This window comes from Phasianus colchicus, unplaced genomic scaffold (genome assembly GCF_987193195.1).
Source record: "Phasianus colchicus unplaced genomic scaffold, bPhaCol1.hap1.1 HAP1_SCAFFOLD_60, whole genome shotgun sequence".
Taxonomy (NCBI): domain Eukaryota; kingdom Metazoa; phylum Chordata; class Aves; order Galliformes; family Phasianidae; genus Phasianus; species Phasianus colchicus.
Genome location: NW_028325236.1, coordinates 222,945 through 293,013, shown reverse-complemented (window position 1 = coordinate 293,013; position 70,069 = coordinate 222,945). Strand labels below are relative to the sequence as shown.

Below are 70,069 nucleotides of genomic sequence, written 5' to 3'. Positions count from 1 at the left end.
ACTTCTTAGGTGATGGAATTGAATATTTTACTTCCACGCGTGCAGCTGGTGAGATATTTCCGGAGGCAAGACTTCCCTCTTCACCATTCTCTCCAAGCTCCTGGATCACTGCATTCAGCATTTCCGTTACAGCTTTAACAGATACCGGCAGCTAGAAATGTATTTGAAACGCAAGTCATGATCGCAATTCTTCCTCAGAGCAAGAGGCTGTGCTCTGATCTACGGCTGCACAGTTTGCAAGGCTTTCTGCACAGAAATTCTGGGTGTTTTTTGTTGTTTTTGTTCCCCCAGGAAAGCCCTATATCTGTTAACATTAACGTAAGACGACAACTCACACAAGCATTAATTCTTTTACTTAGTCAGCTACTGACGGGTCAGAGGAGCTTTCGTCAATGATCTTCATCAGGTAATGCTTTCTTTTAACAAGATAGGCTTTGCGTTCTTCTGGTAACGTATCACCACTCTCAACCTCTTCTGCCTTTCTTTGATAAAGCTAAGTAACAGCATATGGATTAGGAATAATCAGTCAGAATGTAAGTAATAGAAAAGCATTTTGAAGTAATGCAATTTACAAACTTACAATGGCAAGATTCCAGTACGAAACCACTTTCTTAATAGCTTCAAACGCTAGTAAAGCATCATCCATTTTGCCTTCAGCTGCATCCAGCATTGCAAAAACTACACGTGCCTCTTCTTCATAGGCTGCAACCTGGAAGACCTACAACCAAAGCAAAAGACATGTCACACATGACACAGTGTGGACACTTGGAACAGTCAGTGACTGTAAGCATCTAGTAAGTAGTTGTATAATCAATGAAAATTATATAAAGGAATATTATATAATCAAATAATATTAAGATGTTACAACAATGAAATAAGCAAGAGAGTTAGGCACAGCGAGACAAAGAGAATAAATAGAAGGCTCACCCGTGTCGTGGGCTCGCTCAGGAAAGACCAGTGGAGTGGATCTTCTGAAGAGAGAGAGAGAGATCCTTCCCCACTGGTAGTCAGCTCTTAAATGGGTCTAGGAGAGGTAGAGCCAGGCTCCACCCCTTCCTGCAGCACAGGTGAATTGCTTTCACCTGTGCTCCCAGGGCTGACTCATTGCTCACCTCAGGTGACTAATCAGAGGTTCAGGCCGTGACTCAGCAATTCCCATGCAGTAGTCAAATAGGAGGAGGTACTAAGGCAGTTCAGTATCTTCCAATCAGAGTTTTAAAACTCAGAAGTTCAACAGAAAGATACTACCAAATCTCAGTATTAGTAGTACAATGACAAAAAAAAACAAAAAAAAAAATAAAACCAACCACAACCCATCAACACACAAAGCCAACTGAAACAAAAAACAAACCAACCAGCTAACAATTCATATGTAAGCCTCTGACATACAACCCCCTCTTACTCTCACCTTTGAATAATCCATCAGTACCTGGATGTCCACACTATGGAAATGTCTGAAGAGAGGATACGCAGGTTCGGGAATACTTCTGTGCTTTTTGATAGTTCTCAAGCTAAGCAAAATTTTCTTCCAGTAGTAGACGCTTCTTCCAATATATTCTTTCTGGTCGTGGGAGTTAAGGCTAACGCCCTGTTGAAGAAAGAGAAATTCAAACTATCGCAGAATATTTAAATAGAGTGTTATTCATACTTATTCTTCTCTGATGCAGTTGAGAGTAGTGAGGTAAGAGTATTTGACTAGAGCAACTGCCTTGCATGACATCCCATCAAAATTAGTAGCAGCAGTTCTCAATACTACATTCTCATCTGATTTTATTTAGTCTATGAAGTTTGCAAAATTAGAGAAAAACAGATGATACTTATTTGCAGATAATCTTAACGTACTGTTTTTTGCAGGCTTCTTGCCCAATGTATAATTAAGGCAGGCTGAAGGCCGTGTTTCTCCAGGGCTCGCACAGTACTTACTCCGTGCTGTACAAGAAGCTTCAGTTTGGTTGCCGAGTCTGGTCTGAATATCAAAAGAAATATTCCTCAATTAGTATTCCCTCTTTTTCATCTGTTCACACGTCATTTGTTTGATGAACATAACAAGCAGCTTCAGTCCTAAACTAGCTCTTCTTTACAAATGCACTGTCAGAAATGTAAAGCCCATTTTTATAAAGTTCTTCAGCATCTCACACGCCTACAGCAAAAAAAATTTAACATTTAAAGGACGCCAAACAAAAGGAACTAGTTTTACACAACCTATGGGAATCAATTCAGAAGCCATCTAGAAGGTTGGTTCCAATATTTCCAAACTGAAGCAGCCTTACATTGTTTTTTTCTGCATAAGAGCACAAACAGCATCCCACCAGGATCTTTGCTTCTCAGTACAGAACTGTTTGCACAGCAGCAACGGTAAGAACAGAGGTTGATGTGTGCCACGCTGAGTATTAAACTTCTCTTGCAGTTCTAAGTTGCTAGTGAACACCAGCCCGAGTAAAAAAACCTGTTTTGGTGAAAATAAACAAACAGAAGGTATTAGGTAGCAAAAAACAGGCATTTAAATGCATTTAAGAACTTAGGAAGCTTGCTTACTTCAAGGTCCAACAGGCAAATGGACTCAGGAGCATCTGTTTCCAGTCTTGATGTCTCTTGGGGCAAGTGAAAAAGTTGTTGTAATGATCTGCGCAGTGGGAATAACACTGACATAGAATTCCACTGCAAGCCAAGCCATGCAAGGTGCTGGAGACTACCACTGTGCATCCGAACTGCACCTACGCAAAAACAAGGGTTGTAAGAAGCTAGGATCTGCATCCTCGTTAGGAAAGGTATCATTCTACTCCTGTTACACTCAAATTCAAAGCCAGACTTCATCATCAAGTTAAGCCTAAAAAATGGGAAGATATCATTAGTTCACAATTCATCCTGGAATTATTTCATTTTTATGCCTGTCACCTGTGTTCACAGATTACACATAAATAATGTGGGCCTTCCTATCAGCACTCACCAGCGTACAAGCACTTTCCAGTTTCAATTGGAAATGAGTCAGAGCAGACCAGAAGACAACAGTGTGGAAGCAGGAAGTATGTGAGAAATTCTTCAGAACCTGGCATGATGATACTGCCCCTCAGCTACAGCTGAAAGTGAAACTTCTTGCAAAGCACCCTCTGAGTAGGGCAACCACAAGCAGCTATTACAGACACTTGTCTTTTGTGGCAAATGAAGCACTTGTAGAAGAACCTCTAATACAGAGTCATGCTTACGTTGAGTTTAAGTAGCATCTCTTACCAATATCGCATTTACTCAGTTCTCCCTGCTCTGGTGCTTGGGGACTGACATCTCCCATATCATCTGTGCCGAGAAAAGACCTCTCTTTAGAAGCTCCACTCCCAAACAGACTTTCAAACAATGTAAATAAACCACTTCTCTTTGCAAGCTTCCACAATCTCTTTCAAGAAGTCTTCCTTGCCGTGGCTTAAGTTCAGCAACATATGACCTAGAAAAACGTAATGTCACATAAGAACACTCAACTTAAACAAGGACAACAATATTTGATGCAGTGGGTTGTTCCTGCTGCTTTAGGCTGGGAATCCAGACTTCCCCTTATGATATTTACAAATTTCTAACTTACACTCTCCCTATAATTAAGTCACCCTTTTAGCATATGGGCTGACAGCAGTCCCAAGGCATTTTCAAATCCAGTTCTCCAGAATTACTGTGTATTTTTATTACAATGACACTGCAATTGTCTTCAAAATAAGTAGCTGTCAGTCTCCTCTATTCAGGAACAATTCAGCCTGATGCCCGGTGTTTTCTTCGTTTTCACCTAGAGCCCACAGGATAATGAATACTGAAAACAACTACCTCGGCTTCACCAAAAAAATGAAAAAAAATGCACCAAACCTGTTGGAACAAAGAAGGGAACAAAAGTGACAGGAAAGGAGCAATATTTTCTTTTATACTTGGGACTAGCAATGCTTACAAATAGTATATTAGTAGGCAGAAACCAGCAGACTCGGAGACACTGAAAGTTAAATTCTATCTTAATGTCCTGGAAATAAAAAGAAAAAGCCCATTACGTGTCAGGATCAAACCGCTCTTTTGTATTTCATACGTAGCCAAAATACAGAACGTTTGATAGCATGTTCCAAGACGCCAAGTGTGCTCTTTAACAAGCCATTAACTCTGACATTAACTGCTCATAAAATGGAACTATGGAACATTTATAATTCTTAGTTTTTATTACCAGACTGGCTTTTTCGGTCACAGGCCAACATTTCCAGTGCATCTAGCCCAGCACGATCTCCTCTTCTTAGTTTTGACTTTGGTTTAGGAATCTGGCAAAGAAAGAAAAGAACTGCTACAGCTTCTTCTCAACAAAAAACAACTCACCCTCATTTAGTCTTAAAAGTTAGGAAACAAGCTTGTTTCTTTCCTGAAAAGGACACAAGGTGAGTAACTGAACAATTGCAAATAGCTGTAAGAGCACACAAGAGAAAGCAATGTTTTGAACGCAAGCACTTGTGCAAAAGGGAAAGCTGATTTTATTCCATAAAGCAAAGAATTAAGCTTGATCAAGCTCTGCTGCTTATGGAATTAGTATATGAGAGCTACTCAGGTCATTCCCCTCCCCCCCATACCAATAACCTTAATACTAGTTATTTTAGCTGCATTACAGAGAAGGGAATAGCCTATAGGAAACACACTCATTAGCCCTTAGTCACTTTACTTCTGACAAGTGAAACAGATGAGATTTTCTTCACACTACTTGAAATCTTTTAAACAAGTATGGAAGGGTAAGATTTGGCCAGGAGACAGCCTTAAAAACAGTAGTTAGTTTTTGGAATGCAGGCGTTCAGTGCGCATACAGTGAGAGCATTCAAGAACTGCAACAATTACAGGCACAAACTGAAGAGTGACTTACGTGGAAACTTTTCAGGTAACACAATGCTGCGAGTTCACATGCATCTCTCCATTGTGTCTCGTTGTTCTGGGCCGTTTTCAGCAGGAAAGTTCCAGCGTGCATGTAGAAGTGTCCTTTCATTTCAAGGAAGGTACGAGACAGCTCATCAGGTCCATCCGCACACGGCTTCACTGAGTGAAGCACACAATCAAAACTGGAACATAGAAAAGATTCATTTTCAACCAAGTCCTGGTCTCCCAGGATTTATACTAGACCCCTATCACTGAGTCTTCTCTGAGGCCTTTAGCTCAGACACAGCTTGCGGATCAAGCCTAGCAACATTTGCTCTTTGCAGTTAGTACAGAGGAACTCCTCTTCCATCCATAAAACAGCTACTCACTGAAAATGATGCCTGCTAGAAGTTCGGTGACCCAGAAAAAATATTCAATTTTTTTCTTTTTTTTTTTTCTTTTTTTAAATAAGCAGAACAGTTAAAAGAGTACCTTTCAAGGGCCCCTCTGCTTTGTCAAACATCTCTAGAAGCAAGCGTCATTTTAGCCAAGCTAGAATAGGCCAGCAGATGATCCTTCTTGACAGCTCTCCAATTATTTTTATCAGCCTCCAAGTCTCGTACTGATTCAAGATATTCCTAAAGAATAAAGTTCATCACAGAATGAGGAACCGCCATCCTTCTATGAAGGCAAGAGTTTCTCCAGAACTTCTTGCTACATAATCCAGTTTCCCAGGTGAGATGTTAACGTATTCTTCAGCAGCAATGTTCCAGGAACTATTTGCCTCAGCAATTCCCTCCCTGATGGAGCTGCTGTATCTAACTTAATACCTCAGCTAGAAACTAAACAACGCTTTAAGGCTTAAGAAAATCCTAAATAAATCACTGTTTCCACAGACATTACATTTAAAGGAGTTAAGCCACTTGAGAATTAGCTGCCATTGTAACGATACTAAGAGAATAACACCGGTTTCAAGGACATGGGAGATTATGACAGGATCAAAACATGATTAAATACCTCAAATGTCTTTATGACGCACAAACACCACTCCAAGCTGGAGTCTACAGGTATTTTCTTCTCCGCCTCCTGACAATGAAGCACAGCATCTCTTAATCTATTATTTGAACGGTAGAGAGCAACCAGTCTGATGTTAAGGTAGGGATCGTCTGGTCTCGCATAGAGCTCGGTTTGAGTCATATCAAAGAGCTGATTCCAGCCATCTTCGCCTTTACGCTCCAGTAACTGCTCCTATCACATACAAAGGCAACACGTTAAAATTTCATTCTCTACGAGAGCCTCTTCAGCAACTATGTTACCTGACTGTTTTCTCATCGCCATTACAGGCTACATTACTCAAACTGCTCTGGAAAGCTGGTAGGTGCTACTGAGAGTTTGACAAACATTTTAGAAGTGAGGGAAAAAAAAAAAAAAACAAAAACACAAAACCCAAAGCTTTAGAGTTTGCATCCTGTAGATGCTAAGTTAGATGCTAAGTTAAGACTGTCAAACCACCTGGTTCAAAGATGACACACGTCAATACAGAACAGCTTGTCTAAAAAAAATAAAATAACATAACCACACAAAAAATCCCAAAGCACAAGCCTCTCAAGACTTTGATTTCATTGCAGTTGTGCTCCAGAAAACTAACACCTGTACAAAAGTGAGATTGTATGACTGAAAGCATTTACACAGTATTAGGGAATAACAGCATCTCATACACTTGACAGTTTTCAACTCAAATTAAAAAAAACTAGAAAGCAGTGTAGTCATGTAATAGAGACAATACTTAACCTATCTAATCTTGACCTCTTGGATAATATTACTACCATGGTTTTCCCATCGCTTGACGCAACTAAAGTTTCTTCTAGGCACAGAACAGAGATCAGAAGCAGGAATTTACCTTCAATCTGTAAGCAGCAGGATTCCCAGGGAAGAGACTGGCAGCTTTCTCAACCCAGTACTCTGCTCTTCCATCAGTGATGTCGTTACTGCATAGTAACTCTGCAATCTTCAGTACAAGATCTTTCTGCATTGGATTCAGCTCCACAGAACGCTGGTTTTCCCCATGCATGCACATAAGAAAAAAGGTTACTAGTAACTTGATCTTGCAGTCCACGTAGAACAAGAAAGAAAACATGTCAAACATGTCCCCCATTAAACAGACCCAGCAAGTCAAATTAGAACTATCAATAAATACTTTCTCACTACTTTAAGAAAAGCCTTTTTCCCTTTCAAGAAGGCCACCATTGGTTTGTAACACCCAGACAACTGCTGGAATTCAGAACACCATAAGAGAAACAATGTCAAAACCAGCTCCTCTACCACCCGCTGCTGCTCTACTCAGACAGCCAGACCAGGGGTATCTCCAGCCTAACCTAATACGGAGGCTTCCGGAAAACAGAATTAAGTCACAAAGACTGATGGCACTCAGTCACTGTGCTGGCAACAAGACTTTTGTGTGTATCCTCTCCCTCCCCGGTGCCCGAATAATGAAACACAGACTGTGAAGTTCACATTTATATGCTTACCTAATCGGAACTGTATTTGCCCCATTCCCTCTACTTCTGAGGAAACAAACAAACAAAAAGCCCACCGCTAACAAGAAAACAAACAATGCAACTGAAAAACACTCTCAGTCCAGTCTTTCAGTAGCAGCCAGATTACTGCTGTCACCATAATCCCTACTGCAGAATTCTACAGGGCTCACATATTCTTAGTCCAAAGGGCAGCGGGAAGAAGACTATCAGAGCAGGAAGCACAAAGATCAAGTCCATTTACAAAGGAATAAAGCAGGACAGGGAGGTGAGTGAGGTGCTTACCTTGTAACACCCAAAAGCTTCTTCCGTGTTATCCTGAGCCTCGTAGATCTGTCCCAGAAACCTGTGCGCTTTGGGATCTCTCTCTCGGACACTGAGATAAATAGATGTATATCTACAGAGTAAATAAATAAAGAAAGAAAAACCAGAAGGATCAGTATTCCTCAGTATTACAAGTCCCCCCACACCTTGCAGCTAACGTGGGACTTTAATCTGTCATACAGGACAGTTAGCTGTATTTAGTTCAAGGGGCTTGATCTAGATCTTCAAGTAAGGCACAACATTATTGCTACACGTACAGATGTTGCATATTTGCCTGCAAGCACTGGCCTTCATTAAATAAAGCAGTAGCTCACAGGAACTGTAAGAAGGACGTAACACGATGGCATAAAAGACATTTCTACCGGATGGGTTTTTACAGCACCACGTAACTACCCATGCTTTAAGTTGCCGTTTTAGGAAGATTTAAATGGCACCATATTTCCCATTTGCCGCTACCTTAAAACAGCATGACAACGGTCTTCATTTCTCCACTCTACTTCATTTAGCTTTCCCATCACACTTTAAAGAACAGAACAACATACGTAACGTTTATTACCTCTTAGCAAGTTCATATTCTTTTATCTCAAAGTACAGCTTAGCAAAAAAGAATCCTTTTAACGATCTCTGAAGAAAAAAAAACAAAGGGTACATTTTAAATATACAGTACTTTTGAAGTAATTGAGTAGGGAGACCCTTCTTTCCAGGGGTGCATAATACTTCCTAAAGTGTCTTCACAGTTATCAGCTCCAGTTCACTCCTTGTACTCTGGGCTTTGTTTTTGAAAGACACAGGAGTAAGAACATAACATTTCTTCCCAGTAACTGGCAAAGGCTACCAAAGCGAAACTGAGGTTAGTAGCAAAGCAAGTCCTCACACTTGTTACTTTTCACAAGCACACTTCCGACTAAAGAGAGGAGAATGGGGTCAGCTACATACAAGCTGTTTCTCTTGCAACCTATCTACGTTGCAGAAGAAAACAAATGCCACAAATCAAGCTCCTCCTGTCCATGCTTCTGTCACCTTCCTCTCTCGCCTGCCCCGCCTCCTCGTAAACGGGGCTGGAAAGGAATTTCAAAAGAAACGCCGGCAGCCTCGCACAACCCTCCTCTCCAAAATCAACGCAACAGGAAGACCAGCAGCTACTTCCATCACCGACCGCGCTCCACAGCCAGTCGTTCCAGAGAGCAGGGGATCACCCGGCTGCCCAGCCACCAACGCAGGCAGCAGAGCTATTTCCCCCCGCCTCTCCCTCTCTTCCTGCCGGCGTTTCACAACGCCGTCGCACCCACGGCAACAGCAGCCGCACAGCGGCCAAACGAGCCCAAAGCCGAACGGCACGCGTTCCCTATTCCGGCTCCTCGAGAGAGGGAAGGCCGGAAGCCCGGGGACCGTGCCCACGGAACGGGAGGGAGCCGAACTCCGCCCCGCCGCCGGGCTCCTTCCGAAGCCGCCGAGGGCTCAGCGGCTTTCCGAGGCGCGCAGCTGCGGCGAACCGCGTTTCCGAGGAGGCGACTCCGCGCCCGCCCGCCGGCAGCCTCCCTCGGCTTCGACTCCCCGCCGGAGGAGCCCGCCCTCGGGCCCGGCACCCGCGGGAGGGGCGGAGGGACGGGGCGGGCGGGGAGCGGCCCCCACCGCGGCCCGGGGAAGGCCGAGGGAGCGCCGCCGGCGGCGCCGGCCGGGCCGCAGCACTCACCGCTCTGGGAGAGGAGGCGGCGGCCTGCACGGAGGCGACGTACCGCTCCACCTCGGGCTTCGTGCGCCGTGCCATGGCCAGGAGAAGGAGCGAGGGAGAGGGAGCGGCGGAAGGCCGGCACTCGCGCGCCGCTAAGGGAGCTCCCCGCCGCACGCGGCGGAACGCCCTCCCTGCCGACCGCGGCGACGCGCGACGTCACAGCGCGGGGCGGGGCGGCGCATGCGCGGCGCCGAGCGGCCGGTTCGCGCTTCGCGCGGCGGCGCTTTGAGCCGCGGGACGTCGGGCCGCTCGGCGCGGGCTGCCGGGCGCCGCGAGGGGCTGCGCGCGCCGCCGGTCCCGTCCTCGGCCGGCCTGCCCTCGCGCGTCTTACGGAGCTCGGCGCGGTGAGGCGTACCGAGCCGCTCTGCTCACCCGTAGCGACGCGCCGCGGAGAGCGGAAGCGTCGTTTCTGCGTCGGGTATTGGAAAGGGCGGTTGATCTGAAGAAGCGCGCTGTGGCGCATCCTTAGAAACAGCTGATGTGAAAAGTGGAAGTTCCGTGCGCACATTAGTAGCGTGTTTTAGAAACGCAGTTACCGAGTTACGTGAGAAATCCTTTCTCACAAAGCTGCGGTAGGCTCTAGATGTCCTAAGCGATGTGGGTGTAGTGTTCTGAGCTGGGAAACCCGCTGTGAGGTGGTTCGTTAGGCCAGCAGAAGTGAAACACATTGAACACGCTTTCAAGGAGCCAGGGCCTTTGCACGAAGCAGAGCTGTCCCGCTCTGTGGGAACCTCAGGGTGCCGCAGGCGGGCTCCAAGACACTCCCCTCTGTCCTCCTTCCCAGCTTATCTCTGTGCGAGGACAGAGGGATGACCAGAACAGTGACCAGTGTAAAGGGCACAAATGCTAGGGGTAATTAAACAACTAAGAGCTTATGTTTCTGTGCTATCTTGGCGCCTGCCTGTCACATCCCAACTTCTCACGGAGTGAGACAGTCCGGCCTTGTGTAGAGGCCCTGGCTTCTCTGATGTTTGCTACATCTGTTTTTCTCTTGCTGGCAGTTTCTTATCTAACAGAACAACTCTATAGTATGTTTTCTAATCCCTAACACACTATACTCGCATTGTTTGGACCATTTAACAACTATTCAGTTTTGCAAGAAAGAATTAATCACATAATTCAGTAATAATGTTTTAAAACATACCGCTAACATATACGGTATTTTACTTCTTAGATCAACTATTTCTAAGGATAAGTTACAGAATACAAATGCATGATGTTCTACTTCTTCAAACCAGCTGCTCTTGTTAATGTCAAATGCAGAAACAACATTCCATTTCCACAATTCCCCCCTCTTTTTCTTTCAAAGTGTTGATTTCTGCAATTCCCTTTTTTTCTTTTTTCTTTTTTTCTTTTTTTAAAGGTACGATTCTAAAAACTTCTTCATTTTCTTCATTCTCCATTTCGTCTAATATCATCATTTTATCCGAGTGCGGTGGTGGTTCCACTGCTGTTTGTTTAGGCAGCGCAGTTTCTGTTAATCGCTGCACCAATCCCCCCACGCAGGGGATAATACAGCAACCGACGGCCGTCAGGACTCCTGCTGCCACAGTCAAAGAAGTAAATAAGGACACAATCATCCCTTTCCATTTGCCAAACCAGGACTCCAAACACCCAGTGAGGGAATTACCTATTCCTGAGTTTTCTGCTAATTCACTGGCAAGAGTAGTAAGCCCCCGTAATGCTCTAGTTATTGTGCTAGCTGGGGCTGTGTTATTTGCGATAAAGGTACAGCATTGGGTGCCCAACATCACACACACACACCCTTTTTCAGCTAATATCATGTCTAGGGCGATCCTATTCTCCCAGGCCATCCTGCTTGTAGCATCCAATTGTTCTGCAATTCCCTTTATTGCCTCCTTTGTATAGTTTATAAATCTCTGCTGATTGTAATAGATGTAGTTTATACAATCTACATTTTTGTTAATTGTCACCCACCAGAATAGAGATTCAAATCCTGCAGCAATTGATTTCTAGCCTTAAATTCATCAGGGACACCTCTGGGCACCCCAATTGAGTCTTTATATATTGTATCATCATCAAATGGGATTCCTAAACCTCTTCTGTTCCTTTTGCGAATGTGTGATAGATCCTTCTCAAATGCCAGAGTGAACGGTATAGCCAGTTGAACAAGTGCACAGGTACCTCCCCAATGAGATGGGAGAGTGGACCGTAAGATCTTCCCACCGCAATGCCACCAGAGATCCGCTCTGGGGATTCCCAGCCTTGAATAGTTCCCCGCCAAATCCTTCGTAACATCCAAGGTTCCACTGCACAGTGAGAAATTCCCTATAGGCCTGATAGCCCTCACACCCTGCCTTGAGAGACAAGCTGTACGGTTACCGATGGCCATGGAGAATGCAGGAGGGATTTTGGCATCTATCTCTGATATCCGGGGAAACAACAGGGAGAGTGATTTTCAGGCTTCATTTTCCCAGGCTGTTTTCTCCTGGTACAGGGCAACCATACATTGCATCCCTTGGGAATCCTTGGTCCACCCCGGAGGAAGGGGTACTACCTGAGCTACATGCCATCCCAATGCACAAGCATTGTCGGAGCTCGGCAGGAGACAAACACACGACCACAGAATTGATCAGAAAGTCTCAACTTTAATCAGAAGGTTGCGTGCATTTATGTTGGCGCTAATGAAGCTCATACACATTGCAAAGCCCGAGCTCCTGATAGGCTCTTCAGCTACTTGTTGCCCCAGCCCTTCTTTGTACTTTTTGTGATTAGACCATGCCATTCATCTTTCTTATTTCTACATTCTCCTACCTTCCTACACATCCTGTTAGTTTGCTCAAGGACTCTCTCCTCGTTAGCCTTGTTTACATCCTGTTACATTGCTCAAGGACTCTCGTCTCACTAGCCGAATACTGTCTGTGTGGCCTTTCTCAGCCAGCCAGGTCTCAATCACGCTCTCCACACCCACATTGTTCAGAACATTGAAAATCTACTGCAGTTTTGTGAGAAAGAATTTGTTAGGTAATTCAGTAATTATGTTTCTAAAACATGCCGCTAACATATACAGTATTTTACTTCTTAGATCAACAAGGATAAGTTACAGAATACAAATGCATTATGTTCTACTTCTTCAAACCAATTGCTACTTTTTAATATCAAATGCAGAACCAACATTCCCTTCCCTTCCTTTCCCTTCCCTTCTCCCCTTTTTTTCCCTTCTTCCCTTTTTTTCCTGTTTTTCCATTTCCCTCCCCCCTCTCCCTCCCCCCTCTCCCTCCCTCCCTCCCTCCCTTTCTTCCCATTCCTCCCTCGCTCCCTCCCTCCCTATCAGCCTGGCTCTCACGCTGTTGTCCAGATGCCCGTCTTCCTTTTCCCACACCTCCATGCTCTGCCCACATCCCCCTGTTTGGCTGCATCTCCCTGCGGATGTCCCACCCCACAGCCCCACTCACAGCCGCCATCCCCGGAGCTCTGCCCGCCCCCAGTCGCTCCCCCACCTCCCCAGGAGATCCCTGAGGGCTCTCCGTTCCCCCCCCACCCTTCTTCGCCCCCCGCTGCCCCTCGAACCCCACTCGGGCTTCAGGCCGTGCGTGCAGGCCGCGCTGCCACGGCGACAGCGCGCCCTCCCTCCTTGCGGCGCGGGAAGCCGTCCCCGCGGCGACAGCGCATGCGCGGCGGCGTCTCCATAGCGACAGCGCCCCGGCGCGTCCGTTGCTCGAGCGACGTGCCGTCCCCGCTCCCCGCGGAGTGACGTCATCACGCGGCGACCCGAGGACGCGGCCATGCGGAAGCGGAGCGGGGCCCCGCGCTGCTCCAGCGCCGCGGCGCAGCCCCGGACTCCGAGCGCCGCCTCAGCTTCTACGAGTGGGTGTTCGGGGGCGGCGGGGGCACCGGGGGCATCGGGGCTGGGGCCGTCCTGTCTTGGCCGCGTGGGTCCTCTGCTGCTCAGGGCCTCTGCTCGGCGGCGGGAGGTGCCCTGTGCCCCCCGCCCTTCCCCCCCACCCACGGTGTTTCACTGCCTTCCCCCCACACCCATCCCCCCCGCCGCGGGTCGCCCACAACCTCCCAAGTCCCTCAGTCTGACCGCTGGGCTTACGCTCTCCCCCCCCCCGTTCCCCGCCTCCACTTCCCCCATTCTCATCGCTGGAGTCCTCTTCCACCCGTCCCCTCAGTTCCTCCATCACTGTCTGCCCCTGTTCCCCATTCTGACCCCCAGGCTTCCGCGTCTGTCTCTCACTGATCCGTTGTGTCCCCATTCTCTCCCCCGACCCCCCCAAGTCTTCCCATTTTCTCCCCTAGATTCATCCCCCTCCCCCGTCCCTTCTATCTGACCCCCAGAATTCTCTGTCCTTTCAAGTTCCCCCGCTCCAATTCCCCCATTCACATCATAGAATCTCCTACCATTCCCCAGTCCCCTCTATTTGCACCCCCAGGGTCCCTTGTCTTCCCTTCCTCCCCCTGCTTCTGACCCCATTTTCTGTCCCCTACAGTCCCCTGTACCCCCATACCCTCCTCCCTGCCCTCTGGAGTCCGTTCCCCTATGTTGACCCCCAATTTCCCCCAACTGGACCCCCTTTACGTCCCATAGAACCCCCCCACGATCTCCAGTTCTCCCCTCCCACCCCTCCCTCCACCCCCAGACCCCCTTTCCACTCACGTGGTCTGCCTCTCCTCTTTACCCCTCCCCCCCCAACTAGCACTCTCTTCCCCCAGACCCCCTTTACACCCCACAGAAGCTCCACACAACTCTCCAGTTTCCCCCCTCCACCCCTCCCTCCATCCCCAGACCCCCTTTCCACCCCACAGAATCCTCACTAGCTCATTTCTCCCCCTCCCACCCCCTGCCGAACCCCCCTTATCCCCCGTTGGAATCATGCAAAAGGATCTGCAGGAGAAGTCCTAGAGAGGTCTGGGGGCATCCAGGGGGTTCCAGACTCATCCAGAAGAGTCTGGAGTTATCCCAGAGTGGTACTGGGGCATCCAGAGAGTCCCCAGGTTGATCCCATGGGCCCCTGGAAAGATCTGTAAGCTCCCACTAGGAGTCCAGGAGCACTGAGAAGTCTCTGGTTGTGAGAATCTTTCTTTGTTTTTTGGCTCAAAGCTTGCTTCCTGAGGTATTTCTTGTGATAAGACTCTGATTGATTTGTTGAGGAGGCAAGAGATGGGTGCTACCGTGTGACAATTGACATCCCTCTGGGAACATTTGAAAGCCCCTTCCTCCAGAGTTGCTTACCTCTGGAAGAGAGTGCTCAGAAGTGCTTACTGGCGGAAGATCTGGCCTGTGACTAAATAGCTCCAGCCTTGTATGGGAAAATTGGGGAACGATACCATCGTGTCCTGTGAAAAACAGGATGCAGATGGGCATCCCTGCTCCCTCTTATCTGCTGTCAAGGCCCGGAAGGTGGGAACAAAGGAATTTCTGCTAAGATCCCAGAGCCAGAAACTGCCACTCCAAGGAGAGCTGACTCAACCACTTTGGATTTGAGCTGTCACTCCAAAGACAGCTGACTCGACCACTTTGAAAGCATTGAAAAAGGGCCATCATCACCATGGTCACCGTTGTCGTCGTCGCCATCAACAACAATGCCCTATCACCCACCACTACTGAAGATCAAAGGCTGAACTATGAACCACGCTGGATCCATGGTGGTGACTATGTCCCTCTTTCTTCCAATAAAGACTCCTTGCTTCTTCTTTCCTACCTTTTCTATCGCCCTCCTTTCCTTCCCCATTACCCTAATTCATAATAGCGTCCGTCCTCCCCTTCCCCATCTCCCTAATTAAGATCTGTAATAAACTGGTCGGACCAACATTTGAACCGTTGTTTCTTAATCTCACGCCGGGTAGACAGATATTAAAAGAACCTCCTCTCTCTCCTATAAATCGGAGTGAGACACTGGTCTGATCTGAAGATGTCCCAGTAGAGTCTGGTACGGTGCAGGGAGTCCTCATGAGTGTCTGAATGGTCCTGGAGTCATCCAGAATGGTTTGGGGATGTTCCAGAGAGGACTTGGCGGGTCTGGGGGGTCCTCATGTTGATCCATGGGGTCTGTGGATTCATCCAGAAGGGTCTGGAGATGTCCCAGAAGGATCCTGTGGGGTCCAGGGAGTCCCAGGTGTGTCCAGGACATCCTCAGAGGGATTCAGAAGGGTCTGAGGATGTCCCTGAGAGGACTTGTAGGGTCTGGGGGGTCCTTAGTTGGGTTCCAAGGGACCTGTTGTCAACTGGAAGGGTCTGGAGATGACCCAGAGGGGCACAGGGTGACTGCTGTCACCGTCATTGGGTGTCATTGGGTGTGGGCATCACTTGGATGTCACCGTTATCACCATCTTTGAATGTCACCGTCATTGGGTGCCTCCAGGTGTCATTGGGTCTCACCGTCAACAGCTGTCACCATCACTGGGTGTCACCATTGTGACTGTCTTCAGGTGTCGCTATCATTGGGTGTCACTGCTTTTGGGTGTCTCTGTTGTCACCATTGCTGGGTACCACTGAGTGTCACTGTCCTTGGGGTGTCACCATCATTGGGTGTCACTGTTGTCTCTGTCATTGGGTGTTACCATCACTCTGGTGACACTGTTAAAAAGGTGACTGCATGTGACCTCAGTGTGGAACAGCTGTGGCACAGTGTCCCCATCACTGGCTGTCACTTTTGTCACCATCACTTTTGTATCACCATCACTTGTGTGTCACCATCTCTCGGGTGACAGCATTCCCTGTGCTCTGACCACCACATGGGGGCAGGCACAGGCGGCCCCACACAGTCACCGTGCTGTCACTGAGCCTCACACTGTCCTTTGTCACCCCTCCAGGCCTGCCTACAGCCGGACCCAGTGACACCGGCGCCCTCTGGTGCTGTCACCATCGTCTGTCATGAGGACAGGGATGCACACAGTGGTGAACTCTGTGCCACCACCAGAGGGGACCAGGGGTGACATCAGTGTGGAACAGCTCTGACGGGGTGTCATTGTCATTGGGTGTCATCCTCACGAAGAGGGGACAAAAGGACCCCCCTGGGGACATTCTGTCAAAGTTGGGGACACCGTGAGCAGCTTGAAGACTTTCCAGGGGAAGTGGGGACACCGCATCATGGTGTCACATCCCCAAAGTTGGGGATGCCTCCAGAGTGTGACGCCCTGAAGTTGGGGACTCCCCTATGTCATCCCCACAGTGTCACACCCCAAAGCTGTGAACAAATCTGTGTCACCCCAATGGTGTCACACCCCAAAGTTGAGGACACCCCCACAGTGTCACACCATGTAGTTGGGGACACCTCTCTGTCACTCCAATGGTGTCATACCCCAGCACTGGGGACACTGCCACAGTGTTGAACCCCAAAGTTGGGGACACTTTTATGTCACCTTGACAGTGTCACACCCCAAAGTTGGGGACAGTCCCACAGCTGGGGGCGCCCCCACATCCCCCCATGGTGTCACATTCCAAAGCTGGGGGGCCCCTTCTGTGTGTCCCCCACCACAGACCACACTGTTCCCATGGGGTGGGGGCAATATACATATATATATGTTTTATACATATACATATGTATAACACATATACAGACCCTCATCTCCATCCCATACCCATATCCCAAATCCATCCCATATCTACAGCCCATCCCATAACCATCTCCCCTTTTCCCATCCCGTATCTCATCCTCTATCCATATCCCAGACCATATTCATTCCATGTGCACATCTAATCCCAAGTCCATACCCCCGTATCCTATCCCAAATTGATCCCATATCCATATCCCAAAATATAAAGAAACACAACCAACAGAACAGCAAAGAAACAGGATTTAATGTCATGGCAGAGTAGAGATGACAACTGACAAAAAAAAAAAAGAAAAAGAAAAAACAAAAAGCAAACAGAAAATAACACAAAAAACACTAAGACACCATGAAACTACAAGCTGGAGGCATTGGCTCCAGGCCAGGCAGAGCACCAGCACAGAGCACGTCACAGCACAGATGACATCAGCCGGGCCCCTGGAGCCTTTATGCTGTCACAGTGCGTTTCCATGAGGACGGAGGGCCCTGCCCAAGGCAGCTGGGTGCAGGCACCCCCTCTGTGAGCTGCGCTGCCCGCAGCCGCTCGCCGTGCCCTGTGCCTCAGAGCAGCCCCGGCAGCAGAGAAGCTCAGCCTCATCCCGCTCTGGGTTGTGGCGCAGTGTTACCGTTTGTGTGATTGGTGAGTGCTGAGTTACCCTCTTGGGTTCGGCTTTCGGCTTAGGGCTTCCCAGATGGGGTTCTGCTTCAGGGTTACGTGTCAAGCGTTCTGCATTTGGGTCAGGTTTAAAGGTCACCCTTTTGGCTGAGGGCGAAGCGTTAAGGCAAACGGTTTGGGGTTTGTGTTACCGGTTTCTCTCTGGGGTTAGGCTTGTTATCAGTTTGGGTTAGGGGTTGTGCCGTTACGGAAGGGTAAAGGGTTACCGTGTTGGAGAAGCGGTAAGAGTGATGGGTACCCATTTTTGGTTTGGTTTAATGGTTGCCCTTCGAGGTTTGGATTGGGGTTTAGGATTCAGGGATACCCTTTTGCATTAGGCGCAAGATCTACCTTTTTTGGATATGGCTAGTGCTTGCCATTTTGTGTTAGTGATAAGTGTTAAAGGTGACACATTTCTGGCATGTATAAGAGTTACCAGATCCACAGCAATTCGTAGCAATATTCATAGGAAAAAAAACGATGGAAAGAAAGAAACTGCAAGGAAGAAATCAACAAAAGTAGAGAAAACATTGGAAAGCAGTAGGAAAAACTGAGGGAAAAAAAAGCAAACAAAACCTATGACATCCAAGGGAACAAAATACCCAACAGAAAATAAATAATAACTAACAAAACGAAAGAAAAACAGGCAGGAGAAAAAAAAGACTAAGAAAAATCAAAGCAAAATTACGAAAGGGAATGGAAAGAAAAGGCAAAGACATACAATGCTGTATCGTGGCAAAGCAAAGGATTCAAACAAAAAAAAAAAATAAGCAAACTAATGCAAGAGGAAGTAAACGGAAAAAGAAACAGAAAAGAAAAAGAAAGGGAATAAAAGAGAACTAAGTAAAGCAAGCAGAATGAAAGGCCATGCAAAGGAAAGGTAGGAAGGAAAACCAAGAGCAAAGGAGAGCAAAGCAATGGAAAAAAGAATAAAATGAAAAGGAATATTCAGGAAAAAGAGAAATGAAATGGAAAGAAAGAAACTGCCATGAAAATCCAACCCAAGTGAAGAGAACAGTGGAAAGCAAAGGAAAAAAAACAACAGGTAAGAAAACTAAGCAACAACAAAAGAAAGCAAACCAAAACAGAAAAGTAAAAACTAAATAAAAAGGCAAAGAAAAAAGAAAAAGGGAAGAAAACAGAAAACCTAAAAAAAAAAAGAACAAACAACGGTTCAAAAAAAAAACCCAGAATACAAAAAGAGACAAAACAGGCAAAACGTGTAAAAGAACAAAAGGACAAAAAATGAAAACACACACACACACAATGATATATTAAAAACAACAACAACAACAACAACAACAAAAGCACAAAAAGAAAAACACACACAAAAACAAAAAAAACCAAGAAAATAAAAAGCAAAACCAACATAAATTTAAAAACCCCCAAACTAAACACCAAACATACAAAAATTGCAACAAAAACACACAAGCATAAAACAAAAAACACAAATAAACAGAAAAAAAATTAAAAAGAAAAGCAAAAATTAATCATAAAAAACAGAAAAGCAAAAAACAAAAGCACAAAAACCACACAAGCACAAAAAAACAAAAAGATGTAAAAACAAAAAAAGAAAAAAGCAAAAAATAAACAAGCATAAAATAGAAACAAAAAAGCAAAAAGGAACGAAACAAAAACCACAAATACAGAAAATAAGAAACCAAACGAGCACAAATCACAAATCAAAAACCAAAAACAAAAAAAAAACAGAATACAAATACCAACAATGCACACCACAAATACAAAAGTTACAATAAAACACACAATACAAAAATTACCATAGAACACACACACAAAATGAAGAAAAAAAAAAAAAAAGAAAAAGAAAAAACAAACAGGAAAAAAAAGAACTACGCATAAAAAAAAGAAAAGCAAAAAGAAATGGGCAAAAATGACACAGTAAAGAGAAAAAAAGATAAAAAGGAAAAACAATAATAAAAAAGAAAAATCCAACAACTAAAAAAGAAACAAAAATATCCAAAGCAAACCCAAAAAGGGAAAAACAAAAAAAAAGCAAAGACAACAATATACAATGGCGAATGAAAGGATTTATACAGACAAAGACGGGGGAAAAAAAATGCCAGCAAACAACAGCTAAATGAGAACGCAAAAAAAAAAAAAAAAAAAAAAAAGCCAAATACATTAAAAAGGGGAGCAAAGAGAATAAAAGGGAAGAATCAAAGTAGAAAGTAGGAAAAGCAAAGCAAAACAAGAAAACCAAAAAGCCAAGGAAAAGAAAGAACAAAACGGAAAGCAAACCAAAGGAAAAAATAAAAATAAAAATAAAAATAAAAATAAAAATAAAAATAAAAATAAAAATAAAAATAAAAATAAAAATAAAAATAAAAATAAAAATAAAAATAAAAATAAAAATAAAAATAAAAATGAAAAAAACTTTGGAAACCTAAGCAAAGAAGCAGTAGAGAAAACGAAATCAAGTGAACAAACGAGAGCAAACCAATGCGACCCAGCGGAAAAAGAGACAAGGAACAGAAACAAAAAGAACCCACACCAACCAACAGAAGAGCAAAGAAATCTGCTCCTCAATTGGATGGCTCAGCAAAGATGACAAGAGACTGTGGTGCAGCCAGAAGCAAACCATCCGTGCCTGGGAGGAGGAAAGGGTAGCTACTGGGCATGCTGCGACCTCCACCAGAGATGCACTTTCTCAGCTAGCGCCCGTGCAGGAGTCCGCGGCTGCTAATGAGGACAAACCATCTCTCTGGAGGAAGGGAAAGCGCTCGTGGTCATGCCGAGGAGGAGGTAAGGGTAGCTACCGGGCACGGATGTGCCGGCCATCTGATGAAAGCCTCCAGTCCATGTCGAGGCATGAGGCAAGGACACCCAGGAGGCGGGAAGGCAGCTGAGCCACTGAGGAAGCACCAAGCAGAGGAGGAAAGCAGAGGGAGCTGGCTTGAGTTAAACAAGTCAGCAAAGGAAAGATAAAAATGAAGAATCCAGAGGACTAATGTCAGGTAAGTAAAGGCAATGTAAGAGGAAGCAGGCAGGCATGGGGACAAGGAAGGAGGAAGAATGTAATGAGAAAAAAAAAAAAAAAAAAAAGAGGAGCTCATGGAATGCAAAAAAAACTACATTGAAAAGAGGAGAAAAGAAAATACTTCTAGAACAGAAAAAAATAATGCAAAGGCATGGTCTGGAAAGAAAAAGAACCAACAACAAAGGAAAAGAAACAGCAGAAAGCAAAGCCAAAGGAGCAGTAAACAAATGTGAAAAGGAAAAGAAAAGTAGCAAAGTAAACCAAGGGAAAAAAGGACAAACAAAAAGCTAAGGCATAGACTGCAAGAATATGGCAAAGCAAAGAATTCAAGGAAACACCTGAGACAATAAAAAACCTAACAAATTTAAGGAGAGTACATGGAAAAAAAAAAGGAAAAAGAAAAAAGAAAACAAACAGGAATAAAAGAGAAGCAGCAAAGTAGAAAGCAGTAGGAAAACTAAGTGGAAAAAAAAGCAAACAAAGCCTATGACATCCAAGGGAACAAAATACCCAGCAGAAAATAAATAATAACTAACAAAACGAAAGAAAAACAGGCAGGAGAAAAAAAAGACTAAGAAAAATCAAAGCAAAACTACGAAAGGGAATGGAAAGAAAAGGCAAAGACATACAATGCTGTATCATGGCAAAGCAAAGGATTCAAACAAAAAAAAATAAGCAAACTAATGCAAGAGGAAGTAAACGGAAAAAGAAACAGAAAAGAAAAAGAAAGGGAATAAAAGAGAACTAAGTAAAGCAAGCAGAATGAAAGGCCATGCAAAGGAAAGGGTGGAAGGAAAACCAAGAGCAAAGGAGAGCAAAGCAATGGAAAAAAGAATAAAATGAAAAGGAATATTCAGGAAAAAGAGAAAAGAAATGGAAAGAAAGAAACTGCCATGAAAATCCAACCCAAGTGAAGAGAACAGTGGAAAGCAAAGGAAAAAAAACAACAGGTAAGAAAACTAAGCAACAACAAAAGAAAGCAAACCAAAACAGAAAAGTAAAAACTAAATAAAAAGGCAAAGAAAAAAGAAAAAGGGAAGAAAACAGAAAACCTAAAAAAAAAAGAACAAACAACGGTTCAAAAAAAAAACCCAGAATACAAAAAGAGACAAAACAGGCAAAACATGTAAAAGAACAAAAGGACAAAAAATGAAAACACACACACACACAATGATATATTAAAAAAAACAACAACAACAACAAAAAAGCACAAAAAGAAAAACACACACAAAAACAAAACCCAAGAAAATAAAAAGCAAAACCAACATAAATTAAAAAACCCCCAAACTAAACACCAAACATACAAAAATTGCAACAAAAACACACAAGCATAAAACTAAAACCACAAATAAACAGAAAAAAGTTAAAAAGAAAAGCAAAATATAATCATAAAAAACAGAAAAGCAAAAAACAAAAGCACAAAAAACACACAAGCACAAAAAACCAAAAAGATGTAAAAACGAAAAAAGAAAAAGCAAAAAAATAAACAAGCATAAAATAGAAACAAAAAAGCAAAAAGGAACGAAACAAAAACCACAAATACAGAAAATAAGAAACCAGAATGAGCACAAATCACAAATCAAAAACCAAAAACAAACAAAAAAAACCAGAATACAAATACCAACAATGCACACCACAAATACAAAAGTTACAATAAAACACACAATACAAAAATTACCATAGAACACACACACAAAATGAAGGAAAAAAAAAAAAAAAAAGAAAAAACAAACAGGAAAAAAAAGAACTACGCATTAAAAAAAGAAAAGCAAAAAGAAATGGGCAAAAATGACACAGTAAAGAGAAAAAAAGATAAAAAGGAAAAACAATAATAAAAAAGAAAAATCCAACAACTAAAAAAGAAACAAAAATATCCAAAGCAAACCCAAAAAGGGAAAAACAAAAAAAAAAGCAAAGACAACAATATACAATGGCGAATGAAAGGATTTATACAGACAAAGACGGGGGAAAAAAAATGCCAGCAAACAACAGCTAAATGAGAACGCAAAAAAAAAAAAAAAAAAAAAAAAAAGCCAAATACATTAAAAAGGGGAGCAAAGAGAATAAAAGGGAAGAAGCAAAGTAGAAAGTAGGAAAAGCAAAGCAAAACAAGAAAACCAAAAAGCCAAGGAAAAGAAAGAACAACAAAATGGAAAGCAAACCAATAAAAATAAAAATGAAAAAAACTTTGGAAACCTAAGCAAAGAAGCAGTAAAGAAAACGAAATCAAGTGAACAAACGAGAGCAAACCAATGCGACCCAGCGGAAAAAGAGACAAGGAACAGAAACAAAAAGAACCCACACCAACCAACAGAAGAAAGAAAGATAAAAATGAAGAATCCAGAGGACTAATGTCAGGTAAGTAAAGGCAATGTAAGAGGAAGCAGGCAGGCATGGGGACAAGGAAGGGGAGAAAGAAGGAAAGGAAGAAATCTAAAAAATTTAATCAAGGTTAAAAATATATATATAAAAAAAAAAAAATCAGAGCAAAGGAAAAAAAAAGAGAAGGAGCAAACAAGAAAGCCAATGAAAGCAAAGCAAAGAAAGAAAACTAAAAAACAATGAGCAAATTTGGAATCAAAAACAAAAGAGGAAACCAAGGGAATGGAAAAACAAAAAAAAGGAACAGAAAGAAAAAAGCAATCAAAGTGAAAGATAGCACAGAAAAATCTGTTGAAAAGAAGGAAGATGAAAAGGAATTCTCATAGAAAAAGAACAATAATGGGAAGAAAGAAATGCAAAGAAAAAAAAATGACAAAATGAAGAAAACAGTGGAAAGCAAAGAGAAAAACGCAGTAAGGAAAAATAACGGGAAAAGAAAGCAAAGAAAACCAACAACATCCAAATCAACATAAAAGAAATGTTAAAATGTTTTAGTAAAAATACAAGAGAAAAAAAAGCAAAGCAAAGCAACAACATCCAAAGCAAAACAATACAAAAGAAACAAACAAAACAAATGTTTGGTTAAAAAACAAAGAAAAATAAAGCAATAAAAAAAGAGCAGAAGAAAAGCACAGAAAAAAAAAAAAAAAGACATGCAAAGAAAAATCAAAACCATAGAATGCAATATCATGGCAAAGTAAAGCATTCAAACAGAGAAAGGGAAAAAAAAAAAAAAAAAAAACCTAACTAAAGCTAAAAAGAGTAAACGAAAAAACAGTGAGAAAAAATAAAAAAGCAAAGGAAAGAGAACCAGCAAAGCTGAAAGGAAAACAAAGCAAAGAAAGAAAACTAAAAAGCAGTGCAAAGGAATGCAAAGGTACTCGTGACATTGAGACAGAACTGCAACAGCGCCAAGCACAGAAGGAAAGCACGGGAACAGGCTTGAGTTAAACGAGTCAGAAAAGGAAAAAGGACTCAACAGAACATAAAGTAAATTTAAAAAACTAAAAAAAAAGATAAAACAAAAGCAAAGGGAAGAAGCGGGAACAAGCAGAGTAGAAAGTAAAGCAAAGCAAAGAAAGAAAACTAGAAAGCAATGCAAAGCAATGTGAAGCAGAGGTGAAAAGGAAGAACAAAAGAGCAAACCAAAGCAAAGCAAGGGAAAATAAACGAAGCCTCAATTTTGGCAGCTTGATCTTCCTGACGGTTGTTTTGTTGTCCTTCATTGGCCCGACTGCTGAGCACATGAGCATCGCCATGGCACACCTTTACACCCGTATTCTTTGTTTGGGCAGCAATGTCTTTCCACAGCTCAGCAACCCAAATAGATTTAGCCCTATTTGGGCCGCCAGTTGTTTTCTTCCCACTGCTGGAACCACCCCCATAAGGCACTTGCCACCATCCATGAGTCGTGTAAAGATAGAGCACTGGCCACCTCTCCCGTTCAGCAGCATCTGAGGCCAGCTGGACAGCCTTTACCTCTGCACATTGCCTTGATTCTCCTTTTCCTTCAGCGCCTCTGCAGCTCGTCGTGTGGGGCTCCACACAGCAGCTTTCCGTCTGCAACGCTTCCCCACAACAGGACACAATCCATCTGTGAACAGAGCACATTTCTTTACATCCCACATCGTAATCTCAATCTCCAATCCCAATCCCGTATCACTAATCCTATATCCCACATCCCAATCCCACATCTTAATCTCAACCCCGAGCCACATCCCAATCCCGATCCCATATCCCAGTCCCACCTCCCAATCCCACGTCTGTAACCCAGTGCCATTCTTAATCTCAATCCCAATCCCACATCCAAATCCCACATCAAGTGCTGCTTGCTCCTGCAGCTCGGAAAGCAAATGGGATCCTGGGCTCCATCAGAAGAGGGGTGGCCAGCAGGGACAGGGAGGTGATTGTCCCTCTCTACTCTGCTCTTGCGAGGCCCCATCTGCAGTACTGTGTGCAGGCCTGGAGCCCCCAGGACAAGAAAGACACAGAGCTGTTGGAGAGGGTCCAGAGGAGAGCCACAAAGATGATCAGGGGGCTGCAAAGACAGGCTGAGGGAGCTGGGCTTGTTCAGCCTGGAGAAAAGAAGGCTGCGAGGTGAGCTCATTGCAGCCTTTCAGTACCTAAAGGGAGCCTACAAACAGGAGGAGTCCACTCTTTGAAAGGGGAGATAACAGCAGGACAAGGGGAAATGGTTTGAAGTTGAGGTAGGGAAGATTTAGGTTGGATGTCCGGGGGAAGTTCTTTCCTATGAGAGTAGTGAGGTGCTGGAACAGCTGCCCAGAGAGCTTGCGGATGCCCCGTGCATCCCTGGAGGTGCTCAAGGTTAGATTGGATGGGGCCCTGGGGTTTGACTCTGTGGGGGTGCCCCAACGCTGGGGTGTGACACCATTCGAGTGACAGAGAGGTGTCCCCAGCTTCATGGCGTGACACTGTAGGGGTGTCCTCAACTTCGGGGTGGGACACCATTGGGATGACACAGGTTTGTTCGCAGCTTTCAGGTGTGCCACTGTGGGGATGACATAGGGCTGTCCCCAACTTCACGCTCTGGGAGTGTCCCCAAGTTTGGGGATGTGACACCACGATGCGGTGTCCTCACTTCCCCTGGGAAGTCCTCGAGCTGCTTCTGAATGCCTCCGAGGATGTCCTGGGCACACGTGGGACCCCCTGGACCCTACAGGATCCTTCTGGGACATCTCCAGACCCTTCTGGATGAACCCACGGACCCCATGGATCAACATGAGAACTCCCCAGACCCGCCAAATCCTCTCTGGGACATCCCCAGACCTTCTGGATGACTCCAGGATCACTCAGACCCTTATGAGGACTCTCTGGACCGTACCAGACTCAACTGGGATCATCTTCAGATCAGCCCAGGGACTTCTCAGTGCTCCTGGACACATAGTGGGAGCTCACAGATCCTTCCAGGGGCCCACGGGATCAACCTGGGGACGCCCTGGACACCCAAAACCCACCTGGGACATCTCCAGACTCTTCTGGTTGAGTCCTGAACCCCCTGGATGCACCCAAACCTCTCTAGGACTTCTCCTGCAGATCCTTCTGCATGATTCCAAGGGAGGATAAGGAGGGTTCAGCGGGGGGTGGGAGGGGGAGAAATGAGCTAGTGAGGCTGGGGATGGAGGGAGAGGTGGAAGAGGGAAACTGGAGAGTTGTGTGGAGCTTCTGTGGGGTGGAAAGGGAGTCTGGGGGAAGAGAGTGAGGGGAATGAAAAGAGGAGAACAAGGCTGACCACGTGAGTGGAAAGGGGGTCTGGGGTGGAGGGAGGGGTGGGAGGGGAGAATTGGAGGTTGTGGGGGGGGCTTCTTTGGGACATGAAGGGGGTCCAGTTGGGGGAAATTGGGGGCCAACATAGGGGAAAGGGACTCCAGAGGGCAGGGAAGAGGGCATGGGGGTACAGGGGACTGTAGGGGTCAGAAATGGGGTGAGGAGCGGGGGGAGGAAGGGAAGACAGGGGACCCTGCGGGGTAAATTGAGGGGACTGGGGAATGGTAGGAGACTCTATGGATCAGAATGGGGGAATTGGAGCAGGGGAACTTGAGGGGACAGGGAATTCTGGGGGTCAGATAGAAGGGACGGGGAGCAGACAAAATCTAGGGGAGAAAACGGGAAGACTCGTGGGGGGGCGAGATTGGGGACACAAGGGATCAGAGTGGGAGACAGACAGACACGGAACCCTGGGGGTCAGAATGGGGAACAGGGGCAGACAGTGACGGAGGAACTGAGGGGACGGGTAGAAGAAGACTCCAGCGATGAGAATGGGGGAAGTGGAGGCGGGGTACGGGGGGGGAGAGCGTAAGCCCAGCGGTCAGACTGAGGGACTTGGGAGGTTGTGGGCGACCCGCGGCGGGGGGGATGGGTGTGGGGGGAAGGCAGTGAAACACCGTGGGTGGGGGGGAAGGGCGGGGGGCACAGGGCACCTCCCGCCGCCGAGCAGAGGCCCTGAGCAGCAGAGGACCCATGCGGCCAAGACAGGACGGCCCCAGCCCCGATGCCCCCGGTGCCCCCGCCGCCCCCGAACACCCACTCGTAGAAGCTGAGGCGGCGCTCGGAGTCCGGGGCTGCGCCGCGGCGCTGGAGCAGCGCGGGGCCCCGCTCCGCTTCCGCATGGCCGCGTCCTCGGGTCGCCGCGTGATGACGTCACTCCGCGGGGAGCGGGGACGGCACGTCGCTCGAGCAACGGACGCGCCGGGGCGCTGTCGCTATGGAGACGCCGCCGCGCATGCGCTGTCGCCGCGGGGACGGCTTCCCGCGCCGCAAGGAGGGAGGGCGCGCTGTCGCCGTGGCAGCGCGGCCTGCACGCACGGCCTGAAGCCCGAGTGGGGTTCGAGGGGCAGCGGGGGGCGAAGAAGGGTGGGGGGGGGAACGGAGAGCCCTCAGGGATCTCCTGGGGAGGTGGGGGAGCGACTGGGGGCGGGCAGAGCTCCGGGGATGGCGGCTGTGAGTGGGGCTGTGGGGTGGGACATCCGCAGGGAGATGCAGCCAAACAGGGGGATGTGGACAGAGCATGGAGGTGTGGGAAAAGGAAGACGGGCATCTGGACAACAGCGTAAGAGCCAGGCTGATAGGGAGGAATGGGAAGAAAGGGAGGGAGGAATGGGAAGAAAGGGAGGGAGGAATGGGAAGAAAGGGAGGGAGGGAGGAATGGGAAGAAAGGGAGGGAGGGAGGAATGGGAAGAAAGGGAGGGAGGGAGGAATGGGAAGAAAGGGAGGGAGGGAGGAATGGGAAGAAAGGGAGGGAGGGAGGAATGGGAAGAAAGGGAGGGAGGGAGGAATGGGAAGAAAGGGAGGGAGGGAGGAATGGGAAGAAAGGGAGGGAGGGAGGAATGGGAAGAAAGGGAGGGAGGGAGGAATGGGAAGAAAGGGAGGGAGGGAGGAATGGGAAGAAAGGGAGGGAGGGAGGGAGGGAGAGGGGGGAGGGAAATGGAAAAACAGGAAAAAAAGGGAAGAAGGGAAAAAAAGGGGTGAAGGGAAGGGAAAGGAAGGGAAGGGAATGTTGGTTCTGCATTTGATATTAAAAAGTAGCAATTGGTTTGAAGAAGTAGAACATAATGCATTTGTATTCTGTAACTTATCCTTGTTGATCTAAGAAGTAAAATACTGTATATGTTAGCGGCATGTTTTAGAAACATAATTACTGAATTACCTAACAAATTCTTTCTCACAAAACTGCAGTAGATTTTCAATGTTCTGAACAATGTGGGTGTGGAGAGCGTGATTGAGACCTGGCTGGCTGAGAAAGGCCACACAGACAGTATTCGGCTAGTGAGACGAGAGTCCTTGAGCAATGTAACAGGATGTAAACAAGGCTAACGAGGAGAGAGTCCTTGAGCAAACTAACAGGATGTGTAGGAAGGTAGGAGAATGTAGAAATAAGAAAGATGAATGGCATGGTCTAATCACAAAAAGTACAAAGAAGGGCTGGGGCAACAAGTAGCTGAAGAGCCTATCAGGAGCTCGGGCTTTGCAATGTGTATGAGCTTCATTAGCGCCAACATAAATGCACGCAACCTTCTGATTAAAGTTGAGACTTTCTGATCAATTCTGTGGTCGTGTGTTTGTCTCCCGCCGAGCTTCGACTAATGGTGACCCCGACGTGATACCCGTTGGATAGAACCAGACGAGCGGCGTAGGAAGTTCGGGTCCCTAAGCAGCGGGGACGGCGAAAGCACTCCGAGAAAGAAGAGGTGCCGCGCCTCAGGACACTCTGTGAGACCTGACCGATACGGGCTGCCGGACTTTGCAAGGCTGCAACAGCGCTGAAACTTAGGTATGGAAAGGGAAGCAGCTTATCAATTATTTACTCGCTTTTTAGAAGAGCGTGGGATAAAAGGAATAGATCTTAAAAAAGGGCTCCCTGGATTATTGGCCTATGGTCAGAGCCGGGGTTTGCTTGTTAACCCTCATTCAGTCCATGAGCTGAGTGAGTGGTGGAAGTTTGGAGATGTGTTGTGGGAGGCTACGATAGAGGACAATAAAGTGGCAAGGAAACTGGGGAAGTTATGGAAGGCAGTTCATAATGAATTGCTTCAGAGTCAGGGTGAGAAAAGGGCAGCTCAACAAGTTGTGGGGGCACACCAGCGAAATGAGGGTTACGGGAATTGGCCGCCAGCAGTTCCTCCTGCCGTAAGCACAATCGTTATCCCAGCCGAACGGGCTGTGGGCTCAGAGCCAGTAAATGCTCCAGCCGCCGGCTGGGAGCCAATGACTGTTCCAACCGCGCCTTGTGGAACCATTAACCCCTTCAGCAACTGCCCTAGAAAAGCAAGGCGATGAGCCGGTCCCTGGGGCAGAAAGTGCCCTGGCGGAGGCAATCGCAAGAGAGCGCAGAGAGGCATGGGCGAGCATAGCGAAAGCATGCATGGAGCAGCGGGATGGTGAAGGGGCGGCGGCGGTGCAGGAATTGGCGTGCCCTGTGACCTATACTCCTTTGGCTGCAGGAGGAATGCAGGCAACCATATCAGCATTAGACTGGAAATTATTGTCACAGCTGAGGGCTCCAGTTAGCCAGTGTGGAGTCACGGGTGAGCCAGTGAAGCAAATGTTGGATTTTATCTGGGGTTCACAAATATTGCTACAAGCAGACATAAGGGGAGTAGCAAAGTTGATATTTACTCAGCATCAGTTATTGCTGTTTATTGCTCACTGGCAAGATCTGTGCCAGCAGAGTGTGATGATTCAGAGGCAGCCAGGAGATCCGCTGCATGGGGTAACACTTGATGAACTACTAGGGCTGGGACCATACGTGAGGACGGAGACTCAAGCCCTCTTAGGTCCGGACAAATTGAGAGAATCTATGCAATTGGCTAGGCAGGCCATGTCCAGAATTAGGGCACCAGGTGGACTCCCCTCATGCATGGGAATCCAGCAAGGAAGGAGTGAGGATATCGGGAGCTTTATTGATAGGATAGCGACAGCTATAGAGGCTGCAGGGGTACCTGAATACATGAAGGGAGCTATGTTAAAACAATGTGCATTACAAAATTGCAATTCTACAACTCGGGGAGTTTTAAACACATTGAGTAGTGGATGGACAATAGAAGAAGCACTAGAGCGAATATCAAATATACCTAGTGGTCCACAAGCATTATTAGTGAAGGCAATGGCAGATCTGGGTGAGGGATTAAAAGCCCAGGCACAAGCTAGTCAGTCGCAGGTAATGGCAGCTCTTGCACCTTTGCGAGCGTCAGAAGTCCACACACGCTGAGCAACAGATGACACTCCTGCATGAAACACTGGCAGCAAAGGACTAGTGATAGCACCAGAAAAGATCCAGCATACGTCCCCCTGGAAATATCTCAGACTGATATTAAATGATAAAATCGTCATGCCGCAAAAGCTTCAATTGAAGACAGACATAAGGACTTAAAACGACACCCAAAAATTACTAGGAGCCCTGCAGTGGCTACAGCCCATAGTCAGCATTCCAAATGAACTTATAGAATCATTGCGGTCTATATTGCGGGGAATGGTTGTGCATACTCCCATTGCAGCTCACGGAACCCACAAAAAGAACGGTGTCAGGATGCGAAACGATGAGAAAGACTGAAACCAGGCTTGAAACGACCATGAACTCATAGTGATTGGGATTGTGTGCTTCTTATTATTTGGTTTTGCTTTGTAACTTGTTGTATTTCAAACAGCAGAGTAGTAACCGTTGTTGTGTGGTTTTTATTTATTTTTAATTTTTTTTTAGTAATAGATTGAATGTGAATTAACAGGATTTAATGTTACTAATGCTGAAATCTATGGAGATAGCTATTTTAATGTATTGGTAGTGCTAAGACAAAACCTGGAAAGGAATCCCAAGCAAAGGGATGACCTTATATTATAGAATGATTAACTCTCTTTCATCCCACTATTCGGGAATTTAAAATATGATCATGAAGCACCTGAGACAAAGGCACACGCTAAGAGAGTTAACCTTGATAGTTTATTCTGCAAGCAGATGTTCCATTTGGCCTCTGTATCACGCACTGGCCATGCGGATGCAGTGTACAAATGGAAAATACTCTTTGGACCCTGAGAAGAACAAAAGAAAGAGAGAATCTGTGGTGGGTGAGAGAGGAAAAGTGCACCTTGAAGCAGGGGACGCCCTGCTGGCACTGCCTATTGCATTCATCACCCTTTTTCTGCAGGTTGTTGTTTCTCGAGGCTCAGTAAGTAATAATGCCCCTAGTTCTATCTGGCATGCAAAGTTCCTCAACTATTAATTTTCTATTAGCCCAAAGGCACAATCATGAGCACTCTAAAAGCATCTGTTGAAAAATCACTAAGATTTGTACAAAATCAATATATCAGAATATATAAAAGTTGAAGACTTCTTTCAAAGCAGTTAGAGATTAGCACAGAATGGGGCCCTTGGGGATTTATTTCCAGGTTGCAGAAAGTTGGGCTGCAGACCAAACACGTTTGTTCTTTTTAGTAGGTTAACAGTATTTCTTGTCATGATGTTATGTTTGCCTTGTTTCCTTTCTCACACTTATAGTATTGTCAATCGAGGCCTTGATTGAGTTATAATGATTGTATTATTAATATAATTAGTGTTATTATTTTATAGTATGGTAGAAGTTTGCTAATAAACAAAAAAGGGGGAAATGTGGGAACGTAAGAAAAAACTGCATGGAGCAGCAGCTGCGGAGCAAGATAAGTGGCGTGAGAACCAAGGACACCTTCAGAAGAAGAAAGAACATCTCACGGCTCTGATTGGCTAAGCAGACAAATGCCACTTCAAGGGTATTAGAGGAATTGTTGGTAGATACAGATTCAGTCAGACATGCCACGCTGCAAAATCACGCCGCTATAGACTTTTTACTGCTGGCTCATGGGCACGGATGTGAGGACTTTGATGGAATGTGCTGCATGAACCTCACGGAACACTCGTCATCAATACACCAACAAATAGCTAAGCTACAGCCCCTCACCAGCCATTTGCAGGAAGAAGAGGGTTTGGGGTTAGAGGACTGGCTCCGTGGGCTAGGAATTGGTCCCTGGTTTCGAGACATCATACGATTCATGCTTATGATACTGGGGGTGTTAATTGTGTTACTGTTGGTGGTGCCATGTGTGTTCTCTTGTCTACAGCGCTTAATACACCGAGCAATTGATAAGCTAGTAGGAGCTAGCCTAGGTGACCAAAAAGAAAACAGGGGAAGTGTGGAGAGCGTGATTGAGACCTGGCTGGCTGAGAAAGGCCACACAGACAGTATTCGGCTAATGAGACGAGAGTCCTTGAGCAATGTAACAGGATGTAAACAAGGCTAACGAGGAGAGAGTCCTTGAGCAAACTAACAGGATGTGTAGGAAGGTAGGAGAATGTAGAAATAAGAAAGATGAATGGCATGGTCTAATCACAAAAAGTACAAAGAAGGGCTGGGGCAACAAGTAGCTGAAGAGCCTATCAGGAGCTCGGGCTTTGCAATGTGTATGAGCTTCATTAGCGCCAACATAAATGCACGCAACCTTCTGATTAAAGTTGAGACTTTCTGATCAATTCTGTGGTCGTGTGTTTGTCTCCTGCCGAGCTCCGACAATGCTTGTGCATTGGGATGGCATGTAGCTCAGGTAGTACCCCTTCCTCCGGGGTGGACCAAGGATTCCCAAGGGATGCAATGTATGGTTGCCCTGTACCAGGAGAAAACAGCCTGGGAAAATGAAGCCTGAAAATCACTCTCCCTGTTGTTTCCCCGGATATCAGAGATAGATGCCAAAATCCCTCCTGCATTCTCCATGGCCATCGGTAACCGTACAGCTTGTCTCTCAAGGCAGGGTGTGAGGGCTATCAGGCCTATAGGGAATTTCTCACTGTGCAGTGGAACCTTGGATGTTACGAAGGATTTGGCGGGGAACTATTCAAGGCTGGGAATCCCCAGAGCGGATCTCTGGTGGCATTGCGGTGGGAAGATCTTACGGTCCACTCTCCCATCTCATTGGGGAGGTACCTGTGCACTTGTTCAACTGGCTATACCGTTCACTCTGGCATTTGAGAAGGATCTATCACACATTCGCAAAAGGAACAGAAGAGGTTTAGGAATCCCATTTGATGATGATACAATATATAAAGACTCAATTGGGGTGCCCAGAGGTGTCCCTGATGAATTTAAGGCTAGAAATCAATTGCTGCAGGATTTGAATCTCTATTCTGGTGGGTGACAATTAACAAAAATGTAGATTGTATAAACTACATCTATTACAATCAGCAGAGATTTATAAACTATACAAAGGAGGCAATAAAGGGAATTGCAGAACAATTGGATGCTACAAGCAGGATGGCCTGGGAGAATAGGATCGCCCTAGACATGATATTAGCTGAAAAAGGGTGTGTGTGTGTGATGTTGGGCACCCAATGCTGTACCTTTATCGCAAATAACACAGCCCCAGCTAGCACAATAACTAGAGCATTACGGGGGCTTACTACTCTTGCCAGTGAATTAGCAGAAAACTCAGGAATAGGTAATTCCCTCACTGGGTGTTTGGAGTCCTGGTTTGGCAAATGGAAAGGGATGATTGTGTCCTTATTTACTTCTTTGACTGTGGCAGCAGGAGTCCTGACGGCCGTCGGTTGCTGTATTATCCCCTGCGTGGGGGGATTGGTGCAGCGATTAACAGAAACTGCGCTGCCTAAGCAAACAGCAGTGGAACCACCACCGCACTCGGATAAAATGATGATATTAGACGAAATGGAGAATGAAGAAAATGAAGAAGTTTTTAGAATCGTACCTTTAAAAAAAGAAAAAAGAAAAAAAGGAATTGCAGAAATCAACACTTTGAAAGAAAAAGAGGGGGGAATTGTGGAAATGGAATGTTGTTTCTGCATTTGACATTAACAAGAGCAGCTGGTTTGAAGAAGTAGAACATCATGCATTTGTATTCTGTAACTTATCCTTAGAAATAGTTGATCTAAGAAGTAAAATACCGTATATGTTAGCGGTATGTTTTAAAACATTATTACTGAATTATGTGATTAATTCTTTCTTGCAAAACTGAATAGTTGTTAAATGGTCCAAACAATGCGAGTATAGTGTGTTAGGGATTAGAAAACATACTATAGAGTTGTTCTGTTAGATAAGAAACTGCCAGCAAGAGAAAAACAGATGTAGCAAACATCAGAGAAGCCAGGGCCTCTACACAAGGCCGGACTGTCTCACTCCGTGAGAAGTTGGGATGTGACAGGCAGGCGCCAAGATAGCACAGAAACATAAGCTCTTAGTTGTTTAATTACCCCTAGCATTTGTGCCCTTTACACTGGTCACTGTTCTGGTCATCCCTCTGTCCTCGCACAGAGATAAGCTGGGAAGGACAGAGGGGAGTGTCTTGGAGCCCGCCTGCGGCACCCTGAGGTTCCCACAGAGCGGGACAGCTCTGCTTCGTGCAAAGGCCCTGGCTCCTTGAAAGCGTGTTCAATGTGTTTCACTTCTGCTGGCCTAACGAACCACCTCACAGCGGGTTTCCCAGCTCAGAACACTACACCCACATCGCTTAGGACATCTAGAGCCTACCGCAGCTTTGTGAGAAAGGATTTCTCACGTAACTCGGTAACTGCGTTTCTAAAACACGCTACTAATGTGCGCACGGAACTTCCACTTTTCACATCAGCTGTTTCTAAGGATGCGCCACAGCGCGCTTCTTCAGATCAACCGCCCTTTCCAATACCCGACGCAGAAACGACGCTTCCGCTCTCCGCGGCGCGTCGCTACGGGTGAGCAGAGCGGCTCGGTACGCCTCACCGCGCCGAGCTCCGTAAGACGCGCGAGGGCAGGCCGGCCGAGGACGGGACCGGCGGCGCGCGCAGCCCCTCGCGGCGCCCGGCAGCCCGCGCCGAGCGGCCCGACGTCCCGCGGCTCAAAGCGCCGCCGCGCGAAGCGCGAACCGGCCGCTCGGCGCCGCGCATGCGCCGCCCCGCCCCGCGCTGTGACGTCGCGCGTCGCCGCGGTCGGCAGGGAGGGCGTTCCGCCGCGTGCGGCGGGGAGCTCCCTTAGCGGCGCGCGAGTGCCGGCCTTCCGCCGCTCCCTCTCCCTCGCTCCTTCTCCTGGCCATGGCACGGCGCACGAAGCCCGAGGTGGAGCGGTACGTCGCCTCCGTGCAGGCCGCCGCCTCCTCTCCCAGAGCGGTGAGTGCTGCGGCCCGGCCGGCGCCGCCGGCGGCGCTCCCTCGGCCTTCCCCGGGCCGCGGTGGGGGCCGCTCCCCGCCCGCCCCGTCCCTCCGCCCCTCCCGCGGGTGCCGGGCCCGAGGGCGGGCTCCTCCGGCGGGGAGTCGAAGCCGAGGGAGGCTGCCGGCGGGCGGGCGCGGAGTCGCCTCCTCGGAAACGCGGTTCGCCGCAGCTGCGCGCCTCGGAAAGCCGCTGAGCCCTCGGCGGCTTCGGAAGGAGCCCGGCGGCGGGGCGGAGTTCGGCTCCCTCCCGTTCCGTGGGCACGGTCCCCGGGCTTCCGGCCTTCCCTCTCTCGAGGAGCCGGAATAGGGAACGCGTGCCGTTCGGCTTTGGGCTCGTTTGGCCGCTGTGCGGCTGCTGTTGCCGTGGGTGCGACGGCGTTGTGAAACGCCGGCAGGAAGAGAGGGAGAGGCGGGGGGAAATAGCTCTGCTGCCTGCGTTGGTGGCTGGGCAGCCGGGTGATCCCCTGCTCTCTGGAACGACTGGCTGTGGAGCGCGGTCGGTGATGGAAGTAGCTGCTGGTCTTCCTGTTGCGTTGATTTTGGAGAGGAGGGTTGTGCGAGGCTGCCGGCGTTTCTTTTGAAATTCCTTTCCAGCCCCGTTTACGAGGAGGCGGGGCAGGCGAGAGAGGAAGGTGACAGAAGCATGGACAGGAGGAGCTTGATTTGTGGCATTTGTTTTCTTCTGCAACGTAGATAGGTTGCAAGAGAAACAGCTTGTATGTAGCTGACCCCATTCTCCTCTCTTTAGTCGGAAGTGTGCTTGTGAAAAGTAACAAGTGTGAGGACTTGCTTTGCTACTAACCTCAGTTTCGCTTTGGTAGCCTTTGCCAGTTACTGGGAAGAAATGTTATGTTCTTACTCCTGTGTCTTTCAAAAACAAAGCCCAGAGTACAAGGAGTGAACTGGAGCTGATAACTGTGAAGACACTTTAGGAAGTATTATGCACCCCTGGAAAGAAGGGTCTCCCTACTCAATTACTTCAAAAGTACTGTATATTTAAAATGTACCCTTTGTTTTTTTTTCTTCAGAGATCGTTAAAAGGATTCTTTTTTGCTAAGCTGTACTTTGAGATAAAAGAATATGAACTTGCTAAGAGGTAATAAACGTTACGTATGTTGTTCTGTTCTTTAAAGTGTGATGGGAAAGCTAAATGAAGTAGAGTGGAGAAATGAAGACCGTTGTCATGCTGTTTTAAGGTAGCGGCAAATGGGAAATATGGTGCCATTTAAATCTTCCTAAAACGGCAACTTAAAGCATGGGTAGTTACGTGGTGCTGTAAAAACCCATCCGGTAGAAATGTCTTTTATGCCATCGTGTTACGTCCTTCTTACAGTTCCTGTGAGCTACTGCTTTATTTAATGAAGGCCAGTGCTTGCAGGCAAATATGCAACATCTGTACGTGTAGCAATAATGTTGTGCCTTACTTGAAGATCTAGATCAAGCCCCTTGAACTAAATACAGCTAACTGTCCTGTATGACAGATTAAAGTCCCACGTTAGCTGCAAGGTGTGGGGGGACTTGTAATACTGAGGAATACTGATCCTTCTGGTTTTTCTTTCTTTCTTTATTTACTCTGTAGATATACATCTATTTATCTCAGTGTCCGAGAGAGAGATCCCAAAGCGCACAGGTTTCTGGGACAGATCTACGAGGCTCAGGATAACACGGAAGAAGCTTTTGGGTGTTACAAGGTAAGCACCTCACTCACCTCCCTGTCCTGCTTTATTCCTTTGTAAATGGACTTGATCTTTGTGCTTCCTGCTCTGATAGTCTTCTTCCCGCTGCCCTTTGGACTAAGAATATGTGAGCCCTGTAGAATTCTGCAGTAGGGATTATGGTGACAGCAGTAATCTGGCTGCTACTGAAAGACTGGACTGAGAGTGTTTTTCAGTTGCATTGTTTGTTTTCTTGTTAGCGGTGGGCTTTTTGTTTGTTTGTTTCCTCAGAAGTAGAGGGAATGGGGCAAATACAGTTCCGATTAGGTAAGCATATAAATGTGAACTTCACAGTCTGTGTTTCATTATTCGGGCACCGGGGAGGGAGAGGATACACACAAAAGTCTTGTTGCCAGCACAGTGACTGAGTGCCATCAGTCTTTGTGACTTAATTCTGTTTTCCGGAAGCCTCCGTATTAGGTTAGGCTGGAGATACCCCTGGTCTGGCTGTCTGAGTAGAGCAGCAGCGGGTGGTAGAGGAGCTGGTTTTGACATTGTTTCTCTTATGGTGTTCTGAATTCCAGCAGTTGTCTGGGTGTTACAAACCAATGGTGGCCTTCTTGAAAGGGAAAAAGGCTTTTCTTAAAGTAGTGAGAAAGTATTTATTGATAGTTCTAATTTGACTTGCTGGGTCTGTTTAATGGGGGACATGTTTGACATGTTTTCTTTCTTGTTCTACGTGGACTGCAAGATCAAGTTACTAGTAACCTTTTTTCTTATGTGCATGCATGGGGAAAACCAGCGTTCTGTGGAGCTGAATCCAATGCAGAAAGATCTTGTACTGAAGATTGCAGAGTTACTATGCAGTAACGACATCACTGATGGAAGAGCAGAGTACTGGGTTGAGAAAGCTGCCAGTCTCTTCCCTGGGAATCCTGCTGCTTACAGATTGAAGGTAAATTCCTGCTTCTGATCTCTGTTCTGTGCCTAGAAGAAACTTTAGTTGCGTCAAGCGATGGGAAAACCATGGTAGTAATATTATCCAAGAGGTCAAGATTAGATAGGTTAAGTATTGTCTCTATTACATGACTACACTGCTTTCTAGTTTTTTTTAATTTGAGTTGAAAACTGTCAAGTGTATGAGATGCTGTTATTCCCTAATACTGTGTAAATGCTTTCAGTCATACAATCTCACTTTTGTACAGGTGTTAGTTTTCTGGAGCACAACTGCAATGAAATCAAAGTCTTGAGAGGCTTGTGCTTTGGGATTTTTTGTGTGGTTATGTTATTTTATTTTTTTTAGACAAGCTGTTCTGTATTGACGTGTGTCATCTTTGAACCAGGTGGTTTGACAGTCTTAACTTAGCATCTAACTTAGCATCTACAGGATGCAAACTCTAAAGCTTTGGGTTTTGTGTTTTTGTTTTTTTTTTTTTTTCCCTCACTTCTAAAATGTTTGTCAAACTCTCAGTAGCACCTACCAGCTTTCCAGAGCAGTTTGAGTAATGTAGCCTGTAATGGCGATGAGAAAACAGTCAGGTAACATAGTTGCTGAAGAGGCTCTCGTAGAGAATGAAATTTTAACGTGTTGCCTTTGTATGTGATAGGAGCAGTTACTGGAGCGTAAAGGCGAAGATGGCTGGAATCAGCTCTTTGATATGACTCAAACCGAGCTCTATGCGAGACCAGACGATCCCTACCTTAACATCAGACTGGTTGCTCTCTACCGTTCAAATAATAGATTAAGAGATGCTGTGCTTCATTGTCAGGAGGCGGAGAAGAAAATACCTGTAGACTCCAGCTTGGAGTGGTGTTTGTGCGTCATAAAGACATTTGAGGTATTTAATCATGTTTTGATCCTGTCATAATCTCCCATGTCCTTGAAACCGGTGTTATTCTCTTAGTATCGTTACAATGGCAGCTAATTCTCAAGTGGCTTAACTCCTTTAAATGTAATGTCTGTGGAAACAGTGATTTATTTAGGATTTTCTTAAGCCTTAAAGCGTTGTTTAGTTTCTAGCTGAGGTATTAAGTTAGATACAGCAGCTCCATCAGGGAGGGAATTGCTGAGGCAAATAGTTCCTGGAACATTGCTGCTGAAGAATACGTTAACATCTCACCTGGGAAACTGGATTATGTAGCAAGAAGTTCTGGAGAAACTCTTGCCTTCATAGAAGGATGGCGGTTCCTCATTCTGTGATGAACTTTATTCTTTAGGAATATCTTGAATCAGTACGAGACTTGGAGGCTGATAAAAATAATTGGAGAGCTGTCAAGAAGGATCATCTGCTGGCCTATTCTAGCTTGGCTAAAATGACGCTTGCTTCTAGAGATGTTTGACAAAGCAGAGGGGCCCTTGAAAGGTACTCTTTTAACTGTTCTGCTTATTTAAAAAAAGAAAAAAAAAAAAGAAAAAAATTGAATATTTTTTCTGGGTCACCGAACTTCTAGCAGGCATCATTTTCAGTGAGTAGCTGTTTTATGGATGGAAGAGGAGTTCCTCTGTACTAACTGCAAAGAGCAAATGTTGCTAGGCTTGATCCGCAAGCTGTGTCTGAGCTAAAGGCCTCAGAGAAGACTCAGTGATAGGGGTCTAGTATAAATCCTGGGAGACCAGGACTTGGTTGAAAATGAATCTTTTCTATGTTCCAGTTTTGATTGTGTGCTTCACTCAGTGAAGCCGTGTGCGGATGGACCTGATGAGCTGTCTCGTACCTTCCTTGAAATGAAAGGACACTTCTACATGCACGCTGGAACTTTCCTGCTGAAAACGGCCCAGAACAACGAGACACAATGGAGAGATGCATGTGAACTCGCAGCATTGTGTTACCTGAAAAGTTTCCACGTAAGTCACTCTTCAGTTTGTGCCTGTAATTGTTGCAGTTCTTGAATGCTCTCACTGTATGCGCACTGAACGCCTGCATTCCAAAAACTAACTACTGTTTTTAAGGCTGTCTCCTGGCCAAATCTTACCCTTCCATACTTGTTTAAAAGATTTCAAGTAGTGTGAAGAAAATCTCATCTGTTTCACTTGTCAGAAGTAAAGTGACTAAGGGCTAATGAGTGTGTTTCCTATAGGCTATTCCCTTCTCTGTAATGCAGCTAAAATAACTAGTATTAAGGTTATTGGTATGGGGGGGAGGGGAATGACCTGAGTAGCTCTCATATACTAATTCCATAAGCAGCAGAGCTTGATCAAGCTTAATTCTTTGCTTTATGGAATAAAATCAGCAGATGATGCTTTACTAGCGTTTGAAGCTATTAAGAAAGTGGTTTCGTACTGGAATCTTGCCATTGTAAGTTTGTAAATTGCATTACTTCAAAATGCTTTTCTATTACTTACATTCTGACTGATTATTCCTAATCCATATGCTGTTACTTAGCTTTATCAAAGAAAGGCAGAAGAGGTTGAGAGTGGTGATACGTTACCAGAAGAACGCAAAGCCTATCTTGTTAAAAGAAAGCATTACCTGATGAAGATCATTGACGAAAGCTCCTCTGACCCGTCAGTAGCTGACTAAGTAAAAGAATTAATGCTTGTGTGAGTTGTCGTCTTACGTTAATGTTAACAGATATAGGGCTTTCCTGGGGGAACAAAAACAACAAAAAACACCCAGAATTTCTGTGCAGAAAGCCTTGCAAACTGTGCAGCCGTAGATCAGAGCACAGCCTCTTGCTCTGAGGAAGAATTGCGATCATGACTTGCATTTCAAATACATTTCTAGCTGCCGGTATCTGTTAAAGCTGTAACGGAAATGCTGAATGCAGTGATCCAGGAGCTTGGAGAGAATGGTGAAGAGGGAAGTCTTGCCTCCGGAAATATCTCACCAGCTGCACACGTGGAAGTAAAATATTCAATTCCATCACCTAAGAAGTTCTCTTTCTCGCCAACAAATACCTACCAGGTATATTAGCCGGTTACTCTTCTAGGGAAGTGTTACGTTTGTATAAAAAAATCCAAGTTCAATTAGTTTTTTTCTTTTCTTTCCAGTTTTCTCCTAAGACTCTCTCTCAGTGGGCAGAAGATCACAAGTCCTTACTTCAAAAGCTGTGTCAGCACGTGGAAGCTTTAACGGTAAGCAACTTTAGTCACTATATTCGATGCAGAACAGTTGATCTTTTTGTTCTGGTAAGTACTTTGTGACCCAAGCATTGAACTTCCCTTACCAGGCTACCTCTTAAAACTCAGTGAAGAGAACTGCTATAAACATCTGCTTAAAGTGAGTTCAAGAGTAAAACTTTGTTGCCTACAAACTCTGATTTGGTACTCAGATATGGGAAGCAATCCTGAGGATTGTGCGTGCAGAAAGTTGTGCTTTCTTCAGCTTAGCTACTGTCATCTTTGTTCTGGGTTTATTTCTAGCTTCAGGGAACAGTCTCAGTTTCGTAAAGCATGGGAAGATCATAGGTTATTGCAGCACTTAACTCATCTTTTTTGTGTGTGTGTCTCAGACCTTGAACATGCTTTTAAATAGCAGAGGAGCGTAGGGATCGTTCCTTAGGTTTTCTCCAAATACCAATGTAACATGTTTACATGCTCTTAATTGAAACACTGTCTTTAATAGAATGAAATACGGGAAATGAAACGTAATAGTTCCAGTGTAAATGTATCATCTCACTGCTGGCCTGCTGGAAGCTATGAAACAGATACAGTGTCAGATGGTTATTGGAGAGCACAAAATCTTCATGAAGCTCCTTTAAGGGGTAAGTTGATGCTGAATTTTTAATTGAACACTTAGCTAAATGGAGTAAGACTTCTTAAAATGTTTCTGCAGTGTTCTGAGATGAATGAGTAAAACTGGTCCCCTGGGAAAGTTCACTCAAGTCAGTAATCACAAAAACTGGATATAAGCTCCTTTCTTGGTGTTCCTTTTCAGTTGCTACCTCTGGCCCATCTGTTCACTGTAGCCAGTCACCTGCTTGTAACTCGCAGTATCTTCAAAGAACTGCTGCAACCAGTGTAACACCAACAAAGGTGAGGACATACGAATCCGCTCAAGCCATTTCTACTGATGTGGTGAACTGGTTTTGTTTCTGTGTGTAGCAGGATATAACTGCGGTTCCCTAGAGAGCGTTTACTAAACTTGAGGTCTGCTGGAGACAGGCAGAAAGTTCCGTAATCAGCTAAGCTTTGGGATATTGGGTTTGGGAGAAACAGCCAGCAAAGCATGTTTTTAACCTGCTAACATATGTCCTCTGCTCGTTGTCTGCATTGTTCTTTTCCCCAAAATAGTATGGGGGCTTGATTTTTTTTTTTTTTTAAATACTAAAGAAAAATGAGTCTATTCAGCTTACGCTTCTCCCCAGTCTGTGTTTTCAGATACCACTCAAGTTTTGAACGTATGATTTTAGTTAAAACTGATTAGAGTTGAAATCTCATTTTATGGTACGCCTTGCTATTAAGAGTACATGTTGCATGGGCTTTAGCACCCTAATCCCTTTTCCTCCTTTTCCACAAGGAAGTAACGGTGCTTTTTCTTTAGGCACCTGTCTGTGGCATGGATGGACTTGCACCTCAGCAGCGTAGATATGCTCATCAACAAGCAATCCGCACGCCACCTCTGCGAAACACTTGCGCTGCCATGTTTCCTCAAGACACGTATGGCGCACCTTGGCATTTTGATGCTCCATCTGCTGGAATCATTTTGCCTTGTGGTGATCGCTACAACTACAGCCTTCCACAGGCAAGCACAAATCCACCACTGCCTGAACCAGGCTATTTCACAAAACGTGTGGTTTTAAAACCTCTAGAATCCAGTGTTAGTGCCGCACAGGACAAATTGGGATCTGCCTTTGCTAAAAAGGAAGGCCAGTGGAACTGTGACATCTGTTTAGTAAGAAATGAACCCACTGCCCCAAAATGTGTTACTTGCCAGAATACAAGCAAAACTAATTCAGAAGTATCTCTTCAAGAATTTTCCTTGAAACTTGAAGGGAAAACACCAGCATGTACCTCTCAGAATCTTGCAGATGGTGAAGCAAAGCCTGCAGAGGAAGGATGTAATTTTTCAATGTGGATGCCTCTCGGTGGATTTAAATTTGGTATACAGGAGTCCAGTAAAAATACCGCTAAGAAAGATGATCCATCCAAAGAGTGTACAACTGACTTGACAAACATGGATGAAAAAGACAAAAACGAACTGACTTCGAGTAGTGGAGTTGCACTCCAGTCTGAAGAAACAGCAGACAGGGACAAGAGTGAGCACACCCGTGAGAAAGGCACGTTGGTAACATCTCATGTTTCTCGTACTAATGCAGCCAAAGCATCTCCTTGTGGTAACAACGCTGTAGCTGTGCTGGAGGAAGCTACCAGGGAGAGAAGCGACCTCGGCCATGGTGGTGATGCTTGTGATGCCACCGTAGAAGCTTTAGAGGTATCAAGCACCTCTGAAACGCCAGCAAAAACGGAGGTTTCTGCTCCAAAGTTTGTATTTAGATCTGAATTGTCAGGAGCGTTTTCAGTAACAAAGAGACATTCCCGTTTGGGAATACTTCAGCCCCCGGTTCCCTCTTTGGATTCAGCTTGAATCGTCCAAGAAAGAGCGATGAAGGAACTTCAGCATCTCGGAAAGCAGAGCAGGAAAAAGCGGGAGTAGCTGAACCACCCAAAAGCTGTAGTGCTGCTCAGAAACCTTGGGAGAGCGAGGCATCCCAGCCGGCTCCTTCGGCACAGGGTGGGCCCTCCAACTTCTCGTTTAAAATCCTGGAGAAAGGTGAGTGTTAATTGAACCAGTAATTTATTCAAGTGTGCAGCTCATTAGTCAGTCACTTGTTAACGCTGGTCATTGTGTATTACTTCTTCTGTCTTAATAGTATGTTGTTTCTTTCAGTTCTAATGCACGTCTGTGAATCTTCAAATCCTAGACTTTCAACTTGAGTAAATATGAAGTTGTAGTTCTTTGCACGTAAGAACAGAAGTGTGCCTTATGCGGGACTCAGTGCAACTCTGTAGTGAGAAAGGGAGTTGCGGGTAGGATTTTGGAATCTGTCCGAGGCGTCAGAGTTGATCTTAGTGTTGCTTTTTTTGTAGGGAAGGAGTTTGGTACTGCTAGAACCAGGAGATGCTAATATTGTTTAAACAACGAGGCGTTGTTTAAAATGTCAGGGTGAAGTGCTGACAGTGCATTTTTTGTGTTGAACTGGCAGTGTTTGTGCTCAGGCCTCGCTCTGACTGGTAAACTCCGAAAACAGCAGTTGTGCTTAAGCTTCAACTCGAATTATCCCTTCAACTAGGAGGCATCCTTCTTGTCTGCTTCCATTCCTTTCCAGTAACTTCACATCTTTAGCTGGAGCCTTTGTTTGTCGTGGTTTTTCTTCTTGTACTTCCCAGAAGTATTGTGAAATAAGCTCTATTCAGTCTCTGGTTAATATCATCTGGAGTTCCAAATGCTCAAAGTTCATCGGTAGCACACGCTGCTGCTGACTGCTTTCTGTTTCTTACTTTCTTTTTCAGTCCTTGGTTTTGCTTTTCCTCTGTAGATGATACCCATATGGCTCTTCTCTGTGGTTGTATTTTGTTTGGCGTATGGCCATCAATAATTCTTGTAACAATATGAAAATGTTGACCTGTTCTTGGTCTGAGACGTGAATTTCAAAAGGAAAGTGTATAGTGCTACTAGAACCAACAGACAATTATTTACAATAAGTTTACAATATTTAAATTGAGAAAAACTGTCATCTTCCATTTGGCCAGTCACTCTTTCTGAGGCTGTGAGTGTCTGTGTACTAATAAAAGGTGGCACGTATTGAGCTACCGGAAATATAAGTAAATGTCAAAGGAAGCTAGTATCTGTAGTGGCAGTTGCAAGATTGAAGTCTTCATTATTGCATGGAGGTTCTTTGATAGCAGCAGAAAACCCAAGTATGACGGATTTACAGTTCCTTGGTTATCCTGAATGAGTGTCTTTTTACATAATGATGTTATTTCAAAAGCTCTACATTTAAGATGTTCTGAATATCGTTAGGTTACTTTATAATGTATGTGCCAAAAATGATCACGGTATTTAGCTGTCTTATCAGCTGTTTTCCACTAATCTTTGTGCTTTGCAGCAGGCCCCCCAGTCAAACGTGAATGTGTTACTGCTTGGGAAACTAAATCTTCTGAGCAGAAGGCTAAAGGAGAAACTCCACAGGTCCCTTCTACGTCTGTCTGTGGCTTTAGTAGCAGTGCGGAGGATGCCAGTCCAGAAGGCTCTCAGAAAGAAGTAAAAACTCAAAGAAAAAGTACGAGTCAAGTCTTTACGAAAGTTTAGGCAATAAATTTGCAGTATTATTCTTAGACTATTTTCACTTAGTGAGAAATAAAGCGTCTGGCAGATTAGAAACTACTTGACTTCTTTGACTGTGTCTCAAGTCTGTTCTGGCACTGGAACTATGGTACTACTAAGAACTTAAGTTTCTCTGGGAGAGAAAGGAAACAGCTTTGCCTCCTAAAGTAGAAACAGCTTTGGCTAGTAGAATTCCTCCTAGCAGGTATGTAAGAGTTAAGTGATTTCAGAGCAGTTTCCAAGGGAAATGGTGCTTGTTTTGGAATCGTACTGCTTCAAAGGTACTTCAGTCTCTTGTTGAGTCAAAGCTGTGTGTGTTTTAAGAGTGATGAAGAATGTCTGAAAGCTTCCAACAACAATTCTTGTTTGCTTTTTGTTTTTCCCCAGTTGTTCACTTCCCTTAATCCCTGGTAGTTAGCTGTTCTGAAACATTAGTAGCACTATAGGAAAGTTGGAGACTGAGAACTTACTATCTTGTTTTTACTGTACTGCTGTTGTAATTAAATGAAGAAATTTATCAATTTGTGGAAGGGAGGGAGGGGAGAGAGAAAATGTGGTTTTTTTGGAGGGAGTCGTTATTCTTAGTGTCCAGACTTAATGGAGTTTGAAGTTTGTATCTTTAGGCTCTTATGGCTTATTTGCTTACTGTTTTATTAATCGTACTGACTCAGTCTCTACAAGTAAGGAATAATTACATACTCCATCAACCAGTGAAGCAACAGCAACAGTATTTGTGCAGTCAGCTGCCAGCAGCGGAGAAGCAGAATCCACAGAAACTGCTCGCGTGTCAGAGAATTTACCAGGAGGTGATGATACAGCTTTTTAGGAAGTAGAACAACGTGCTTGAAGAAGCCTGATGTAGCTTTGTAAGGCTTAACTCAGTTGTTCATGTCTGGATTTCGTGTTTAACCTTAGTATGCCTAATAAGAGGAGAAGCTTACAATGACTGTAGTCTTCTAGTTTGGCTTCCTGTAAAGAATAGAACTTAATTGCAGGTTAGTATAATGACTAAGCAAGACTGATAGAGCACCAAAAAACAGTATGTAGTGTCCTTTAATTGGAACAGTTAATCTGATGAAGTCTGCAAAATGTTGTCTTCCTCTTTCTGCAATATCTTGTCTGCCTTTCCTCATCCGTTAATCATATTATGACGTCTGTTGTTTTCTTTCTTGCCTTGCCTGCTCTTTTTCTCCTTCAGAAATGCTTGTCTGTCACATGTTTCTCCAGTTCTTTCAAGCTTTTCTTTAACTGTGGAAGATGTGTTAATTGAAGGATGTTAAAAGGCAGTAATGTGCACATATAAAGTGAGGAGGATACGCAGCTGTGAGGCCTCCATTTATTATTTTCAGTTGATTCTTATTCTGATCAAATGCCAGTATTAAGTTACTTAGCAGCCTTCATAAGGGGAACACCTGGAATGCTAACAGTGCTGGGTTATCACTCAGCACATCATTCAGCAGACCTGAAATTTCACTGGGAAATATGCCGGCACACTTGATAGCTTAAAAATGAATTTCAAAGGCTGAAATCTGTTGGGCTCTCTCCTTTTGAGAAGGCAGGGCTGTTCGGTCACTTCAGTGCATGATGAGTATAGAGCTGTGGGTACAAAGCCACTGAAGAAAGGAAAACATCGAATAATTTTGGATTATGATGTCAGAATTGTAACAGTGTTGTTGGTGACAATTTCTGGGGGAAATCATGCATTACTGTGCTGTGTTTTAGGTGGAGGTAGTCTGGAGAAGAAGATGAAGGAATTCCCTTCAAAGAGAGGGCAAAATTTTACAGTTGGGCCAGAGATGCTGCTCAGTGGAAGGAGCGCGGTGTTGGAGAGCTCAGGGTCCTCTTCCATACACAGAAGAAGTGTTACAGGATCCTTATGAGAAGGGACCAAGTTCTTGAGGTGTGTGCAAAGCATGTCATCGCTAAAGAAATGAACTTAGTGCCCTCTGAAACATCAAACAGTGTTTTAATTTGGACAGCTACAGGTGATGCTGGTTAGTCGGTTGAGTGGTTTTTACAGTTCTTTTCAGTATCTTCTGTAGTTTGTTTGGCTTTGTTTTACCCTGGAGATTATACAGAACAAAAGCTGCTGATCTCTGGCTGCAGTGACTAGAGCTAAGGAAATCTCGGATTTGTTTTCAGATGGTGAAGTGAAAGTAGAGCAATTTGGGGTCAGAGCTAAAGTTCAAGAACTGGCCAATTCTTTTGAGAGGAGATTTGGAGAATGCCAGGAAAGCTTGTCAGAGCTGCAGAAGGGCCACCTCTCTCTGGCAGCGGAGCTGTCAAAGGACACCAACCCTGTTGTTGTGTATTTTGTTTCTGCCAGTGACGAACCTGTAGGACACACAACCACGGAGCTGCTTTCAAATATTGTCCCTCAAACAGCTGAAAATTTCAGGGCCCTGTGCACAGGGGAGAAAGGCTTGTGGGTTCAAGAATACCACATTTCACAGAATAGTTAGTGACTTCGATGTCAGGTAAGCTTAATGTGAAGGCTTTTCACTGAGAGAAAAAACCCATCTGGGCTGCAGCACTCCATGAATCCTGCCTGAAAGTGAGCTTTTCCAGTTCTTGAATGTGGTGAGAGTAGCCGAAATCAGCAGGGCTGCAGTCAGCAGCGATGCCTCAAGCTTTCCCGACACTTCTAGAGACCATCGCATTTTATTCTTGGAAAGCTATGACTTCAGGGGAATGCCACAGACTTGCATGTTAGACTTCGTTTCGTTCATACCTGTTATCTGCCTGATCACTTCTCTTTGGCAGCTGTTGGATCTGTAGGCTCTTCAGAGCCGGGTGTCAGCCTTTGGCAGCAGCAGGAGGCGGAGCTCCCGACGTATTGCAGGCAGTGTTTGCGCTGCTCAGGGCCTTGGCTGCAGCGTGCGTGCAGAGAACAGCGTGAGTGTTTGGCATGGCTGTGCAGCAGAGAATATGAAATGGTAGTTTTCTCACTTCCTCAGTGCCTCCCAGCACAGGACTCTGTGGTAGATCAGAAATTGGTGTGCGTGTTGGATTTGCTGTTTAGCAAGTGCATTCTCCTGCTGTATCTCTGTGTGTCTTTGTATTCTACTGTACTTTGACTGCAGGAGTTTTCTCGCAGGAGGGTCAGGGCCATCCAAACTCAGTTCTGTTGTGCTTTGAGTATGGAGCTCTTTCAAGCCTTGATTCTAGGCCTAGTGGAGTAGAAGCCAACACTGTGTGAACAACAGTTGAAAAGTGTCCTTTTCTAGAAGAGGAGCAAGGTGATGTAATTCTAGCAATTCAGTTGCAGGCTTCTTTTAACTTTGTGTAGCATGGCATTTTACATCCTGTTACTATGTTTCCTACAGGTGAGTTTGTTATTGGTTGCGTTACTAAAGCTATGAACAACCACTGGAAGTGCTTCTGCTGTGATATCTGCCAACAAGTATTGGCAGGAGTTGGATTTGTCAAGAATAACGGCAGGTGGGTCTTCACCCTTCCTTCTATCACTGATAATGATGAAAATGGAATGACAGTTGGGAGGGATGTAGAGGTTATGGTTCCTAAGGCTTTCCTGCTGAGATGGAGTAACCAAAGTGTCTTTTATGAGAAAAAGGTCTAAGAATGCATCACAAAACTGAGAGTGGATATCTTAAAATGTGTGCATAAAATATTAACTACTTGTCTACTTCGACACCAGATTTCCTGTCAAGTGTGTTTTGTACCTGGTGATGTTTCAGGATGAGTAGGATACACTGTGGTAGACACTTAAAAACAAATCAGATGCAGAAGTTTTGTCATTTTTAAATAGATTTTTATTTTCCCAACAGGGGTTCCCCAATTTGAGTCCAGTTTATCACCTTTTTCACTAATAAATGCGCTCATTTCAGTGGGATCCTTCACGGTTTTTTTTTTTTTTTTTAAGTAAACTGTGTAGCCATTGATTTCATGCTTTTAATGCAGTACATGTGGTTATGTAGAGAGTTAGGGCCCGTTTTGCCATCCAGCTTCCAATCTAAATTTCTGAAGAGTCTGAGGGTAAAGCATGGGAGTGGGGCGGGATGAAAGACTGCAATTTGCAGCACAGGGTGGTACCATAGGAAATAGGAAATCTGGGTGCAAACTTGCTTATAGCAGCAAAATGACATTATTTTTCTAATACAAAGGGCAGAAAATTGGTTGTCTTTGGCTGCTTCAGTCATTATCTTGCCTATGTTCTTTGCTTTTAGTTGAGTTGCACAAAGTGTGTTTTTCTTTTCAGATTTCCTTCATCTCGTTTCATCAGCTTCTGCAGCTGCAGAATACATAGCTGCATGTTTTTACATCCCCCAGTGATGCATGGATGAGGGGGCATTGTAGGATATAACACACGTTACTAGTTGTTTGCTTTTTAGTACAAAGGAAGCTATCATTTCATTATCATGGCAGAGGCTGATTTGAAGAACAACCTGTAGTGTTGTCAGCGGTATTGTCAGCTTATATTTTTCTTTCTCTGATGTTTGATATCACGGGGAAAATGCAGAGGAGTGCATTTTTCTTTCCTTCAATTACATTTAAGTAAATCTAAAAGAAACCTGTGCTAAGAGAGCCAGAATGTAAGCCAGGCATGACTACAGCTTTCTAACCTGTTTGAGACAAGCTCCGTAGCTATTTTCATAGAGATTTGATGCATCCTACTTAGCAGGCTTTTCTCAGAATCAATCAAGCTTGTTTAAAAAAAAATAATCATATTGAACTGTCATATTTGATGCTGCTAAAGACATTATTATAGTATAAATCCTGTTACTGAAACAAGTGCTAAAAATTAAATGATCTCTACGGAAGCTCTGAAGTTGAAATTGTTCTATTCATGCTCTCAATTAATGAAGTTTTGAACAGGAAGGAATTCACTGCTGATGCTCACGAACCGAAAGGAGAATAATTATATGGTTTACCTGCCGTGACAAAATGGGCGTCCCCATCTGTGGAGCACGTAGAAGACCAGTTGAAGGACGTGTGGTGAACGCTATGGGCAAACAGTGGCACGTGGGGGTAAGCATCAGCTGACACGTTGTCTTTCACAAGTGTAAAGGTTAACGTACTTACCTGGAATATCGCTGATCAGCTTCCATGAAAGGGTTAGAAAAGTGTGCAGCAGTGATCAGCAAATGCATCTCCTAATCCCATTTTCAACCTTGATGTGCCTGATCTTCCACTGAGAAAAGACCTCTGCCTGCGGAGCTAAAATCAGGAGATGTCCCAGGAAGCATTGCGAGGTCCTTGCAGAAGAAAATGTCACCAAGTGAGAAGCAGGATATATGGAAAGGCAGTAAAGTTCTGTGACAAACGTAGTGCTAGTGGGCATTATAACGTTTCTATGGCTTCCAGTTACTTGCCACGTAAGTATCTCTAAAGCAGTTTAGGTGACAGTTCATATTTCAAGTCTCTGTACAAGATTTACTTCTTTATCTTCCATTTAAGTTATAAAGATAAGCAGTCTAGGCCTTTTGTTGTGAAAATATCCTGTAGCATGTACTTTAATATCCTGTAGCATGTACTTTCTTCACAAGATGCAGTGGTGCTGAAAATGTAATCTTTGTCATTAATAACGTATCAGAATCACTTCAGTGCATTTTTTTTGTAACTTTTGGGTTGAAATGTTAAAGACAGTAAAAGGAATGTTATTTTAGTGATCTAAAAGTACAAAACAATAGTTGTAATTCTTATTTTCAGGATAGCTGGGCTAATCAGAATCTAGTTGCTCTTCAAGCTTAGTGTTGCTTATGTTGAGCTGTTTCAAGCTTTTACAGATGTTTAAATGAGAGCAGCTAATGACACCCAGTTTTCCCGAAGAACATAAAGACGACTTGCCACTCAGGAGTAGTGGTTTAACACAAAGCTTTTGAATGGCGTGGTCTTCCTTACAGCTGCAATTCTAAGATGACCGTGTGTTAAGATGAGCTGCATCAAGCAGCTCTTTCATCCGGTTGCTGAAGACTAACAAAGACTAAATTTGTCAGAGGACAGCACCTAGCATTTAAAGAAGAGGTATATGTAGTTGTACCGTTTCCCTCCAGACTCCCTTGACTGTGCAGTCGAGCACCATAATGGATAGACCTTTATTCTTTGGAAGCCAGGTGCAAGGTGTTGTGTACACATCTCTGCTTGGATAAATAAAGGAGGATTACATTTGGGAGTTCTGCAAATTTGCAGGTGGATCCTAAATTTGTCAGCGATGAAGGGCAGGTGATTGAAATATGCTGGCATCCCTGCAGACAATAAATGCCATGACATGATTAGCAACAGTATTGCAGTCAGGATAGAGCAAGAACATACACCAGGCAAGAGTTGTGTGTTGAGTGGATGTACAGATGTTCAGCTGGATGTTTACTAAAAATGTGTATGTGACTCTTCATTGCTGGATTTCCAATGCTCAGATGTTCAGGATTAGGGAAGCAGCAAAACAAAACCATATTTGTAGAGGGTGGAGCAGATGTAAAGAAATATTTTCATTTTTAATATCATGAAGACATTTGTAATTAGATGACGCAAGATTCAATTGGAAACCCAAATCAGACTTGCCATCCTTCTCCTTTTATTTCAGTTTAAATAAAACAGGAAAGCTATTGAGATACATTTGAGAAATTACCGTCAATAAAATCATTGCTTGAAAACTTTGTTGTTTCTCCTTCCTCTTCAGCTGTTTCCCCTGCAGTCATGTGATTGAAGGAGATGGTAAGCAGTTCTCAGCTGTTTTCTTAGCTTAGTTACGTTTTGATGAAAGTTCTTTCTAAAAGTGGAAGGAAGGTCCTTTGTTGAATCCCTCACCGCTCCCATTAGACCGCAAAGAGGCATTCTCTCTATCAGACATCAGGATAGATGTGATTAGTCAGAGGCCAAATGGGAAGAAGACCTTACAGCAGCTGTTTTGTGATGATGGAAGATGAAACAGGAGCTAAAGAGAAACCTTTTAGTAGTAACCAAAGGCCAGGGATGCTGGGAGATGCAGAGGAGGCTTCCTGCCCCACCGGCTTTAAAAAGGGACTCATACCGCTGTGAGGATGACCACATAGGCATCTCCCCAAATGAACTTAGGGATCCATGACCCAGATTTGTAAAAATATTTAGATACTGAACAATTTAGGTGGGCTTTGTGAGGGATTATTTTTTATTAAGTGCCTAGCTTCTATTGTTTCAGTTTGGTTCCTGGAGATATTCACCTATCTGTCACAGGCACCTGTCTTTTGAAAACAGAGGCTGGTGATAATTGCACAAAACCAGGAAGGGATTGTACCTGGAAAGATCTGTCCTGCAAAGGCATAAGTGCAAGTGTCTTAATTTTGAGGAGGAGAGAGGCCCACACATCATCCACTGTGGGGCAGAGAAAGAGCCCTGGTATGGACCAGGTACATTACAGGTACAGGGACCCGTATGTCTTAAGGAGATGTCCTCCATTTGGGTGAAGGAGCGAGGGTGCTCCCCCAGAGGGTGGATCCACAGCTATAGGCTGTGTGATGCAGATCGGTGTGGGAGCACAACCCTTGAGAGCAGGGTCCCACTTGGGGAGTTATCTCTGAGGTGAAATCTTGCAAGGCACCCTGAGATTGAGGCTATAATGCGCTCGGGAATGTAAGCTTTGTAATACTTTGGAGAAATCATCGCAACAAAAATGCGCTGGGGGGCATTTGCAGTTAGCTGCCAGGAAGGGGCCTGGTAGGATCATGTAACGAGTAAATGTCCAAACTGGTTTTTCATTGTTGTTATCTTTGTGATTGATAAGTGTTTCTGTTATAAAATTATTGCTTGTGGAATTCCATTTACAACACAAGTGCTCTTGTTGCTGGGAGACATTGGTTATAGCTCGTGCCCAGGGAATTTGGTGTTCCTGTGCCCTGGGGAAGTAGGCAGACTCCATTACCCAGCAACGAGACTTTATAAGCGGCTGCTATCTAGTGTGAATGCTAACCTTTGGATCCAAGGTGTGAGTGGTGTGAACGTGGGAATCGAGTTTAGTTGGATATTTGTTTAACCCTGTATTTGTTATCAGAGCCTTGACCTGTAGTACTGCCCAGGAATTACAGTGGAATAGAGGAAACTGGCATTTTGGTTGGCGTTGTGGACTGGGGTTTAAAGAGGAGTATGTATTTGGTCACAGTAACTTACGAGCTATAAGGTGTGGACTTTGGGGAACAATAAAGAATCAATGAAATTAAGTATGGAGGAACACAGGGAAAGGAAGTTCCCAGGCAAATTCCACCTGAGATATTGCTGGAGAGCCTGGGGGCCCCGTGAGCAAGAAAACTTTAATTAAAAATTGTAATCAGTGGTGGTTGGAAGGCGATGACCATTTAGCAGTTAATATTGTTTTTGCGAAGTCAGGAGATGAGATGCTGGGAACAAATAGCCTTCATCTGCAGAGACCTGGGAAACTTGATATCCCAGTGTTAGCACAGGAAGCCTTAGGAAGGGAGGAGCTGAGAGCAGGGCTCTAGGACCCAGAGATCTCTTCAGGAAGAGCTGAAGGGGGAGAGCTGGAAGAGCCCAGGAGGGTTCTGCCCCCGTTGAACGGGAAAGCAGTTAGTGCAAAAAGAGGTGCTGGATTTGGTAACAGATGCAGTAACAGTCAAGGGTAGAGAAGATTAAGCTGAGGAAGGAATTGCAGCAAAGTGTGGAATTTGTAGTAACTGGAGCATCTAATTGGGTGTTAAATACTCCAGTGAGTGGTGAATTTGTAACCGTAAGGGAAGACACTGGCAAAAGTGAGGAAGTTTACTTTCTTAACCCTTAACTTAGTGTAGGTGAACAGGTAGGGATACACAAATGTTTGTAGGTGCCAAATTCACCAAAGCCTTTACTAGGGCGAGATTTATTAGAACAACTGGAATCTTGAAATCAAGTTGAAAGGAAAATTGGAATGTAAGGTACAAGAAGAACAGTTAATGGAGGTGCTTAGTTTAGCATTGATCACTACCCCTGCTGGGACCAGGATCCCAGACAAAGGAAGTGATCAAGTCTATCCTGGGGTGTGGGTAGTAGAGACCCCAGGAAGAGCTAAGAATGCAGCACCACTAGCAATCGGAATAAAGCAGGGAGCTCGGCTGGTTTGGATTAAACTGTACCCCCTCAAATTCGGAGATGGGAAAGGAATCCAGCCAATAATTGACAGTTTTCAGAAATTCGGGTTGTTACTGGAGTGTGAGCACAAGATTTAAGGGCCATCAATAGAATAGTGTAGGATTTATACCCATTGGTAGCATACCCATACACGCTGCTTTCAAAATTATCAGGTGAATTGGCATGGTTTGCTGTTCTGGACCTAGAAGATGCCATTTTTGTCCACCATTGAGTCCAGAGAATCAGCTCATGTTTACCTTTGAGTGGGAGAATCCTGATTCAGGAAGAGCAACACAACTTACATGCACAGCACTTTTCCAGAGGTTAAAACAAACAAACAAACAAAAGTCCCACTCTTTTCAGGAACCAACTTGCCAAAGACTGGAGCAATGGGTACGGCCCCAGGACAAGGAACCCTGTCACAGCACATGGATGGCCTTCTGATAGCTACCACAACAAAGGAGGTATGCATAGCAAGGACAATTAGTCTGCTAAACTTTCTCGGACTTGATGGCTATTGAGTTTCTCCACAGAAAGCCCAGATGGCGTGGCCACAAGTAACCTTGGGTTACGAAATTGCTGCTGGATTCCAAACCCTAGAGAACAACAAGGAAGGAAGCGATTTGCCAGACTGTGGAACCTCAAGCAGCAAAGGCGCTCCGGACTTTCCTAGGGATGACAAGGTGGTGTTGCATATGGATATACAACTATGGAATACTGGTAAAAACTCTCTATGCCCTTTTTAAATCCTATCCAGAGGTCCTCATTCAGGTTGAGGAGGGCAAAGCAGACTAAGGTTTACCTGTGGCAATTAGACACAGACTCTGTTGTTCGTGCAGAACAAAAACTTTTATTGTGTACAGTGAACTTGAACAATATGCTCTTGGTCAAGTGTCTTATGAATTGTGACCCTCCTGCTGCATGCGGCAGTGCTGGATCTTCCATCCTGCCCTGAAGGAGATGGCACTAGAGCTGGGCTCGTCCCTCTTGTGCCATCCCGTGGCACACAGGCCACTCACCTCTGTCAGCCACCTCAGGTTTGCCACTGGTCAGCTTGACCTTGATAGCATCTGCTCACTCCCGTGCCAGGTGCACAAGCTGGACGCCTCGTGATCACGTCGAGAGGCTCGGTCTGGCACAGATAGTTACAATCTTTCGGCTTTCTCCCTTCATTCTGCTGAACTTGTTTACATCTCCCAAGGTCTTTTGCTAATCAGAGCAAGAATGTCCTTCTTTTCTCCCGGCGATGCACAGAGTAAAGGAAGCAAAATACAGGACCTGGATAAACTAATCGAGGGGGCTTGGAGAGCATTCAGAAACAGAGGACACAGAGGTGCAGGCTTCAAAACAAGATAATAGTTCCCACCTCCCTATTATGGGCCATAATCATGGCTGAGCACAGGAAAACTCACTGGGGAACCGAGACCCTGTATAAATACTTGAGCCAACGGGTTGTGGCTTGGAATTTATACACCACCACTAAGCAGGTAACACAGCAATGTGAGATCTGTTTACAGAGTAATCCTAGAACAGGCCCCAGGGTGCCCTGGGACAAACAGGGAAGGGAATTTATCCTGGGCAACAATGGTGAATTGATTTCCCTGAACTCCCAAGAAAAGGGGGGTATAAGTATATGCTGGTATTAACAGACACCTCTTCAGGTTGGCCATAGGCTTTTCCCTTGCAGGACCAACAGGGTGCAGGGAGTAACTAAAGTACTGTTACAAGAGATAATTCCAGGATTTGGGGTTCCAGAACATATCATATCATATCATATACAGCGATCAAGGTGAAAGAGCAAGCTTGTGGAGCTACACGTGAGTTAAGAAGACATCTCAACCCCAGTGGAATATTAAGAAGACTGGACCATTGGAGCTAAGGATTAAGAGACAGTAAGTTTAGAATGTGTTTATAGATTGCACTTGCTTTAGCCTGGTGTGAAATCACCTATTCAAATATCACTAGCGGTTAGCCTAAAGCTCACTGATTGTTGGATACGTACAGCCTTACCAAGAGATGGACGAATGGAAATCCCTCAGTGTGGGATTCCCTCCACCAATTGGACACTATGGGTGGAGCAGGAAGTAGGCGTAGGTGTGCAAATAAAATCACGACAATAGGAAAAAGGACCTAAATTCAGTATACAACTATAGACAGGCCTCAATGTGAGACCCTTCCTGAGAACTAGAAAGGACATTATGAGGAGGATACTTAGTGCTTCAATGGAACAGCGCCTCCTCCAGGGATACTGAGAACCTCTTGGAAAAGGGTGAAGCAGGTAATAACCCCCATATAGACAGGCCCTCTGGGTTCCGTAGTTTTATTGGATGGTTTATTCCTAGACTAGGAGTAAGTGAATCAGAAAAGGCAATTATCAGTATAGCAGCTACATTAGGGAAATCAAGAACTCAACTATGGATGCTATACTTGGATTGCAGACAGAGGTATCCTCTCTTAGTCAAGTAGTATTGCAGAAAGGAATGGCTCTTGATCTCCTGACGGCCAAAGAAGGAGGGGTGTACGCTATAATCAATCAAAACTGATGAAACTCAAAGAAAAGAAACAGATGTGCACACTAAACTATGGGAATAAATTCAGGTGATCCACCAAGTTATTTTGGATAACACCTCATTTGGATTTACAGAACTGTGGAGCAGATTAACCAGTTGGTTACGGAGCTTTGCCTGGCTAAAGCAACTCTTCAAGGCTTGTGTAGTCTTACTCTTTCTTGGAATATTCGTATGTGTTGTTACATTGTTTCTTGAGTATGTTTAATGGAAACAGCATAAGATACACTAGAAGATGGAAAGCGGGGCGTTTTTCATAAATCCTGAGGTGAGAATGGTGTCATCTAGCGACGTGACAATTGCTAGATTGTAGAAAAGGGGGGAATTGATGTGGGACTATTTCTTTAGAATTGTTTCGGAATTATGTACTAGGTAAGGAGGTGTAGAGCAGAAAAAGTGACGCAGATGTGGGGAAGTCTCTGGACTCTCAGGACGCGCTAGAGACATAACAGCACACCAATGTGGTTAAAGGCTATTAGTCTGCTTTATTGTTAAGCACTACTCTATTTATACATGTTAACAAAGCATTCTGCAAAACACTCCTCAACCGTTCACACAGGTGCTTAGCCAGTCAGAGCTGTGAGATGTTCTTTCTTCTTCTGAAGGTGTCCTTGGTTCTCACGCCACTTATCTTGCTCCGCAGCTGCTGCTCCATGCAGTTTTTTCTTACGTTCCCACATTTCCCCCTTTTTTGTTTATTAGCAAACTTCTACCATACTATAAAATAATAACACTAATTATATTAATAATACAATCATTATAACTCAATCAAGGCCTCCATTGACAATACTATAAGTGTGAGAAAGGAAACAAGGCAAACATAACACCATGACAAGAAATACTGTTAACCTACTAAAAAGAACAAACACGTGTTTGGTCTGCAGCCCAACTTTCTGCAACCTGGAAATAAATCCCCAAGGGCCCCATTCTGTGCTAATCTCTAACTGCTTTGAAAGAAGTCTTCAACTTTTATATATTCTGATGTATTGATTTTGAAAAATCACTAAGATTTGTACAACAGATGCTTTTAGAGTGCTCATGATTGTGCCTTTGGGCTAATAGAAAATTAATAGTTGAGGAACTTTGCATGCCAGATAGAACTAGGGGCATTATTACTTACTGACCCTCAAGAAACAACAACCTGCAGAAAAAGGGTGGTGAATGCGATAGGCAGTGCCAGCAGGGCGTCCCCTGCTTCAAGGTGCACTTTTCCTCTCTCACCCACCACAGATTCTCTCTTTCTTTTGTTCTTCTCAGGGTCCAAAGAGTATTTTCCATTTGTACACTGCATCCGCATGGCCAGTGCGTGATACAGAGGCCAAATGGAACATCTGCTTGCAGAATAAACTATCAAGGTTAACTCTCTTAGCGTGTGCCTTTGTCTCAGGTGCTGCATGATCATATTTTAAATTCCTGAATAGTGGGATGAAAGAGAGTTAATCATTCTATAATATAAGGTCATCCCTTTGCTTGGGATTCCTTTCCAGGTTTTGTCTTAGCGCTACTAATACATTAAAATAGCTATCTCCATAGATTTCAGCATTAGTAACATTAAATCCTGTTAATTCACATTCAATCTATTGCAATACAACAAGTTACAAAGCAAAACCAAATAATAAGAAGCACACAATCCCAATCACTATGAGTTCATGGTCGTTTCAAGCCTGGTTTCAGTCTTTCTCATCATTTCGCATCCTGACACCGTTCTTTTTGTGGGTTCCGTGAGCTGCAATGGCAGTACGCACAACCATTCCCCCTTCTTCCTTTTGCGCAAGCAAGACAGTAGTGGACAGTTTGTTAAGTAAGCATTTTACAATACAGATAACTATACTTATGGTTATAATGCCTATTCCTAGCAACAGCTCCTGGTATAAGGACAGCTAAATGCTACCCGTGCGCTATGTTTAGAGTGGATATCACGCATGTCCTGGAAAGTGAGAGAAAATATAGTGAATTTACCAATGTAACATGGACCCCCAAAAACATTTCCTGGTATTTCCAAACATAAAACATGTTTTCTTTCATCCCTTAGATGTGTTACCGACCTTTTGAGTTCCAAGAAGATTTAACTCCTGTGAGTCCCAGGGTATTGTGGTATTGAGACTCCTAAGAAGTTTAAAAAAGAACAATCATCTGGAGTATCCAGTACATTGCAACTACCTGTGGAGTAAGCAGAAAAGTCAGAATCATTGAGAAACAACATCCCTATAAAACAAGTTTGGAAGGGATCAGTGGCAGAAGCAAGTATTAAACAGAAGTTGGTCCAGCCTGTTGATTTAGTCCAGGTGACCCACATATTTTGCCACGAGTTGATTTGGTGCGGTTCAGGTAGTGCTTCTGCACCAAGGGCAAACACTGCGAGCAGGAATCCAAATAGGGCCATCATCTGTGAAAAGGCAAAAATAACCTCTTTCTACAAGTATGGTAGTACTTGGGCCCTTCCAATCTCCAGTCAGTGGATCTTTGTAAGATACTTTTGCAGTCTCAGATAGCATTCTCATACTAGTGCCTGAATGATGCACAGTTATAGCATGTATGAGCTATATGAGCCTCCTCCTACAAAAGGGAAGTTAAGGGAGAAAAGAACGCTCATGAGGCGATCTGGCACATCACGTGTATCGCTCATTCGGTTTAGTTGTGTTTTTAGTGTAGCATGTGTGCGCTCTATAATAGCCTGACCTGGAGGAGCATGTGGGATCCCGAACTTATGTTGAACTCCCCACTTTTGCAAAAAGGACTGTACTGACTGCAACTTTTAGGTTGGCCCATTATCCATTTTAATTTGTTTTGGAACTCCCAAGATAGCAAGACATGCAATCCAGTGTTTAATGACGTATCTAGCAGATTCACCCGCTAAGGGAGAAACCCATATAAATCCAGTAAGTGTCGATAGCAACATGAACACATCGCAATCAACCAAAACTCTGCAATATGGGTGACATCCGTTTGCCACAGTTCCAATGCTTTCAATCCTCGGGGATTAGTCCCCAGCCCAAGGCCACTGTTATGGTAACTGCACTGTGGACATGTTTGAACTATCAACCTTGCATCATTCACACCAATATTAAACTGTCTATGTAAACCACGGGCATTTTGATGAAACATCTCATGAGAGATACGAGCAGCATCGAACAGATTAACAGGAGTTACAACAACCAATTTATCAGCAAACAGCATTACCCTGCCCTAAACCAACAGTGTTTAGGTGACTGCGAATGTGGATGACACAATATGGTTCCTTTCTTCGCCGTAATGTGTGTTTAAGACGTAAAAACAGAGAGATAAGGCACACATTCTTGTTGTCTCTAATGTGGGCATCCTCAATTCTTTGACATATGCCAGCCGCGTAGAGGGAATCAGTTACAACATTTAGAGGTTCATTTGGCCACGCAGTAAAGGCCCATAAAACTGCTTTTAGTTCCATAGTTTGTAAACTGTCTTGCAGCTCCATTGGCACAAACTGATGCTTCCAGCTATTGTCCCACCACACACAGACAGCTTTGTGGCTCCAGCATCCAGTGTCAGTATATACTGTGCGACCATCCACCGATCATTTCGAATACCGAGGTATTCCAATCCAGTCAGTTTTTTTCCAGAAACAACGCTACTCGCTGATCAGGGCGTTCTAAATGAAAATGACCAGGGTACCCTTCTGAAGCAAACTGTAAGGAGAGGGAGTGACAGTACGCCCACTCTGCCCACAGCAAGGTAAAAGGTAAACTAATATCGTCAGGTTCTTGCCCCGCTATGCAGAGAACTCTCTCTCTGCCTCAGTTCAGCTACTATATTGATACGAGTCATCAAGGACGACCGAGGCTGAGCAGGGGGAAACAGCCATTTCAGCAAAAAAAAACAAAAACACAGAAGGAGAAGTAGAAGATTGCTTAGTAGGCCTGTTTTGAGGAGAAGTGTGGGTTTGTTTGTTTGTTTGTTTGTTTGTTTTTGTTTTCATTGACAAATGACTGCGACAGCATGCTTCTCCTGGACATACAAGACAAGGGAGATGTTGTGATGTAAGGACTGACAATAGCTAGCTGCTGATTGAATTTGGGGGGTAATCTGAATTAGAGCCTGCTTAGCCTCAGGCGTCAATAGGATAGCATCATTAGCACATCTCCCTCTTGACAACAACAGTTCTAATTGAACATTGGAAATGCCAACCGTTGGCCGTAGCCATTGTAAGCGACCTAAAAGAGTTTGTAAGTCAGTGAGTGTGGAAATGTCAATTTTCAATTCTACAGTCTGAGGGCATATCATAGCATCTGATAATTTCCAACCCAAATTTAACATAGGAAAGGTGCGTTTCACTTTCTCCGGTGCCACTGTAAGGCCAAATTGAGAGAGATGGGAGATTAATTGCATTTCCCAGCTATTATCAAAAGGCTGTTCCTGAACAGCACAGTATGCCATCCATGTAATAATAAATAATCATATGAGGGTTTGCTTTACAAATAGGTTGCAAGGTGTGGCTACGAATATCTGACACATAATTGGAGAATTCTTCATGCCTTGAGGCAGTACAACCCATTGATACCGAGAGGCTGGCTCCACTTTATTGACAGATGGCACAGAGAAAGCAAAACACTTACAGTCTTTCTTGTGGTGTGTCTCCCATATTCCCCTTTTTTGTTTATTAAGAATGGATTTCAATGTTAGATGAGTATGATGAATGATAGCTTGTCCAGTGGGAGAATGAGGAATGCCTGTAATATATCTAACACCCTATTCTTGGAGGGAAGTTCGAATGCCTTTAGAAATATAAGCAGGTCCGTTATTGGCTCTAAGTTACACGCAGGCTGCAGAGACGCAGCGTGAGGGAACGTAGGCGGGGTAGAGGAAAGCAGCGTCACCCCGAGCAACGGGGGTGGGGCGGAGGGTGGGAGCGAGATGAGCGCCAGGGACGGAGCCGAGGGCAGCAGCGATGGGGGGTGGGGGGGTGAGGGAAGGGAGGGAGTCGCGATTTCTTTTCCCCGCGGTCAGGGGTGGGGTCGGAGCTGCGGACCGAATGCGGAATGCGGACCAGGGCTGCTTTCTGCACCGAGGGGTAGCGACGGGGGTGGGAGGGAGGGCGATGGGGAATAATCGGAAGAAATTCTTCCTTGTCGAATTTGTTTAAGCCCTTCCATTATTTGGTTCCAAACAGATAAAAGTTTAGCAGCCGTGCTGTCATAGTAACAAAAACCTCCCGGAGCTTTGCGCCAACCCTGCCCCAAAACTCTCCATAGAAAGAGAATCCAGTTTTCGGAAATTCAGGAACATTTTTGCTTTACCATTTGAGAAAAGTAACCAATGCTAAGGTAACTACAGGCTGATTCTGAAACGTCAACTAACTGTAACGCTGCAAGATTTACCGGCTGCTCCCTCACCAGTGATGAACTCCGCACAGATCCCGACCGCTCAGCCCCTGTCCCGCAGAACGGTGCGGGCGCGCGTGAAACGAGCTCTCCGTAGTTCAGTCGGGCGGCGCTGCCGGATGAGTCGGTGGAGCAAAAGGCACTGTCGGTAGGTCAGGACCCGTAGAAGGCACTAGTTGAGAGCCTCGGTCAGGCCCCGTATCTTTTTTTTGCCACATACAGATTTCCAGATTACATAATCGCTCTGTTAATATTTTAACCTTGCAATCCAGTTTTTCTAATCCCTCACCCTCACCGACGCTCTCTGATTCTGCAGGAGGCTGCTCCTGGCAGTGTCCATCAGGGGTGATGTCAGATACAGTCCTTTTTTCCTGCTGCACTACTGCAGATGACTCAGTAGCAGTGTCATTTGAAAGATCAGGAGCTGCAGCCCCTAACAATGCTTTTACTTGACCCGCCGAGGAACACACAGGGTGTGTGATACCCCGAACAGGCACGTCAAACTCTGAAGCCAAATTAGTTGTTGTACCGGCCAGTGCCTGCATAGCTGCAGCGGCTGCCTGTTGCGCGGCTCGCATAGCTTTCAAAGAGTTAATAACAGACCTCCACAAGGGGTCAAGGGGCCGCAATAGTTTTTCTTCCTTTCCACCATTAATGACTGATTCCCACATGCAGTCCCCAATATCACACCATTTGTCGACGCTGAATATCAGCGCCACTTCTGACAAATGTCCCTTCTTCCGAGCCCAGTGCACCAGGGTCTCGGCCATGCCTTTAGGAGATGACTGCTCCCCTCTCTTAGAGAGAATATTTAACGGCAGTTTCTCCGCAGCTTCCCACTCCATCGTGGATACAGAGGGTGGGTCGCGACCCCGCTTCCAGCTAACCGCAGCACTTACGTTGGCGCCTAACCCAGCTACCGCAACACGGTGCCAACCTCTGTTGCGACCGTCCTGCCGTTGTCCACTTCCCCGAATCGTCCCACGAAGGGTCCCTGTTCGGGCGCCAAATGTGGGGAAGTCTCAGGACTCTCAGGACGCGCTAGAGACATAACAGCACACCAATGTGGTTAAAGGCTATTAGTCTGCTTTATTGTTAAGCACTACTCTATTTATACATGTTAACAGAGCATTCTGCAAAACACTCCTCAACCGTTCACACAGGTGCTTAGCCAATCAGAGCTGTGAGATGTTCTTTCTTCTGGTGTCCTTGGTTCTCATGCCGCTTATCTTGCTCCGCAGCTGCTGCTCCGTGCAGTTTTTTCTTACATTCCCACACGCAGACGCTTCGGGGGGGACGTCAGACGGGGGTTGACTCACCCTTCCTAGCAGCAGCCTGGAGAAGGGAGAGGTGAGCCGAGGAACGCATCTCTCGCACCGCTCCAGGCACTCGTGCTCACTTACTGGTTCCTTGCTGTGCCACTACAGCAAGGAATAAGAGCTGCAAGCCACAGTAACTCAGCAGTTGGGGTGGAGAATATTATAACTTCTTGGAACCAGTGAATATCTCCTCCTATACTAAGGGTAATATCAGAATAATCTACGCCTCCTTCCTTAGAATCAATCGTAATATCCTCTCCTATTCTTGCATATGTGTAACTTGTCTCTGTAAATATCCTTAAACTGTCCTTTTACGGTGTGCATGTTAGGAGAGGTTACTCCCTCAGTACCCAGCGGGTGTGTGCAGTGCTGTAACTCAAAATATACCTGCTTTATAACCACTTTGTGGTTATGGAGTTTGATTTTCCACAAGTCATCCTGTTCAGGCCATGATCTGTGTTCTTCCACACATATGGAAGTTCTGTTTAGCCTTGAGTGAGACAGAAGTGAGAACACTTGGAAGAATCTGGTGAACCATGTCCCAGACTAGACTAGGGTGGGCTTCTTTGTTAGCTTCCTTATTTTTTTGTTTGTTTGTTTGTTTGTTTGTTTTTTTATTATTTTTGTTTTTCTTCTCAAGAGCAGAGTCAGAAGAGGATGTGTTAACCTCCTCTGCCATAGGGATACTGGCCCTTTTGTTACAAAACCATTGCTTTCTAGAAGACTTTGATGTGAGCGGAGGAAATAATTTTGCTCATGCGTGCAGCTGGGTTACCAGCACAAAGGAAAGAGATGAGATGCGGCTGTGATCACGGCAAAGTTCAGAGGAACATCCCCTGCAGAAAGATGTGTAGAGTTTAAACATTGCCAAGTGAAACTTGGAGCCCACTTTTGCCCCACAGAAAATGCAATAGAAAAGGAAGCAGTCTTCTCCGGACACAAACCCCCGGTTACCCCGAGGGCGGTTCCTTCTGGGTGACCTTAAAGTCAGTAGATCTACATAAGTGAACAGCAGAGCTGGCCCTCGTACACAGAGAGCTTAACCATGCTCATGCCTTGCAGAGAAGACCGAATTGAGAAAGCAGGATAGGAAGTTGTTAGCAGTAGAAGTCACTCGCTCAGTGAGGAGAAACGTGCCATGAGTGCCATGGGCAGCGCTCAGTGAGGAAGTGAGCCAGCTGCAGGGAGATGCTGCCCTCGAGAGCAGGGCAGCCGGAGATTGCCTCCAGCTGGGACCTGCTCACGGGTGAGAGGAGTTAAAGGAGCGCCAGGACAGCAACGTGGGGATGTGCGACCCCAAGGATGTGCGAATGTCCCCAGCAAAGGCAGCAAAGGGACGGAGCAGAGAGCGACGCTTCATTAGCGTGACAAAACACAGCCCCCATCCTCCCCTCTCTCCCACGGCTGCAGATGTGCCACGAGAACGAGCTGTGAAACTGCCCACGGCCTGGCAGCCGGCTCGGGGCGTGCTCGCTGTGGGAATTGCTGCCCGGCACCTGAGGCTGTGCCGAAGCGGCCAGAGCCTGGCTGGAAGCCATCCGGGCAGCACCGCGGCGGCAGGAGGTGCAGCAAGGCCGTCCTGCGGCCAGCTCCGGGCTGCGGGCACTCGGCATCCCCTGCTCTCCCAGGAGCGACTCCCAGGAGCCCGGTTGCCTGCACCAGAGGTGGGAGCAGCCTGCTCCGCACCCAAGGTAGGAGCCCTTCGTGCCTCGTGCAGAGGAGCGCACGCTTCCTGCCCCCTGCCAGCAGCGGCGGGAGGGCAGCGGGGAGCGGCACCAGGCGGGGCGGAACCGGCGCTGCTGTAGCCCAGGCGGGAGCCCGGTCCCGGCTCCAGCTCCTGCCCAGCACGGCAGGTTTGCTGGGCCAGACGGGCTGCAACGAGGGGAGCAGCGGTTCCCAGGCGTGTTGCAGCCCGGCTTGGGCTCCGAGAGGCACAGGAAGGGGTTGGAGCTGGGACAGTGAGGAAGTGAGCAGAGGAGCTCAGCGTGCTCTGCTGCCCGGTTGGCTCTGTGTAACGCAGCCCAGCCGGGAGTGCGTTTCTCCCTCTGGGCCACGGCAGACACGAGATGATCCCGCTCCACAGCTCTGCACGCATGGATTGATGGCAGCTTTCAACTCCTCCTTTGGAGTGTCTGAATGGGAAGCCTCCAACGGGGGAATTTCCACTCCCCTCTCTCTCCCCGGCAGCCCGCAGTTTCCCTTCGGGGACCCAGCAGGCAACATCTGCCTCTAGCGGCCCTTCCAGCGTTCCCTTCTGTGCGCTTAGCGCCGGGCTGACGGCTCACCTGGGGTCGTGCAAACCCCTCCCGAGGCTTTTCTTCAGGCTGTCCCGGCAGCTGCAGGTGCCTTTAGCGCACACCAGCTCCGGCACTGGGCTGTGTAATAGACGCTGAAAAGCCGACAGCCTGCGGGCTGACTGGAGCACACGTTGTGAACGCGGCCGAGCAGCACGTCAGTAAAGCGCAGCCCGGGCTGCCCGGTGCAAAGGGCGCACGCTGCTGAGAACGCCCCCTGGAAGTGAGCGCAGGGTGCGTGCTGAGCTGGATGGGGAGCAGCGCCCCCTGGTGGGGGACGAGGGAAATGCAGCCGCCGAGGCATTCTTGGTGCAACGAGGGACCGGGGCTTGTTCAGCTTGGAGAAGAGAAGGCTCCGGGAGACCTCCCAGGCCTTGAAGGAAACGTTTAAACTGGAGGGGGAACAGATGTTTACGAGGGTGGATAATGACAGGATAATGGGGAATGGTTTTAAATTGAGACAGGGGAGATTTAGTTTAGATATCAGGGGGAAGTTTTGCATTCAGACGGTGGTGAGGCATTTTAAAAGGTAGCCCATAGAGGACGTGGATGCCCCATCCTTTGGGGCATTCGAGGCCAGGCTGGATGTGGCTCAGGGCAGCCTGGTCTGGTGGACGGTGTCCCTGCACATAGCAGGGGGTTGAAACTAGATGGTCACTGTGGTCCTTTTCAACCCAGGCTATTCTATGATTCTTTGATTACCTTTAGATCTTCGATGTAACGCATGGCCTTAGAGAAGCTCATGGATTTCCAAACTAACTTTGCGTCTCTTACAGAAGATCTGTGTCAGCAAGGTGTCTTGATATCAAGCTAAGAAGGAAGCTGTGTGCCCAGTGTCATTCAGGCAGTGTGGTTTCTCCCTGGGAAGGGACACAAAGGGGAGCTGTTGAACAGGCACTGTGTCAGAACCTCTGCTTTCCCCCCCATCCCCCACTCTCTGCCCCTAGACTTCCTTTACTATAGAAGCTCCCCACAACTCCCTAGTTTCCCCATTCCACCCCTCTCTCCATCACCAGATCCTCTTTCCACCCCACAGCAGTCCCACTCACTCACACCTTCCCCCCCTAGATTCCACACAACCCCCCTTTCCAGCCCAAAAAAGTCCCACTGACCCCTTTCTCACCCCACCCACACCCTCCTTTATCCCCTCTTACCCCCCCCTTGGAATCATGCAGAAGGATCTGCATGAGACATCCTAGAAAGGTTTGGGGGCTCCAGGGGGCTCTTCTGGACTCAACCAGAAGAGTCTGGAGATATCCCAGAGGGACCTTGGGGTGTCCAGGGAGTCCCCAGGTTGGTCCTGTGGCACCATGGAAGGATCTGGAAGTTCCCACTATGGGCCCAAGAGCTCTGAGGAGTCCCTGGGCTGATCTGGAAATGTCCAAGTAGGGTTTTGGTAGGGCCCAGGGAGTTCTCATGTGGGTCTGAGTGGTCCTGGAGTCATCCAGAAGGGTCTGGGGATGTCCCAGAGGAGTCCTGGGGTGTCCAGTGGGTGCTCATGCGAATCTGGGGGGTCTGGCCATCCATCTCATCATCTGCTGTAACATGATCACAGCACTTTCATCAGTGGTTTGGACTCACAGCAACAAGACGCACTTTGTCAACTGTGTCACCAAGGAATCATAAGAATTGGAATCGTTGGGACTGGTTAATATGGACTGCTGTTTGTACTCTACAGAACCCATCCTTGCTCAGTGTATTAATTTTAGTTTAGCTACTTTTAGGATTGTTTTAGAACCGTGCTTCTTTTTCTCTTAATAGAGAAGGGGGAGATGTGGGATAAAGTCATTATCTTGATAATTGTTGCTGCTCAACATCGACCTCTGGCGAGGGGACAGTCGGACGGACCGAACGACCAGCGTTCCTATGCCGAAAGCCAATTTATTGCTGCGTAACAAGCACTTATATACCGTGACACGCGACCGCCCAGGAAACCCACGAACCCACCCAGGAAACCCATGAACCAATCCCCACTCTCCTTGTACCACCCCTTGTTCCACCCTCAACCCCACCTATTACCCTACACTAATGAGTAAAAAAGCTTAGCAGTAACTTGAGCCAGATGTAAACACACACGAGGCTCCTGCTTCCTACATGTAAGTTGCTGTTTCACGGGTATAAAAGGTTGTAAGCATCTTCAGTAAAGGTCCTTCATCCTTCCTTCTGCACCAGCAAGGGAGTCTGAGCCTCTCTCTCCGCACCAGCAAGGGAGCTCGAAGCCCTCTTGCCAACAAAGAGGAGAGGAGAGAAGAGAAGGAGAGAAAAAATTGAGCAGAACAAAGGAAAAAGGGAAGAGAGGAGCTTGTAAGGGGGAAGAAGAGTGATGAACGAGTGCCACTCACGCTGCTATTCTGCGTCCCTCCCCAGGACTCCCACAGCTTCCTCTTCCCAGCCCCGCTCAGCTCCTCGCGGGCTGCAGACGCTGCTGAGGCTCTCGCACTCCACGGCCGTCATCTTCTTCTCGTGCTGCCGGACCGCTCTCTGCAGGGCTGCGCTGAGTTCCTGCCGCTGCAGCCAGAACCGCAGCTCCCGTGCTGACGGATGGAGGAGCTTCGTGCCGGCACCCACAGCACGTGGTCCCCGGGCTGCCGGTGGCACGGCAGGATGCTCCCCTCCCTGCCTCCCATCGCCCCTCAGCTACGGCACCCTCCTATAATCTGCCTAAGGATTCCAAGACCCTGCAGAGGGCTCCGGTCAGGCCGATCGACGGCTGATGCCAACGGCACGAGGTTCAACACCACCACACTCCGGGTCCCGCACGTTGGTCACAACGACCCCAGGCATCGCTGCGGGCTTGGGGCAGAGCGGCCGGAAGGCCGCGTGGAGGAAAAGGATCCGGAGCTGCGGGCCGACGCTCGGCTGAACGCGAGCCAGCAGCGCGCCTTGTGCAGGCGGCCGAGAAGCCGGCCGAGCAGCAGCAGCCGCTGATCGCCCCGCGCTCAGCCCCGCCCCGCACAGCGCCGGCCTCGGGCCGGCACCGCGACCGCCGCCTGCAGCGGGACGCCAAGGTGCCCCGGAGCCGCTCGTCTCCAGCGGGTTCCCCACGCCACCGCAGGGCCGCGCCGCCCGCCCGGACGCCCCGCTCCCCCACCTGCCGGCGGCCGCCAGCCCGCGCTCGCCGCTCTCCAGCAAGGCCCGCGCGGAGCGGGGCGGGGCGGGGCGGGGCGGGGCGGGGCGGGCCCGGCCTCGCTGAGGCCCCCCACGTCCCCGCCCTCCTCCCGCAGCCGCAGCCGAGGCCCCGGAAGCGGAGCGGGCGCACGACGGCAGGCATCGCCGAGGGCAGCGGGGCCGGGGCCACGGGGACGCGCGCGGTGATGTCGCAATGACGGCGCGCCCGCGGACAGAAAGGACCCCGCGCGGAGCGCCCGCCCCGTTCGGCGCACCGACCAATGGCAGAGCGGAGGAGGCGGGGCCGAACGCGGGCTCTCCGCCAATGGCGGCTGCGGACGCGGGGCCGCCGCCATGGTGATGCCGATGGCGCCGGCGGGATGGAGGAGCCGCGGCGCTCCGCCGCCCCGCCGCCGCCCTCGGGGACGCCGCGCGGTCGGGGGAAGGCGGCGCGGGGGCACCGCCGCCGGCCCCGTCCGTCCCCCGTCAGAATCCGGCTGTTCTCGGAGGGGGAACCGAGCCGTCCTCGGTCGTTGTGGCGAGGCGCTGCCGGGCTGCGAGAAGCGGCGGCTGACCGCGAGAGGCGGGACCCGTCCGGTGTCCGGGAGCGGCTCCTGGCTGAGCCGGGCAGCCCCGGAAGAGAGGGAGCGATCGCGCGGATCGAGGCGCGTTCGAGCCCGGCACGGAGTCTGGCCAGCGCCTTCGCTTCTCGCTCGGCTCCAGTCATCGGCAGCGCTGTGCTGAGCTGCTGCCCCGCAGCTGCAGTCTCCAAGCGCCGTTTTCCATCTGATGCCGTGGCGACGGTGCGCCCTCCCTCATTGCAGCGCGTGAAGCCATCCTCGTGACGACAGCGCATGCGTGATGGCGTCGCCATGGCGAAGGCGCCTCAGCGCGCCTGCGCCGCTCCGTCGCTGTGGCGCCGCGCCGTCCCCGCTGGGTGACGTCATCAGCCCCGCGACTGAGGAGGAGGCGGAAGTGGGGCGGGGCACCCCGGGGCTCCGAGCGCCGCCTCAGCTTCTACAGGTGGGTGTTCCGGGGGGGGCCACGGGGTTAAGGGGGCTGGGGGCCACGTGCCGCTCTGCGTTGGCCCCGTGGGGTCTCTGTGGCGCTCGGGGCTTCCGCTCGGCGGGGGCAGCTGCCCTGTGTCTCCCCGCCTCCCCCACCCCGTGTATTTCACTGCTCTCCTCCCCTCCCCCTGCCACTGGTCGCCCACAACCTCCCCCGTCTCTCTGTGTGACCCCCGGGGTTGCGCCTCCCCTCCCCTTTTTCCCCCTTTCAGTTCCTCCATTCTG

At 46.5% G+C, this 70,069-nt stretch overlaps 3 protein-coding genes and 2 long non-coding RNA genes across 7 annotated transcripts in view; 3 read left to right on the top strand and 2 right to left on the bottom strand.

Annotated features, from left to right (window-relative positions):
* Positions 1-9,599, bottom strand: part of LOC149911674 (E3 SUMO-protein ligase RanBP2-like) — a 20,577-nt gene extending 10,978 nt beyond the window's left edge. Inside the window, 17 exon segments of the mRNA XM_090133449.1 lie at positions 1-151; positions 356-493; positions 581-718; positions 1,430-1,588; positions 1,843-1,966; positions 2,271-2,446; positions 2,536-2,714; positions 3,229-3,374; positions 3,376-3,436; positions 4,187-4,277; positions 4,865-5,057; positions 5,347-5,492; positions 5,872-6,102; positions 6,755-6,907; positions 7,674-7,785; positions 8,269-8,336; positions 9,406-9,599. The exon segment at positions 1-151 is cut by the window's left edge and continues 29 nt beyond it. Of these exon segments, the coding sequence (XP_089989575.1) occupies positions 1-151; positions 356-493; positions 581-718; positions 1,430-1,588; positions 1,843-1,966; positions 2,271-2,446; positions 2,536-2,714; positions 3,229-3,374; positions 3,376-3,436; positions 4,187-4,277; positions 4,865-5,057; positions 5,347-5,492; positions 5,872-6,102; positions 6,755-6,907; positions 7,674-7,785; positions 8,269-8,336; positions 9,406-9,480 (2,341 nt within the window). The 5' untranslated portion in view covers positions 9,481-9,599.
* A 19,633-nt stretch (positions 9,600-29,232) lies between these two features.
* Positions 29,233-31,106, top strand: LOC149911673 (uncharacterized; the record flags this gene model as incomplete). Its single annotated transcript, XM_090133392.1, has 1 exon — positions 29,233-31,106. A coding segment is annotated over one exon (987 nt), but the record flags the coding sequence as incomplete, so codon positions are not given.
* Positions 31,107-34,927: 3,821 nt separating this feature from the next.
* On the top strand, positions 34,928-51,695 carry LOC149911672 (E3 SUMO-protein ligase RanBP2-like). Its single transcript, XM_090133390.1, is given in 17 exon segments — positions 34,928-35,121; positions 36,191-36,258; positions 36,742-36,853; positions 37,620-37,772; positions 38,425-38,655; positions 39,035-39,180; positions 39,470-39,662; positions 40,543-40,722; positions 40,809-40,892; positions 41,383-41,521; positions 41,695-41,792; positions 42,301-43,530; positions 44,867-45,890; positions 46,807-46,984; positions 47,411-47,979; positions 48,411-48,525; positions 49,911-51,695. Coding segments are annotated over 12 exon segments (2,523 nt in total). The 5' UTR covers positions 34,928-35,046; the 3' UTR covers positions 43,345-43,530; positions 44,867-45,890; positions 46,807-46,984; positions 47,411-47,979; positions 48,411-48,525; positions 49,911-51,695.
* A 67-nt stretch (positions 51,696-51,762) lies between these two features.
* LOC149911671 (uncharacterized) lies at positions 51,763-57,470 on the top strand. Its single transcript, XR_016462996.1, has 2 exons — positions 51,763-52,427; positions 54,499-57,470. It is a non-coding gene; the product is annotated as an uncharacterized LOC149911671 (long non-coding RNA).
* A 4,294-nt stretch (positions 57,471-61,764) lies between these two features.
* On the bottom strand, positions 61,765-68,739 carry LOC149911670 (uncharacterized). Of its 3 annotated transcripts, none has more exons than XR_016462997.1 (3): positions 66,824-68,739; positions 66,372-66,529; positions 61,765-63,391 (listed from the first exon to the last, which is right to left on the bottom strand). It is a non-coding gene; the product is annotated as an uncharacterized LOC149911670 (long non-coding RNA). The 3 variants fall into 3 exon arrangements; XR_016462998.1 differs by lacking the exon at positions 61,765-63,391 and adding an exon at positions 63,542-64,211; XR_016462999.1 differs by lacking the exon at positions 61,765-63,391 and adding an exon at positions 65,179-66,061.
* Between the last annotated feature and the right edge of the window lie 1,330 nt (positions 68,740-70,069).